Source organism: Haliotis asinina, chromosome 14 (assembly GCF_037392515.1).
Source record: "Haliotis asinina isolate JCU_RB_2024 chromosome 14, JCU_Hal_asi_v2, whole genome shotgun sequence".
NCBI classification, from domain to species: domain Eukaryota; kingdom Metazoa; phylum Mollusca; class Gastropoda; order Lepetellida; family Haliotidae; genus Haliotis; species Haliotis asinina.
The window spans coordinates 53,624,466-53,696,554 of NC_090293.1; the positions used below are offsets into that span (position 1 = coordinate 53,624,466).

The window sequence follows — 72,089 nt, forward strand, 5'->3', positions numbered from 1 at the left end:
GTCGAACACATATCTACATCCTGGCACAGGAACATATTCAGCCCTTGATTTATCAGTTTGTGATTCAAGCCTTCTTAACGAATTTGAATGGTTAGTTCATGATGACCTCTGTGGGAGTGACCATTTCCCAACATTACTAAAACCTGTGAATCCATCTGATGTTCCTCCATCATCAAGATGGAACTTCAAAAAGGCTAACTGGCGTTTATATGAAACTCTGTGTGTTGACAGGCTTAAACCTGAACTTTTTGATAATGTTCCTGATGCTATTCAACGTTTTTGTGATGAAATGAATGTTATTGCTCATGAGTGTATACCAAAGTCCTCTGCAGTTCCACATATTCGCAAACCATGGTTCAATGATCAATGTAAACAAGCTAGAAAGGAGCGGAAAAAGGCAGAACACTATTTCCGTCGACACCCCATGGTGCATAATTTGAATAAATTTAAGATTGTAAATGCTAAAGCACGGCGTACTTTTAAACAAAGCAAACGCCAATCTTGGCAACGATATGTATCAAACATTAATTCACGTACACCAATATCTAAAGTCTGGAATATGATCCAAAAAATCAAAGGTAAGGGCTCCAAATCTAGTATTCACTACCTTAAAGATGGAAACCAGTTATTAACTAATGAAACCGATATTGCTAATACACTTGGTGAAACTTTGGCAAAACATTCTTCCTCGTCAAATTATGAACCTAAGTTCCAAACATATCGAAAACAGCAAGAAAAGAAAACTATTAACTTTAATTCAGATAATGGGGAAGACTATAATGAAACTTTTTCGTTACATGAGCTTCATACTGCTCTTGATCAGGCTCATGATACTGCTTCAGGAGCTGATAACATACATTATCAACTCCTGAAGCACTTGCCAGATACATGCTGTTACATATTTTTGATAATATTTGGACATCTGGACAATTTCCTTCGTCGTGGCGTGATGCTATCGTTGTTCCCCTTCCTAAACCTGGACGTGATCATACGGACCCTTCCAATTATAGGCCAGTTTCACTTACTAGCTGTGTTTGCAAGACCATGGAACGCATGATAAATAATCGACTTGTCTGGTACTTGGAAACAAATAACCTAATAACAGATATTCAGTGTGGTTTCCGCAAAAACAGAAGTACAGTCGATCACTTAGTGCGTTTAGAATCTTTTGTTAAGAATGCCATAATTAATAAACAGCATGCAGTGTCGATCTTTTTTGATCTAGAAAAAGCATATGACACCACTTGGAAACATGGGATTTTAAAAGATTTACATGGCTTCGGATTGCGAGGCCGATTGCCTCAATTTATAGCCAACTTTTTAAATGATAGACAATTTCAAGTCCGTGTGGGTTCTACCCTGTCTGATCATTACAGTCAGGATCAGGGTGTACCACAAGGCAGTATTTTGTCTGTTACACTTTTTAGCATCAAGATAAACAGTTTATCAAAGGTTTTAAACGAATCAATTGATGGATCACTTTTTGTGGATGATTTTAACATTTCATGTCGAGGTAAAAACATGCATACTATTGAACGGAAAATGCAGTTGTGTCTGAACAAGATAAATAAATGGTGTTTGGAAAACGGCTTTAAATTTTCTAAGTCTAAAACTAACTGTATACATTTCTGCCATAAATACAAACCACACAAGGACCCTGAACTGTATCTAAACGGCACACCTATTAAAGTTGTTAAAGAGGCCAAGTTTCTGGGTCTTATATTTGACTCCCACTTGACGTTCTTGCCACATATTAAATCCCTTAAAGTTAAATATTTGAAGGCACTCGACTTGTTAAAAGTTGTTTCCAATTCAAAATGGGGAGGCGATCAAACCACCCTACTTCACTTATACAGATCACTCATTCGCTCCAAACTTGATTATGGTTCCATTGTATATGGTGGAGCCTGTAAAAGCAGTCTCAAAATGTTAGATTCTATCCATCATCAAGGTCTAAGATTATGTCTTGGATCTTTTCGAACGTCTCCCATTGACAGTCTCTATGTCGAGGCAGATGAGCCATCTCTCACTCAGCGACGTATAAAATTATCTTTACAATATGCTACAAAACTATACTCTAACAAATCTAACCCGGCATATAACTGTGTTTTCAATCCTCTCTACGAGGATTTATACAACAAAAAGTGTTCTCTTGTTCCACCTCTCGGACACAGAATTAAACCCTTTCTTTCTTCGGCCGGCATTGAGCTGGAAACCATAGCTCCTTTCCGTCTTCTTTCTTCTCCTCCTTGGCAATTGGTTAGGCCACAAGTTAACCTAACATTAACATCATTTAAAAAATCAGAAACAAATGACTTACAATATAAACAAGAAAACCATCAATTAAAACATAAATATAGCAATTACAAACCCTTATTTACGGATGGATCCAAGGGCGGTGGTGCAGTGGCTTGTGCCACTGTCATTGGATCCAATACAATATCTTCTAGAATTCCAGATAACAGTTCTATTTTTACTGCAGAAGCAAACGCCATATTGACAGCTCTTAGGTATATTCAGAGACACCCTAAACGTAAACAATATATAATCTATTCAGACTCTCTTTCTTGCCTTCAGGCGATTAAAAATATTTCTTGTAAAGATCCACTTTTAATAGAAATTATTGAATTGTATAATAATCTTGCTACTGGCCAATACGACATCGTATTCTGTTGGTTACCCAGCCACGTAGGTATTTCCCGTAACGCAATGGCTGATCTTGCTGCCAAGGCAGCACTCAACAAATCTGTGACACCACTTCTTATTCCTTACACTGATTACAAAGCTACCATTAGAACTTACATCCGTGATCTGATGCAGAAGAAGTGGGACACCCAAGTAGGTATAAATAAATTACATGAAATAAAACCGTATATTGGTTACACCTACTTGGGCTGTCAGTCCAGATTTGAAGAGGTTATTTTAAGACGATGTCGTATTGGCCACACACGATATACTCATGCATACCTATTGAAAGGTGAGGATCCTCCGTTTTGTATCCCTTGTGATGAGAGAGTCACGGTCAAGCATATTCTGCTTGACTGTGTCGAATTCTCCATCACAAGGGATAAATATTTTAATGTCAAAACTGTAAAGGATCTTTTTACTAACATTAATTCTCATTTAATCGTTGGTTTTTTAAAAGAAATTGATTTTTTGGTAGAATTTTGAATAACGTGTTCTGTAAATAGATGTATTTTAATTATTGGTTGTTTAGATTTGTAACTAGAATTGTTAGTGGCTGTACCCTCAAAGGGGGTTGAAGTATTGTAAAATTATTGTCCTCCTGAGAGGGTACGTAAGTCCTCAAACAGTCAAAGTCAATTCTAAATTTCCAGGTTTTTAATCGTAGAATATGCGTCTTTTTATTGTATGGCTAGATTTCACAAATTGCTGACGGCTGAGGGAATGATGTAAATGCAGCTAGGGTCCATGCAGGTAGCAAAGGTAGTAGTATGGTGATTTACCTTCAGTTGTTAGCAATCTATAGCCCATTTTTACATTGTATTGTCCTGTATAGATAAATTGTTTTAGGTATAGTTACTAGTTTTATATTCTACTCTGTGATATCCTAGTTGTTTTACTGTCTTTCGCTGACAGGTTTCATAATAGACATATATTTCATTTTAGTATTAAATGTTCTCGTCACGATATGGCTGAGATACTGCCGATGTGACGTTAAATATTAACTCACTCACTCACTGGAATCAAAGTGTTAGTATAAAGCTGTGTTGCTAAGGTTTCTTGTAAACTAATGACAAAGCTTTGATAGTGTTTAAATAATTCTTAAAGGCAGGAGGATAAAGTATCTTTTAACGTTTAGTGTAGATGTATTAAACATATATAAATCCTTGATATATGCGTGCATCCTTTTAAAAATGGCATTTGTATTTATTGGATCTGATCTGGAACTTGTTGTAATATTCATGTTGTGCACAGGAGCAAATAACTGGGGTGTACCATGTGTCTCAATCTTGATGTATTTAGTATGTGATATCAAGTGTACATTGATGCCAAATTGTTCAGGGTTTCATGTTAAAGGAGGAGGTCATAGGCTGGTGGATTCGTTGTGAAACAATAAATCTGTAATAATACATAAAATAAGGAATGTCACCTTATACCTCATAACTAGTGACATTCTTTGCTGTTAACTGGCGATGTGGTAGCCTAGTGGTGTTGGCGTTCGATTGTCTCGTCGAAGATCCGGGTCTGATTCCTCTCATGGACACAATCCGGGAAGTCCATTATACTGCTGGAATATTGCTAAAGGCGACGTACAAATACTCACTTACTCACTTTCATTGCTGATAAACCCAAAATCTCATGCTGGAGGTACCACAGCTGAACTGGATTTGGTGGAACACTGCTTTTAGGAGTATTTCATGCTATGATGGTAGTGTATGGTTCTCAGGAGCTGAGGACCCAATTAGTTGAAACTGAGCAACGTTGGAGAGACCTTTGAGGTGTGAATGTGTTTTGTAGCTTGACTCCTTTAGTCTTTCTAAAATGTCAATCCTATGCCACAAGGAAACACATGTGATACATGTGGTCTCACCTTAGTAAACTCGGTTTATTCACAATTGCCTTGTCCACCCACCAGTAAATTCTGTACCTGATGTGAAACAATGGTAGTCTGAATTTTGAACCTTGAGAACCTGACAGGCGACCTGTTGTATTCTCCACATTGAGTGTTCTGTACTCGTTGACCAGGGATAGTATGTTATCGCTTTGAGCATGCACAGTGCATGGATAAATGCGCAACATAAACGGATTGTTATGTTCTACAGATTAAAGATAGAATATAGCAGAGAGGGTTCAAGTGAATCAGATCCGTTAGGCTGGTAAGGTTCATCATCACCTTAGGACAATTGCCCCTCGGGATCGGATGGCATGCACCAGCCACGTCGGTATCGGGTGTGACCGCCACTTTCCATATGTCACCTTCTACAATAACCACAGGTTGCTGAATCTTTTTTACGTACAGTTTTCAATCTCTTCTACAAAACAATGTGGGGTAGAAAAATGCTATGTTTCTATTAATCAAGAATCCAAGAAAATACGTGCAACATGATCATTCCATTCCGTAACTAGCCTCCTATGATAACTACGGATTGCTGAAGACCAGTTCTCACCCAGGTCATCAGGCTTGTGAAACATCATAGGTTTGATAATCTTTTCATACACAGTTTCCAATCTCTTCCCAAGAACCACAATGCGCAGAAAAAGCTAAATTAATGATGATTATAACCTGAAAGTTACCTTTGAAGTAAGTTTGTTGTGTTTTCTTCTGACAGTACTCATACATACTTCTCATGAAAAGTCTAGATTCACTGGTACAAACACAGCCTTTTACTTCAGGCAACTGGTCTCTAAAGTGAGGGAGTGAGGGAGTGAGTTTAGTTTTACGTCGCACTTAGGAATATTCCAGCTATATGGCGACGGTCTGTAAATAATCGAGTCTGGACCAGACAATCCAGTAATCAACAACATGAGCATCGATCTGCGCAATGGGGAACCGATGACATGTGTCAACCAAGTCAGCGAGCCTGAACACCCGATCCCGTTAGTCGCCTCTTACGACAAGCATAGTCACCTTTTATGGCAAGCATGGGTTGCTGAAGGGCTATTCTACCCCGGGACCTTCACGGGTCTGGTCTCTAAAGACTTTGCTAAATATGTAATACTGTTTAAAGGTAATGTTTACACATGAACTTATGTATGAAACCGGAACTGTCTCAATATGTCAACAGACATGGTGGTGTTCACAATATGACCTTTGTTTATAATCATGTAGAACAAAACCCTGAAACAATTAAAACATCCTTTAGTTACAACGTAAGTATATGCTGACAGATAACAGCAGTCATTAATACAATCTGTGTATATATGTAACCATTTACAGAATATTATCGTTGCTGAGCCATTTCATACACATTGCCTCAACACTTAACTGATAGCAGATTCCATATAAGGTATACTTTAATTCATACATAGAACACAAATATCTATGTACACATCATATCACATGGAGGAACAAACTAATATCATACACTGATTATCAAGTAATCACACTGTGCAGACTAATCGAATGGCAGCACAACAATGCAAAGAATTACGTTTTGGAATTGTTGATCAATGGGAAACACTTAAGATATATTTATTGGTAAAACCCTGCTTCATTCTTACATTCATACATTATACATTCGTTCATTTACACATAGCATGCACATTCACGCATCACGCATTTACACCTCACACATTCGTACAACAGCTGTATATTACGTACAGTTAAGTTTAACACTGCAAAAGAACTAATTATCACAAACTACTCAATACCTACAATATGACAAAGCAGCCAAATTATCAAAGCATATACAGAATGTACACATGACATGAATATGTACAACCACAAAAAGTATTGAAAGAGACTAACCTCTGGAAATGATCCCGACAGTTCCAACAAACTAAATGTCCAAATCCAATCATCCAAATGTGCTTTGTGGCCTGTAGAAATGTTAAAACTCAACTGCTAATAGACAGGAAACTTGAAACACATGACAGCTAGTAAGCTGACAATGTTTTTGACAAAGGGACGCTAAGTGGCGCGCTTGGGCTGGCTATTGTGTGGCAGTGCTCAGGGTTATTGTAAGCTGAGAGAGAGGGAGTAGAGAAACTGGAGAGTGAAGTATATAGTGTTTAACAATATGCTAAAGTGAATATTTAATTCAGTTAAAACTAAAGAATAAAAACACAGAATATTTACAAATATTTCATCTTGTCACATGTATTGTAAAATAAGCTCATAACGTGTACAAGATCATTGTCATGAGTTCTGTAAATGGTGGAAATCAGACGAATGCTTAACAAAACTTTACACCACAAGGCATCTGTTCACATGCAGGTTTGCAGTTGATTTCCCCAAGTTAATGGAGAAATCTATCTTTGATGTAACCATATATATATTCATAACATACTGTCAGTGTTGTAAGTCGAAACATTTGAAGAGAAATATACATTACAGAACCAATGTCACAGTTCTGTAAATATCCATTATGCTGAAAGATGAAACTCAGTAAGGTGAACCATTCCATTCACAGCTGGAACCAATCATAATGTTCTCCGTGCTGTGAAAATGTTTATAAGTCTGTTGTGTTGATGGATAAAACAGGTTTCCTGGCGACTACCCACACGATTCAACATGAAGCTGTTCCTTCTGATGGTTCTTGGTAAGTTAGCCTATTGTGTGATAGAAAACATCTGTGGCCTTTGAAAACCACATCACATCTAATTTCATTCTAGTCTGCTTGCAGTGAAAAAGTACTGATGAAGTTGACTTTATGCAAAAAAGTAAAACAAGTAAAGTGGAATTAAGATTGCGAATCCTCATAATTCGACCTGTAGAAATGAACATTTAAATCTCAAAATTTTAGTCCACCTTTTGGTTGATCTGATTTTCTATCTACACTGCCTTACAGGGCAAATGCTTGCACACAGAACACGAACAACCTGCATGACTGAGGGAAACCCCACGAAAATGATAATTCGGGTTTTGGGCCACTAAATCAAGATCAAATCCTTCCAGACATTAGACTTTTATTTTTGTACGATGATGCATCTTGACGTACTTCTTGAGGTACTTTCCATGCGACTCAAATATCAAAGGAAAGCTGAAGCGAACGTATTGGGGTTGCATTGATGTCATGTCCTTGTGAGTAGCACGGAAAGTGTACTGATTATCAAATGGTTAGTAAGTGTTGAAGATCAGTTATTCCTGAAAGAAGCATTTAGTCATTCTTCACCTTCTAGAAGGATTACATCTTGGCATATGAAGACCATAACTATTTCTAAGAAGACCGATAACTTTCAGAAGGTTGAAGTTTCCTCCTGAGGGGGAATGTAGGCCTAACTTCATTCCAAATGTTTATCATTTTCCATGATTTTAATCGTGGAATATATGTATTTTTAATGTTTGGCTAATTTGGCTAACACCGGAAAGGTAAATTTAAATCCAGCGAGGGACCATGCAGGTAGCAAAGTTAATTTACGTGGCTGTGTTCCCTGGTATCTACCTGCAGTTACTGGTGATAAGAGTATTAAGTGTAATATGAAATCACAAGAAAGATTATTTTAATATTTGAAATAGGTTTTAGACCTAAATTTCATGTCTTTCTAATACTTTTACTGTCTTATGTGACTGATATTTTTTATAGTTAACATAAGTCTTCTCTTTATTAAATGACTAACATATTGTACAAGGTGACCTTAAATTGTAACCCACCAATGCACTTATAATCAGTTCTCTTAGTTTTTGTTAGTGGTATCACATCGAGTGGTCAGACTCACGTTCCTGTGTATCGTATCGATGTCATGGATGTCAATGACTGAAACGTATCATCATGAGAATGGCGTAAATCAATAAATAAAAAACCAAGTAAAGTACTGAAACATTTGTTTTCTCGCTTATATGTTTCAGTTATTTCCATGGTACAAATGAATACACATTCTGGGATTGTGGATGGTGAGTAGAACAGCCTTTGGGTCACTCATCTGTTCCTTTAGTCCCCAGAGACAGTATATAGAAGATACTAATCGTGTCTCCGCTAACAACACAATGCATTGAGGTTCTTGAGAGGTATTTAGAAGTCGGTATTCTAATATACGACAAAATGTTTTGGATATCAACTTCTTCAATATTGTTTTTTGCGACGTTTCTGGGCTATTCCTTGCCCCTTCGTCAGGTGGATGGTAACTAAACAGTTAAACAGGATATATATATACTAGTAATGTACATGAAGCCAGAGTGATGATTTTAAGCATGTATGTACGATTAAAACATAGGAGATGGAAAGAAGATTAAAATATGGAAAAACTGGTATGGTGTTGTGACAATGGATTAAGCAACAAAAGCCAGTGTATTTAATTTGTGTACAATAGTGGGGGGGTGATAGTCTAACAATATACAAAAGCTAGGATAAGATACTAAGGGTGGGATGATGCTGTAACAGTGGATTAGGAGGTGATTGGTGAAGGCTTGCCTCTATTTCATGTCCCAGGCATTGGGTGGGTAAAGCCCTTGGTCTCTGTTCATCCGTATGGCTAATCTCTTGATGTTGATAGCTTCTGAAATTTTGCTTCGTCGCCAATCATGGACGTTCGTCACTATGATTGTAGTTGCTTGCCAGCCAATGGAGTGTGACAGATTGTTCACAATATGTTCTGAAAGGGCGGACTTAATATCTGATTTCTCTACTGAAGTTCTGCGCTCTTTCAGCCTATTGTCATTGGGACGAGATGTCTCTCCTACATAGTTGCTGCCACAGTTACACATAAGGTCGTAGATGCAGCCCCTAGGCTTGTAAGTTGTCTTGGTTGGTGTACATCTGCCATTGGCCTTCAGAATGGTCTTCAGTATTTTGTTAGACCTGAAGGTCACGTCACATCTATCTCGGCAGTTTTTTTCAGCATCGACTGATGTGGTGGCTAATCTGACCTTGGTAGGGAATGTTAATTCTACCTGGGGATGGCTCAGATTTTCGTTAGCGTTCTTCTTGCTGTTGCAGGGTTGATGTTATGGTTCTGTCTAAAAGTTGTTTGGGATAGCCGTTGAGGTTGACGAATGTAGTTCTTAGATGGTCTACTTCAGTATGCACGTTTGCTGTGGGGTTGAAGGTTGGAGAGGTACTCATTCTGTAGATTTCTGTAGACGGAGAAGGCCATGTTGTTGGGGGAGTTCTGCAAGGACACATCTAGGAACGGTAGTTTCTCTTGGTCTTCTATTTCCATCGTGAACTATGGAGTAATCATATTGTTTAGTTCACTAAACCGCATAACCGGCGTGCCATTTTGAGAAAATTCTCTTCACAACATGCTTCTAGAGAAGGCCCTTTATTCATGATCACACTTGGGTGTATCACATCAGAACATGTGCTGATACAGGTGTGTTTGTTTTTCAGCATCCGCCGTCGTGAGTGGCAGTAGTGAGTATGGCAGTCCAACAACACTAAATGAAAATATGGAAAAAAAGCGAAAAGATATCACAAAAGTGTCCTTTTTAATCACTCTCCCATTTTGACGATAGCAGGTTTTGTAGAAAGGTGAACTTAATGTGGTCATGTGTTATTATACCTTTTGACTTGTACTTCGTCCTTATTTTTTACACTCTAAACATTGGAACCACAACATACTTACAGCACTTGACTTAGCTACAAGAATGCACATGTAGAAAACTACAGTATGTGAAATTTGATGGTAATTTTACCATGTTGCACCTGCAGTTTGAAAATGTTTCACATCTTTCCTTAACGACAGCTAGAGATCAATTGGTAAAGTACTGTGTCATCAAGTCAACAAATCTTCCTCTTTAATGTTTTGACACTCTAAAGATTAGAACCAGAAGATAGTTGCAGCACTTGACTCAGCTATTCAGCAGACAAAAATATTTGTAGCAGTAGTAACTTAAAAACATAGGAAATATAGCCTCTATTTTACTTGTTTCACTCTGTATATGGTCTCTAACGTTTGTTTAGACAGATATTTTCCAATGTAACTCTTTTCGTCACAACATGGTTAAAATACTGCCGACGCACTTATAACTATTGACTCGCTCATTCACTCTTATCAGTGAAAATTAATAAAAGGAGTTTGAGTGTGTCTGCGGTAAGTCACTCAGCTCAAGATATCTTTCACTATTACAACCTAACATTCATGAAGGATATGATGTCATTGACGGCAGAGTTCCTCATCATACAGAATATGATACAGGTAAATTATCTTCCTTACCATAAAAGCAAAGCCGTTCATACACTGACCTCTTATGTACAGGGGTTCCTTTTGGGAAGCGAAGCGGTGGTGAGGAGTTGACAGACTCTTCTGGAACACCTGATAATGGTCCCGAGGTAGAGAAATGACGCCGAAGAAGAACTCCCGAACATGCTAACATGTAGAGACTGAAATAGAATTCTTGGTCCATGAGAACAGTTTGTTTTCCTTTTTCCGATGCGATGTTTTGATGTGCTACGTGGTGTATGGTGCAGCTGCTTGGGATGCTGAATTACATTTACACGTTACACTAGTAAACCTATGGCATAATACAGACGTATTGCTCCAAGATTTGAAAAATATGTTGATTCCCAAGTTGGAACGCGAAATTGCTGACGTACTATGTGGGAACCAGGTACCAACACAGAAATGCGCCTTAAATAACAATGGTATTCTTAAACGTCAGCCAAAAAGGTAATACTCCGGCAGTATAGAATTGTCTGGCAGGATACATTCAGAAGCAATGCAAAAAAAGGAACTGCAGCGATAGACACAATGACGGTCACACATCCACCTTTCAACAACAACAATTACTCTATTTAATTTTTGGCTATATTATCTACAGTTGCTAAGTCCTGAAGGGATTGTGTACTTATATATTCTAGTTGTTTTACTGTCCTCCTCTGGCATGTTTGTAGCTCTTTTATATAACAGGTTATATATTATCCCAGAATTTGTATTATATTAAATAATCTCTCAACAAATGCTGGTAAGAACAACATAACCACAAATAGATCCTCAGCAACCAAGGTTACTCCACCACACTACGATTGGGCAATATTCAACGCCCAATCAACGGTATATCCACTGAAGGTCACATGCAAAGGAAAGCACAACTTTGCAGATTTGGAAAACCTTTTACCTGTTGTTTTGTCTTACAGTAACAGATTATCAAAAATTGAACTAAGAAACTTGTAAAATATTGCGATGGAAAACTTCAACAGTTTCACTAATTACACAGCAGCGCAGGGGTGAAAAGGGGCTTGAACAACTGAGTTGCACTGCACCCAAAGCGTATGTGCAGCCACGAGTTTCACATGTTTGGAACCAGAAAGGTAACTCGTAAAAACAAAGCAAGTGATGCATGCAAGGATTATTTCTTTGGTCAAACATGGAGAACAAGAGATGTTTCTTGTGACTGCAAGTAACTTGGGTCTACAGAAATAGAAATACGCTTCCTCCGTACTTGGTTGCAAGTTCACAACGCAACTTTTCAAGACACTGTAGTATACTTATTCCATTGTTAAAGGTCACATATACTCTAATAGGGTTTAAATGCAAAATCACTTGCTGACATCGTTATAAATGAAACCCCGTCATTAAAACTGCTCATTTCGATCTTTAATTACCTTAAATCGACCTTTTTGTCAACAGTGCACAATTCTCAGCCGCAAACGAAATTTGAACCAATCAGAGCGGGTCGTCTCCGTGACGTAATTGTAGGTATAGAAATGAGGGTCTATGCAGAATTCATCTACATTTCAGTGGGTAAATTATTTCGTTTACAGGTTTATAGAAACCTGAAATCGCGAAACCTCTGACATTTGTTTGAAATGAAAGCTATATGTTCTCACAATCTACTATGACTTAGTTTTGTCTCCTGCTTTGCCTAGTTTTCGAGTTACAACCCTTGTTTTGATATAGACGATTCTGTCAAAATCACTTGGTGTTGCTAGGTTTCAATTGTAATCTGTGTTAGGTGGTATGAACCTACACGTTATTTGTCATGATTCACTTGATGCTCAGTTAATGAATTTATAACAGGTATAATTAGTGGTAACGCCACTTAGATTACCCGACAAAAGCCCCCATTTGGCATTTCTTGTGTCTGGATCGAAAAAAAGGATTAACCGATAACATGCTGATTGATTAATTACTTTTTTTTCGGATTTAAATGGGGGATTTGTCAAAAGGTAGAGTTTATGTATGTACATTTACTAATCCATACTGAATACACTCTATCGCATCTGTGTCTATGTAAAAACAACACTCTTCTTTCAAAGGATTAACCGCCAATACATTGATTGACTATTGGCTAACTAAATACTTTTTTAAAAGAATGACGCACATTGTGCAATTAGTTGCCAGGTGTGCAGGTGCGTGTGCAATAACTGACACCCATGATATGAAGTAGGTATGATGCACTGTGCGAGGAATTATTGTACTCGGCATGTAATGACATGCAACTAAAGAAACATTTCCCGTCCTCCCTTAATAAATCTATTACGATCTATTTAAGTGAGGATGAAAGTTTCTCCTGCATTTTATAGCCAAACGATATGGAATCAAAGTGTTAGTAAAAAGCTGTGTTGCTAAGGTTTCTTGTAAACTAATGACAAATCTTTGATAGTGTTTAAATAATTCTTAAAGGTAGGAGGATAAAGTATCTTTTAACGTTTAGTGTAGATGTATTAAACTTATATAAATCCTTGATATATGCGTGCATCTTTTTAAAAATGGCATTTGTATTTATTCGATCTGATCTGGAATTTGTTTTGATATTCATGTTGTGCACAGGAGCAGATAACTGGGGTGCACCATGTGTCTCAATCTTTATGTATTTAGTATGTGATATCTCAGCAAGTGTACATTGATGTCAATTGTTCAGGGTTTCATGTTAAAGGAGGAGATCATAGCCTGGTGGATTCGTTGTGAAACAATAAATCTGTAATAATACATCAAATAAGGAATGTCACCTCATACCTCATAACTAGTGGCGCTCGATCGTCTCGTCGAAGATCCGGGTCTGATTCCTCTCATGGACACAATCCGGGAAGTCCATTATACTGCTGGAATATTGCTAAAGGCGACGTACAAATACTCACTTACTCACTTTCATTGCTGATAAACCCAAAATCTCATGCTGGAGGTACCACAGCTGAACTGGATTTGGTGGAACACTGCTTTTAGGAGTATTTCATGCCATGATGGCAGTGTATGGAGGAGCTCAGGCCCCAATTTGAGGTGTGAATGTGTTTTGTAGCTTGACTCCCTTGGTCTTTCGAAAAGTTCAATTCTATGCCACAAGGAAACACATGTGATACATGTGGTCTTACCTTAGTAAACTCAGTGATTTCACAATTGCCTTGTCCACCCACCAGTAAATTCTGTACCTGATGTGAAAAAATGGTAGTCTGAATTTTGAACCTTGAGAGCCTGACAGGCGACCTGTTGTATTCTCCACATTGAGTGTTCTGTACTCGTTGACCAGGGATAGTATGTTATCGCTTTGAGCATGCACAGTGCATGGATAAATGCGCAACATAAACGGATTGTTATGTTCTACAGATTAACGATAGAATATAGCAGAGAGGGTTCAAGTGAATCAGATCCGTTAGGCTGGTAGGGCTCATCATCACCTTAGGACAATTGCCCCTCGGGATCGGATGGCATGCACCAGCCACGTCGGTATCGGGTGTGACCGCCACATTCCATATGTCACCTTCTACAATAACCACAGGTTTCTGAATCTTTTTTACGTACAGTTTTCAATCTCTTCTACAAAACCATGTGGGGTAGAAAAATGCTATGTTTATATTAATAAAGAATCCAAGAAAATACGTGCAACATGATCATTCCATTCCGTAACTAGACTCCTAAGATAACTACGGATTGCTGAAGACCAGTTTTCACGCAGGTCATCAGGCTTGTGAAACATCATAGGTTTGATAATCTTTTCATGCATAGTTTCCAATGTCTTCTCAAGAACCACAATGCGCAGAAAAAGCTAAATTAATGATGATCATAATTTGAGGAAAACCTGAAAGTTACTTTTGAAGTCAGTTTGTTGTGTTTTCTTCTGACAGTACTTATTCATACTTCTCTTGAAAAGTCTAGATTCACTGGTATAAACATAGCCTTTAACTTCAGGCAACTGGTCTCTAAAGACTTTGCTAAATATGTAATACTGTTTAAAGGTAATGTTTACACATGAACTTATGTATTGTAAAATAAGCTCACAACGTGCTCAAGATCATTGTCATGAGTTCTGTAAGTGGTGGAAATCAGACGAATGCTTAACAAAACTTTACACCACAAAGCAGCTGTTCATATGCAGGTTTGCAGTTGATTCCCCCAAGTTAATGGAGAAATCGATCTTTGAGGTAACCATATATATATATTCATAACATACTGTCAGTGTTGTAAGTCGAAACATTTGAAGAAAAATATACATTACAGAACCAATGTCACAGTTCTGGAAATATTCATTATGATGAAAGATGAAACTCAGTAAGGTGAACCATTCCATTCACAGCTGGAACCAATCATAATGTTCTCCGTGCTGTGAAAATGTTTATAAATCTGTCGTGTTGATGAGGAAAACAGGTTTCCTGGCGACTACCTACACGGTTCAACATGAAGCTGTTACTTCTGATGGTTCTTCGTAAGTTAGCCTATTGTGTGTTAGAAAACACCTGTGGCCTTTGAAAACCACACCACACTTAATATCATTATAGCCTGTTTGCAGTGAAAAAGTACCGATGAAGTTTACTTTATGCAAAAAAGTAAAACAAGTAAAGTGGAATTAAGATTACGAATCCTACCTGTATTTCTACCTGTAGAAATGAACCTTTAAATCTCAGAATTTTAGTCCACCGTTTGGTTGAGCTGATTTTCTGTCTACACTGCCTTACAGGGCAAATGCTTGCACACAGAACGCGAATAACCTGCACAACTAAGGGAAACCCCACGAAAATGATATTTCGGGTTTTGGGCCATTAAATTAAGATGAAATCCTTCCAGACATTAGACTTTTTTATTACGATGATGCATCTTGACGTACTTCTTGAGGTACTTTCCATGCGACTAATCGCTTCCAGTCAATTGGAATCGATTCCTGCTTTACCGTGACTTGGCCCCGAATACTCGTGAGAGCCGTAATAGTGACCAAAATTAGACCACTTTTCTTCCTTAGGATGAAACGGACCTACTTAAGTTGAATCTAAACCGGAAGTGAGTCAGTACTAATGCACCAGTAGTGTAATATTTCAGAAAATCGTACAGATACATAATAAATGCGTGTACATAGACTAGATCTCTGAAGGACAGAAGAATATCTAGGCTATGCGAGGTAACTGCAGAGATAAAAAAATCGCAATTTTGAAAATAGTTCAGAGTCACATTTTTGCCCAAAGGAAAGGGTCCATTCCTCCTTAAGGCATCTTGAAATGTGTGTTGTGAAGAGAGACATAAAAACTGTTTTACTCTCATTTTTCAATCGGTGAAGTCAACTCAGTACGGGCTTCAAATATGAAACGGAAGCTGAAGGGAACGCATTGGGGTTGCATTGAGGTCATTTCCTTGTGAGTAGCACGGAAAGTGTACTGACAATCAAATGGTTAGTAAGTGTTGAACATCAGTTATTCCTGAAAGAAGCATTTAGTCATTCTTCACCTTCTAGAAGGATTACATCTTGGCATATGAAGACCATAACTATTTCTAAGAAGAACGATAACTTTCAGAAGGTTGAAGTTTCCTCCTGAGGGGGATTGTAGACCTAACTTCATTCCAAATGTTTATCATTTTCCATGATTTTAATCGTGGAATATATGTATTTGTGGTGTTTGGCTAATTTGGCTAACACCGGAAAGGAGAATTTAAATCCAGCGAGGGACCATGCAGGTAACAAAGTTAATTTACGTGGCTGTGATATCTACCTGCAGTTACTGGTGATAAGAGTATTAAGTGTAATATGAAATCAGACAGACAGACAGACAGACAGACAGACAGACATTTTATTCAGTAATGTAGGCCACTGGCCCATAATACAATATCATGCAAAAATATATAATATATACATGCTAGGTGTAGAGTAATGGTTGAAGTACATGGTCAGTTTGTTGATGTAGTGGATTTACTTCTTAGTTTTAATACAGTGGAGAGGAACGTAGTTAATGATTTAAGACATTTAATGTTGGTGCAGGTAAGTAGACGTACAAAGGTTTCAATTGTAGGAGGATGGGTCTGCTGGACTGTGAAACAATTATTTCTTATTTCTGAGTATTTGCTACAGATAAGGAGGACATGAAACTCATCTTCGACATAGTTCAAACCAGCAGAGTGACAGTAGAGGCAGAGACGTTGATCATAAGGTGTATTTGTATGGCGACCGGTTTCCACTGCTAATCTAAAGTTGCTACAGCGAAACATTGCTAGAACTTTCCGTTGATATGGTAGGAGGTCTGAGGACAAGTAGTGTTCAACATTAAGTAAAGATTTAAATTGTGAATAGTATTTACATTTTGATGAAGACTCAAGTGCAGAATGCCAATTTTGAAGGAAGCAGTCATAAAATCGTTGCTTAAAAATAGATATAAATGTTTTTATACAACCAATATCCTGTGAGATCCATACAAATCCAAAACCATATTGAAAAAGTATTTGTCTTATGTGTGAAGCCCAGGTAGATTTATTGTTATCATCAAGAGATCTGAGTATTTGGTAGGCTTGATAAGGAAGTCTATGGTGTTGTAGCTGCAGCAGTCTGCACCAGTACATTATTGATCTAGAGGTATATAGGTATTGCAGTGGGGGTCTGCCACACTCTCCAAGAGCCATGCTATTATTGGTATACCTGCTGATTTTGAGAAAAGTCTTACAGAACTTAATATGTACAGCTTCAATATATCTACAGTAAGTGGTTCCCCAAATCTCTGATCCATAACACAGAATAGGAGTAATCATGGAGTCAAATATTTTAAAATAGTCCTTGTGATTAATAGATCCAAAATGTTTTTGGTAATTATAGATGGAGAACATAGCTTTGCTTGCTTGAGCTGCTAAACATGATTGTGCTTTAGTCCATGACAGCTTAGGGGTGAACACAATCCCAAGATATCTGTACATATTTACAACTTCTATTTGTTCACCATTTAAAAACCATTTCTCATAAGAACGAAGAGGACCCCCATTTCTAAAAACAATAATTTTGGACTTGTTCAAATTGATTCTCATTCCCGTAGCTGTACAGAATTTTTCAACAACATTAATTTTCTTTTGTAGTTGATAGGGCAGTGCCTGATACAGTTGATACATCATCAGCAAAAAGCAGAGAATATACATCAGGAATATGAGTTGATATAAAGACACCCCTTCCACCTTCTTCCTCCAGCATTTGAGCAAGTTTATTTATGAATAAAATAAAGATCTGTGGACTCAACGTGCATCCTTGACGGGTACCAATATTGCATTTAAAATATGGTGATAACCCCGAATCAGTTCTTACACAAGCACAGAGTGTAGAATACATGTTAATAATAAATCTGAGAAATCCTTTTATACCCTTTTCTTTCAAACACTCAAAAAGTAATTTGTGGTTAATAGAGTCAAAGGCCTTGGAGAAGTCAATAAAAAGACAGTAGAACCTTCCATTTTTCTTTGACAGATATTTAGTGACCATAGCTTGAAGGGTGAAAATATGATCTGTTGTTGAATAGTTATGTCTGAATCCAGCCTGTGATTCTGAGATTTTATTATTATTATCACACCAATATTTCAGTCTATTGTCTACTATAGAGGTTAAAATCTTGCATAGGGAGTTGATCAGTGAAATTCCTCTGTAGTTGTTCGGATCTGTTTTATCACCTGATTTATGCAAAGGGCATACGATGCTTTTTCCCCAACATTCTGGAAAGACTGAACTGTCATACAGTTTGTTGAACAGCTTTGTTAATATGGGTGAAATATAATTCCTAGTGGCTTTGAAAAAGTCCCCAACTAGTCCATCCGGTCCTGGTGATTTATTATTTTTAACATTATTCAAGCTTAGGAGTACCTCTTCTTCTGAAAAAGGGCAATTTAGTATCGACAGATGTTCCTCCTCTATATCGGTATATGTGCCCACTTTGCTCCATACATCCTCAGTGTTGTCATCAGTGGAAACACAGTTTAAAAGTTCACTAAAATGCTTAAACCATTTATCTACAGATATTCCCGGGACAACTGCTATATTCATGTTACAAGATTTTAACACTTTCCAAAATTGTTTTGGGTCATTCCTTGATTCAATAAGTCTTTTTCTTTGACATTGGAAATAATATTCTTTCTTTAAATGGAATTTAAGTTTAAAATGCCGTTTGTAATATATATATGTATCAATATTACCTCCAGCAGCCCTATGAGATCTCAGGGCTGAGTATTTTCTGTGTTTGATCTCCTCCAACTCATTATCCCACCAAGGTGGTTGATGTATATTCATAGTACCAGTACCTGGCTTTCTGTAAGTTCTCTTAAACTGATCAGCTGCAATTTGATAAAGATAAGTTATGGATTCCACACTCTGTTCAACATTTTCCTCAATCTGCCTAAAAATAGCATCACAATGTTCTAGAAATAGCTCATGGAAATGAAGCATAAATGTATTACTAGTATCCTGAGACCAGTAGTATTTAGTCCAGCTCTCCTGTTCCATTTGCTCTAGGTCATTTGGTTGATTATTGGATTGAGCTGGGTGATCTGATACCCTAGGAAAAACAATAACACAGTATAGAGGGAAATGGTTAGATTCATCCCTCTCAAGTACCTTAAAAGAGCTGAAGTGTGGAAATAAGTCAGTGCTTGAAATAAAAAAGTCAACCACACTGGCACCATTATGGGTTATACAAGTGAAGTTACCTAATTGATCATCGAATAGTCTCCCATTTAGTGCATGAAGACCATGTGTACAGCATAAATCTGCAAGTGAAACACCATATTTGTTGTGTCTTTTGTTATCCTTTGTATTTCTTGGGATGTTAAAATAGTCAGAGGGGTAGTCCTCACTGTTTTCATGAATATATTGCAAATCATCACCGGGGAAATAATCTGACAGTTGCTCATTCTTGCATTAAAATCACCTCCGACTAGAATATGGTGTTGATTATACTTTTGTCGAATTGCCAGAATGTACTCTTCAAGACGTTGGATACCGTCTACGTCCTTATCAACAAATATGGGGGAATGTTCAGGTGAGATATAGACAAACATCAACACAGTGTCTTTGTCAAGGCCAAGCTGGGATGTTTCAAACAACAAGACTACACAATCCTCAAAATGAGTGAATATTCTTCTAATGTAATACATAAGCTCTTCTTTAATGAACACAGAGACACCACCACTGTACCGGCCCATTAACTTCTGTTTAGGTCTACAGTAATGGTATGAACGAAAACCGGACAGTAATGACTCAAAATCATTCGGATTTCTAGCAAAGGTCTCACAGAGTCCAATGATGTCATATCTAGAGCAGAAGCGTTTAAAGTCACTAAACAGAGAACTCACATGTTTGTAAAGTCCTTCGATATTCCAGCTAAGGATACTACATGAGACATGGCCTGACCCTCACTTGTCACGTTGAGTTGTTGATCGCGTAGTTCTACTTGGAGTGCTCTCCCCTTCGCTTCCGTTGTCAGGTGTAAACAAAGAGGCGTGGGTTTCTGGTTGAGCGTGTGATCCATTTGAATTATGTTGTCGTTGTTTACCTCCTGAGATACAGACATTTCTATTATTCTTCTTGTCATGAATGAACACCTTTCCATCGACGAGTAACTTGTCGTGACGGATCTTTGGTTTTAATCATAAGAAAGATTATTTTAATATTTGAAATTGGTTTTAGACCTAAATTTTCACGTCTTTCTTATACTTTTACTCTCTTATGTGACTGATATTTTGTATATTTAACATAAGTCTTCTCTTTATTAAATGGCTAACGTATTGTACAAGGTGACCTTAAATTTTAACCCACCAATACACTTATAATCAGTTCTCTTAGTTTTTGTTAGTGGTATCACATCGAGTGGTCAGACTCACGTTCCTGTGCATCGTATCCATGTCATTGATGTCAATGACTGAAATGTATCATCCAGTATTGATGAGAATGGCGTAAATCAATAAATAAACAACCAAGTAAAGTACTGAAACATTTGTTTTCTCGCCTATATGTTTCAGTTATTTCCATGGTACAAATGAATACACATTCTGGGATTGTGGATGGTGAGTAGAACAGCCTTTGGGTCACTCATCTGCTCCTTTAGTCCCCAGAGACAGTATATAGAAGATACTAATCGTGTCTCCGCTAACAACACAATGCATTGAGGTTCTTGAGAGGTATTTAGAAGTCGGTATTCTTATATAAAGCCCTTGGTCTCTGTTCATCCGTATGGCTAATCTCTTGATGTTGATAGCTTCTGAAATTGTGCGTCGTCGCCAATCATGGACGTTCGTCGCTATGATTGTAGTTGCTTGCCAGCCAATGGAGTGTGACAGATTGTTCACAATATGTTCAGAAAGGGCGGACTTTATATCTGATTTCTCTACTGAAGTTCTGTGCTCTTTCAGCCTAATGTCATTGGGACGAGATGTCTCTCCTACATAGTTGCTGCCACAGTTAAACATAAGGTCGTAGATGCAGCCCCTAGGCTTGTGAGTGGTCTTGGTTGGTGTACATCTGCCATTGGCCTTCAGAATGGTCCTCAGTGTTTTGTTAGACCTGAAGGTCACGTCACATCTATCTCGGCAGATTTTTTCAGCAGTCGACCGATGTGGTGGCTAATCTGACCTTGGTAGGGAATGTTAATTCTACCTGGGGATGGCTCAGATTTTCGTTAGCGTTCTTCTCGCTGTTGCAGGCTTGATGATATAGTTCTGTCTAAAGGTTGTTTGGGATAGCCGTTGAGGTTGACGAATGTAGTTCTTAGACGGTCTACTTCAGTATGCAGGTTTGCTGTGGGGTTGAAGGTTGGAGAGGTATTGATTCTACTGGTCGGTATGGGTGGGTTTTCTGTAGACGGAGAATGCCATGATGTTGGGGGAGTTCTGCAAGGACACATCTAGGAACGGTAGTTTCTCTTGGTCTTCTATTTCCATCGTAAACTATGGAGTAATCATATTGTTTAGTTCACTAAACCGCATAACCGGCGTGCCATTTTGAGAAAATTGTCTTCACAACATGCTTCAGATATGATTAAGTACGCAGTTTAAAGTGGAGAATATGATATCTAGAGAAGGCCCTTTATTCATGATCACACTTGGGTGTATCACATCAGAACATGTGCTGATACAGGTGTGTTTGGTTTTCAGCATCCGCCGTCGTGAGTGGCAGTAGTGAGTATGGCAGTCCAACAACACTAAATGCAAATATGGAAAGAAAAGCGAAATGATATCACAAAAGTGTCCTTTTTAATAACTCTCCCATTTTGACGTTACCAGGTTTTGTAGAAAGGTGAACTTAATGTGGTCATGTGTTATTATACTTTTTGACTTGTACTTCGTCCTTATTTTTTTACACTCTAAACATTGGAACTACAACATACTTACAGCACGTGACTTAGCTACAAGAATGCACATGTAGAAAAGTACAGTATGTGAAATTTGATGGTAATTTTACCATGTTGCACCTGCAGTTTGAAAACGTTTTGCATCTTTCCTTAAAGACCAGTTAGAGATTAATTGGTAAAGTACTGTGTCATCAAGTCAACAAATCTTCCTCTTTAATGTTTTAACACTCTAAAGATTAGAACCAGAAGATAGTTACAGCACTTGACTCAGCTATTCAGCAGACAAAAATATTTGTAGCAGTAGTAACTCAACAACATTGGAAATATAGCCTCTATTTTACTTATTTCACTCTGTATTTGGTCTCTAGCGTTTGTTTAGACAGATATTTTACAATGTAACTCTTTTCGTCACAATATGGCTAAAATACTGCCGACGCACTTATAACTTTTGACTCGCTCATTCACTCTTATCAGTGAAAATTGCAGATGGGAAAGTTGATGATTTTCTTGTCCTAACAGTGGACGTGACTTAATAAAAGGAGTTTGAGTGTGTCTGCGGTAAATCACTCTGCTCAAGATGTCTTTCACTATTGCAACCTAACATTCATGAAGGAGATGATATCATTGACGGCAGAGTTCCTCATCATACAGAATATGATACAGGTAAATTATCTTCCTTACCGTAAAACCAAACTCGTTCACACACTGACCTCTTATGTACAGGGGTTCCTTTTGGGAAGCGAAGCGGTGGTGAGGAGTTGACAGAACCTTCCGGAATACCTGATAATGGTCCCGATGTAGAGAAATGACGCCAAAGAAGAACTCCCGAACATGCTAACATGTAGAGACTGAAATAAAGAACTCTTGGTCCATGAAAACAGTTTGCTTTCCTTTTTCCGATGCGATGTTTTGATGTGCTACGTGGTGTATGGTACATCTCCGTGGGTTACTGAATTACATTTACACGGTACACTAGTAAACCTATGGCATAATATAGACGTGTTGCTCCAAGATTTGAAAAATATGTTGATTCCGAAGTTGCAACGGGAAATTGCTGAAGTACTATGTGGGAACCAGGAACCAACAGAGAAATGCTCCTTAAATAACAATGGTATTCTTAAATGCCAGTCAAAAAGGTATTACTCCGGCAGTATAGAATTGTCTGGCAGGACATTCAGAAGCAATGCAATAAAAGAACTGTAGCGATAGACACAATGATGGTTACATCCAACTTACAGCAACAACAATTACTCTATTTCATCGTACCTTATCTTAATTTATGGCTAGATTATCTACAATTGCTAAGTCCTGAAGGGATTGTGTACTTTTATATTCTAGTTGTTTTACTGTCCTCCTCTGGCAGGCTTGTAGCTCTTTTATATAACAGGTTATATATTATCCAAGAATTTGTGTTATATTAAATAATCTCTCAACAAATGCTGGTGAGAACAACATAACCACAAACAGATCCTCAGCAACCAAGGTTACTCCACCACACTACGATTGGGCAATATGATTTAAACATATTTTTATTTCCAAAATGAAATGTGGATTGGCGAACAAGACATATGTCTTATATTAACGCCGCTGCAAAACACCTTTTACAGAACAGAAGTGAAATATGACGTCGTGAACATTCTTAATCAGTAAACATCAATAAAGTGTTAAATGCTGTCTCAGTTTGGTGTGTCTTACGAGCCATCATAGATGTGGATCATTATGTATTCAGGGAAAGTTTGAAGCGTTGTGATGTGAATATATAATTGTGACCAGATTCTAATATTTTTTGGTTTTCGGACGATGATAGTTCCTGCTTGCCATTTATAACGGTATCGAGATTGTAGCCCGCCGAATAAAAGTACGTAATAGATCTTAATTGTGAATACTTAGCACAAATGAAAAAGAAGTGCGGAGCAGTTTCATGCTCGTATCCACATGAACAGTAAGGACTGTTGGTTAAATGTCGATTGAACATATCGGCGTTCAGATCACTACATCCGAGTCTGAGATGTGAGTGGATGATTTGTGACATGCGAGATCCGTAGCTGAGGTCAAAGTAAATATTATTTTCTCCTTTTGGAAGCAGTTTGTTAAATTCCAATAGACTGCATGTTTCTTTTGAGTTTGGCAAAGCGTTCCAAAGACTAATGGTGTCGGGTAGGAACGAATTGGCATAGGAATGAGTTCGACAGTAAATGCCTTGAAATTCAGAATTATTTCTTAGATCATACCGAGTGTTTGCAGAGACAGTTTGAGGGATTAATTCGCACAGGTAGTCCGGTAAGTGGTTATTGTACATTTTAAAGAAAACCGTTAGTTTCTTGTAATGTCTTCTATCTTTCAGAGAGTGAAATTCAGTTTCATTATAAATCGTATGGTGACTTGTACCACGCACAGCACCACAGATCGTTCTCAAGGCATCAAGATGTAAGCTTTCTAATATCCGTGATTATTCAGATGTACAATTGTCCCAGATATGCGAGCAGTAGTCAAATATGGGTAGAATGTAAGATTTGTACATAGTATCTAATGTCTTTCGGGATAAACGATATTTAAAACTCTGCAGACAACTGATCATAGGACGAGTTTTACGGACAATATCTTTAATGTGATTATTCCATGAACCGTCGCTTTGGAGTGTTATTCCTAAACGTTTGTGGCTTTTGACTTCCTTCATAATCGTTCCGTCCATAAGTAAATTTAATTTTATTGAGGGGTTTCTTTTACGAGAAAACTGAATAGATTCGGTTTTATTAGGGTTAAAAGTAACTTGCCATTTCTGAGCCCACCGGGAGATTTTATCTAGATCATTGTTAAGAGTAGAAGCTGAGATCAGCGGATCTTCAATAATTGTATATAATGAGGTGTCACCTGCAAAGAGGCGAATATTACTATCAATATCACATACAATATCGTTGATGTATATTAAGAATAAGAAAGGTCCGAGGACGGAACCCTGCGGTACTCCGGCCAAGACACCTTTCTTGTTAGAAATGTACCCGTTAATTGCAACTCGCTGTGTTCTATTATTGAGATAACTTTCAAACCATTGTAGTAATTCATCCTGTATACCATAGCTTCTGAGTTTATAGATTATCCCTTTGTGCCATACTTTGTCAAAGGCTTTACTGATATCACTAAATACTACCCTTACTTCTTTACCGTCATCGATGGCTTTAGTTATGAAATTATACAGATACGTTAATTGATTAGACGTTGAATCTCCTGGCATGAATCTTGACTGTAAATCCGTTAGAAAATTATTGTCTCTAAGGAAATGAAATATGTACTTGAATACACATTTTTCAAAAACATTAGATCAGCAAGGGGTTAATGCGACTGGACGGTAATTCGAGCATTCATGGACGCTGTCTTTTTTTGTGAATAGGGATAACAGAAGCTTCTTTCCACGTCAAGGGAAATGCTGACTGACTCAACGATATGTTAAATAATTTCGTGAGTATGGGACTTAGACTTTTGGCAGTATATTTCAATACTTTGTTGCCTATTCCGTCTGGACCAGTCGCTTTTGATGTGTCTAAAGACAACATGATGTCTTTGACATCACTACAGGTTAGTGTAATTCTTGATAATGTCGAATTGCAAATGAATTGGGTATCAGGCAAATCTCGATGAGGGTATTTAACAGTCGATTGAGAAGTAAAATAATCATTTATGATATTAGCGATTTCATCGGGATCGTTATATTCAATATCGTTCGATATAATTGTTGGAAATTGATTTTCAGTGTTTTGTGATTTCAAAAATGCTTTAGTCAGGCGCCTCCATGTTTTAGTACCGATTGAGCTATTTACAGAATCTTCGATTTTAGAGATGAATAGACGTTTGGCTGTTCTAATAGCGGAAGTAACCTTATTTCTAGCTGATCTGAAATTTGCCCAATTTGACGGGACGTCAGATTTTTTTTTCAATTTTGTGTAAGCTTTTACGATCAATGCTCCTATTTCACTTGTCATCCAGGGCTGATCTAAAGGTCTGATTGTGACGATCTTGTTCGGTATATGCTGGTTGCAGATATTACCCATTATAGATGTAATTTGTGTGGTGATGTCATCTACATTGTTGGAAGAAAATAAACCGTCACGATCAATGTTGTCTATGCATTTGTTCATACCTTCTGTATTGGCTAGTGAGTAGTTGTAAACTCTTCTTTTGTAGGTCGTAATGGAAGGGGTTGGTTCTTTTATTGTTACATACATGGGACAGTGGTCGCTACAGATAGGATCCAGAACACCCGGTTCCTTCAGACTATCGGCATTCGATACAAAAATCATGTCAATCAGGGTGCTTGAGCGAGGTGTTATCCTAGTGGTTTCAGGGATTATCTGTTCGAGTCCGTACAGCAATTTGAGATTTTCGATTTTGGCTTTATTTTCCCGAAGGACGTCAATGTTGAAATCGCCGGCAACGATAGTGTACATATTTTGATCAATGGCTTTACCAATAGCGTCTTCGAGGAGCTTTAAATATGCCGCACTCTTGTCTGCGCGATAGATACAACCGACAAGATAAGGACATGTTTTGCATTTAATCGTCACCCACACCGCTTCAAGCCCGGGGGTGTCAAGACTCGTCATATGTTGGAGGTATAGATTACGTTTGACGTAGATGGTGACACCACCACCACGACTCGGCCTGTCTTTCCGGATTGCAGGGTGATAACCTGGCATTTCTATATCAGTATTACGGATCTCGGCATGTAACCAGGTTTCTGTTAGTATATAATATCATATAAGCGAAATTCAGCTAAAATTAGATCAATTTTGTCTTCCAAGATTGCTATGTTTAAATACATAATTTTAAGATAACGGAAATGGCGCTGTCCTGGGTTTGGATGAACATCTCCACAACACAGAAGGATAAGAGCAGTTAATAGAGAAACGTGATGATAATAGAGACAAAGGAACTTACATCTGTATACGTATTTCATAAGATAAGCGAGTGATTTGGAGTGTAAGCTAAAAGCAAAGGAACCCAGTGCCTGGTTCCTTCCAGGGCAATATTCAACGCCCAATCACCGGTATATCCACTGAAGGTCACATGCAAAGGAAAGCACAACTTTGCAGATTTGGAATACCTTTTGTTTTGTCTTACAGTAACAGATTATCAAAAAATGAACTAAGAAACTTAGTAAAGTGGTGTGTTGAGCAATAGGAGCAATGGTCCTGCTCCCATGCTCTCAACCACCAGGATCCCTTCCTCCACCGACACAGGACCGCAACCCACGGCAAACGGGTTGGTGGACCAAATGTCCCCCCGGGTCCACTACGGGGGTGTCGGCGAGGTCTGGGCGTCACCCAGCACACACCACGAGGAGGTGGCTCGTGTCTTATCACCCGCCATTTCCACTCAGACTGCTGAGTTACTTCCGCGCATGTCGCAAAGTCAATCAGGGCCAGCTTCGGATCATGATTCATCATCACAGCCACCTGCAAGGTCTCAATCTTTGTCAAATGTCCAACAAAGTCCTAAAGGAAAAACTAAACCTATGCCTGATTCTTCAAAAAAGCAAAGTGGCAGAGCCCCAAAAGGGTCTGAAAACAGAATTAAGCTTTATAACAAATACGGATCACTTGAGAACATGGACGTGTCCGAAAACGTCCTGTCAAGGGCGCACAGCTTGTCGCCCTCAAAAAAAGTGCAGGGTAGATCCCAATCAACCCGCCCCAACTTTAATCCATTCCAAAAATATTGTACAGTGGAACTGTAGAGGCCTAAGGACCAATTTCAACGAGTTTCAGCTATTTGTCCAGGATTTTGCACCATCGGCTTTCTGTCTCCAGGAAACCTTTCTGAAGCAGACAGACACTTTTGATTTACGTCAGTTCACTGCATATAATTGTTTTTCACCGCCAGGTGATAGGGCCACTGGAGGGTCTTCAATTCTTGTAAAGCAGGATGTTATCCATAGCCCTGTAACACTCACAACTAGTCTCCAAGCTGTTGCAATGAGACTAACTCTTAACGTTACCTTTACACTATGTTCTTTATATATTTCACCTTCTTCAGCACTCCATCAGTCTGATCTTCAAGCTCTCTATGACCAGCTTCCTAAACCTTGTATTATAATGGGTGATGTCAATGGCCATAACCTGGTTTGGGGTGGTACAAATACAAACTCTGAAGGTAAAATACTGGAAGATTTTATAGCCAATAATGATTTGTGTATATACAATGATGATTCAAGCACTCATCTGCACCCTGCAACTGGCACCTACTCTTCTCTGGATCTGTCTCTTGCAGACCCTTCTCTACTAAATGAATTTGAGTGGTCAGTCCACAATAACCTCTGTGGAAGTGACCACTTTCCAACTATCTTATTAGCAATTAATCCATCTGATTCTAAATCTTATACAAGATGGAATTTTTCCCAGGCAGACTGGTCGTTATATAAAACGTTATGCACATCTAAACTACGGCCGCAGTGTTTCAGTGATGTAAGTAAGTCTGATATATATAACTTACCGAATTATTTACCATTTGTAAATAATTAAACTTATGGTTTATTGCAATCTGCAAAACAACTAATTATCACAAACTACTCAATACCTACAATATGACAAAGCAGCCAAATTATCAAATAATATATAAAGAATGTACACATGGCATGAATATGTACAATCACGAAAAGTATTGAAAGAGACTAACCTCTGGAAATGATCCCGACAGCTCCAACAAACTAAATGTCTAAATCAAATCATCCAAATGTGCTTTGTGACCAGTAGAAATGTTAAAACTCAACTGCTAATAGACAGCAAACTTTCAACAGGAAGCAGCTGGTAAGCTGACAAGGTTTGTGACAAAGGGATGCTAAGTGGCGGGCTTGGGCTGGTTATTGTGTGGCAGTAGTCAGTGTGATTGTAAGCTGAGAGAAAGGGATTAGAGAAACTGGAGAGTGAAGTATATAGTGTTTAAAAATATGCTAAAGTGAATATTTAATTCAGTTAAAACTAAAGAATAAAAACACAGAATATTTACCAATATTTCATCTTGTCACATGTATTGTAAAATAAGCTCATAACGTGCACAAGATCACTGTCATGAGTTCTGTAAGTGGTGGAAATCAGACGAATGCTTTACAAAACTTGACACCACAAGGCAGCTGTTCACATGCAGGTTTGCAGTTGATTCCCCCAAGTTAATGGAGAAATCGATCTTTGATGTAACCATATATATATATTCATAACATACTGTCAGTGTTGTAAGTTGAAACATTTGAAGAGAAATATACATTACAGAACCAATGTCACAGTTCTGGAAATATTCATTATGCTGAAAGATGAAACTCAGTAAGGTGAACCATTCCATTCACAGCTGGAACCAATCATAATGTTCTCCGTGCTGTGAAAATGTTTATACGTCTGTCGTGTTCATGGGTAAAACAGGTTTCCTGGCGACTACCCACACGGTTCAACATGAAGCTGTTCCTTCTGATGGTTCTTGGTAAGTTAGCCTATTGTGTGATAGAAAACACCTGTGGCCTTTGAAAACCACATCACACCTAATTTCATTATAGTCTGTTTGCAGTGAAAAAGTACCGATGAAGTTGACTTTATGCAAAAAAGTAAAACAAGTAAAGTGGAATTAAGATTGCGAATCCTCATAATTCGACCTGTATAAATGAAGATTTAAATCTCAGAATTTTAGTCCACCTTTTGGTTGAGCTGATTTTCTGTCTACACTGCATTACAGGGCAAATGCTTGCACACAGAACGCGAACAACCTGCATAACTGAGGGAAACCCCACGAAAATGATATTTCGGGTTTTGGGCCACTAAATCAAGATCAAATCCTTCCAGACATTAGACTTTTATTTTTGTACGATGATGCATCTTGACGTACTTCTTGAGGTACTTTCCATGCGACTCAAATATCAAAGGAAAGCTGAAGCGAACGTATTGGGGTTGCATTGATGTCATTTCCTTGTGAGTAAGTGATTATCAAATGGTTAGTAAATGTTGAACATCAGTTATTCCTGAAAGAAGCATTTAGTCATTCTTCACCTTCTAGAAGGATTACATCTTGGCATATGAAGACCATAACTATTTCTAAGAAGAACGATAACTTTCAGAAGGTTGAAGTTTCCTCCTGAGGGGGAATGTAGGCCTAACTTCATTCCAAATGTTTATTATTTTCATGATTTTAATCGTGGAATATATGTACTTTTAATGTTTGGCTAATTTGGCTAACACCGGAAAGGAGAATTTAAATCCAGCGAGGGACCATGTAGGTAGCAAAGTTAATTTACGTGGCTGTGTTCCCTGGTATCTACCTGCAGTTACTGGCGATAAGAGTGTAATAAGTGTAATATGAAATCACAAGAAAGATTATTTTAATATTTGAAATAGGTTTTAGACCTAAATTTTCATGTCTTTCTAATACTTTTACTGTGTTATGTGACTGATATTTTGTATATTTAACATAAGTCTTCTCTTTATTAAATGACTAACGTATTTTACAAGGTGATCTTAAATTGTAACCCACCAATGCACTTATAATCAGTTCTCTTAGTTTTTGTTGGTGGTATCACATCGAGTGGTCAGACTCACGTTCCTGTGTATCGTATCGATGTCATTGATGTCAATCACTGAAATGTATCATCCAGTATTGATGAGAATGGCGTAAATCAATAAATAAACAACCAAGTAAAGTACTGAAACATTTGTTTTCTCGCTTATATGTTTCAGTTATTTCCATGGTACAAATGAATACACATTCTGGGATTGTGGATGGTGAGTAGAACAGCCTTTGGGTCAGTCATCTGCTCCTTTAGTCCCCAGAGACAGTATATAGAAGATACTAATCGTGTCTCCGCTAACAACACAATACATTGAGATTCTTGAGAGGTATTTAGAAGTCGGTATTCTATTATACGCAAAAATATTATGGATGTCAACTAGTTCAATATTGTTCTTACGACGTTTCTGGGCTATTCCTTGCCCCTTCGTCAGGTGGATGCTAACTAACAGTTAAACAGGATATATACACTAGTAATGTACATGAAGGGAGAGTTATGATTTTAGGCATGTATGTACGATTAAAACATAGCAGATGAAAAGAGGATTACAATATACAAAAGCTGGTATGGTGTTGTGACAATGGATTAAGCAACAGAAGCTAGTGTATTGGATTAGTGTACAAGAGTGGGGGGTGATAGTCTAACAATATACAAAAGCTATATTGTTAATGATAAGATACTAAGGGTGGGATGATGCTGTAACAGTGGATTAGGAGGTGATTGGTGAAGCCTTGCATCTATTTCATGTCCCAGGCATTGGGTAGGTAAAGCCCTTGGTCTCTGTTCATCCGTATGGCTAATCTCTTGATGTTGATAGCTTCTGAAATTTTGCCTCGTCGCCAATAATGGACGTTCGTCGCTATGATTCTAGTTGCTTGCCAGCCAATGGAGTGTGACAGATTGTTCACAATATGTTCAGAAAGGGCGGACTTTACATCTGATTTCTCTACTGAAGTTCTGTGCTCTTTCAGCCTAATGTCAATGGGGCGAGATGTCTCTCCTACATAGTTGCTACCACAGTGACACATAGGCTCGTAGATGCAGCCCCTAGGCTTGTAAGTGGTCTTGGTTGGTGTACATCTGCCATTGGCCTTCAGAATGGTCCTCAGTGTTTTGTTAGACCTGAAGGTCACGTCACATCTATCTCGGCAGTTTTTTTCAGCAGTCGACTGATGTGGTGGCTAATCTGACACTTGTAGTAAATGTTAATTCTACATGGGGATGGCTCAGGTTTTCGTTAGCGTTCTTCTTGCTGTTGCAGGGTTGATGATATGGTTCTGACTAAAAGTTGTTTGGGATAGCCATTGAGGTTGACGAATGTAGTTCTTAGATGGTCTACTTCAGTATGCACGTTTGCTCTGGAGTTGATGGTTGGAGAGGTATTGATTCTAGTGGTCGGTATGGGTGGGTTTTCTGTAGACGGAGAAGGCCATGTTGTTGGGGGAGTTCTGCAAGGACACATCTAGGAACGGTAGTTTCTCTTGGTCTTCTATTTCCATCGTGAACTATGGAGTAATCATATTGTTTAGTTCACTAAACCGCATAACCAGCGTGCCATTTTGAGAAAACTCTCTTCACAACATGCTTAAGATATATAATAAGTACGCAGTTTAAAGTGAGAGAGTATGATATCTAGAGAAGACCGTTTATTCATGATCACACTTGGGTGTATCACATCAGAACATGTGCTGATACAGGTGTGTTTGTTTTTCAGCATCCGCCGTCGTGAGTGGCAGTAGTGAGTATGGCAGTCCAACAACACTAAATGAAAATATGGAAAGAAAAGCGCAAGATATTACAAACGTGTCCTTTTTAATTACTCTCCCATTTTGACGATAGCAATTTTTGTAGAAAGGTGAACTTAATGTGGTCATGTGTTATTAGACTTTTTGACTTCTACTTCGTCCTTATTTTTTTACACCCTAAACATTAAAATCACAACATACTTACAGCACCTGACTTAGCTACAAGAATGCACATGTAGAAAAGTACAGTATGTGAAATTTGATGGTAACTATACCATATTGCACCTGTAGTTTGAAAACGTTTCGCATCTTTCCTTTAAGACCAGCTAGAAATTAATTGTTTAAGTACTGTGTCATCAAGTCAACAAATCTTCGTCTTTAATGTTTTGACACTCTAAAGATTAGAACCAGAAGATAGTTGCAGCACTTGACTCAGCTATTCAGCAGACACAAATATTTGTAGCATTAGTAACTTAAAAACATAGGAAATATAGCCTCTATTTTACTTATTTCACTCTGTATTTGGTCTCTAACGTTTGTTTAGACAGATATTTTACAATGTAACTCTTTTCGTCACAATATGGCTAAAATACTGCCGACGCACTTATAACTATTGAGTCGCTCATTCACTCTTATCAGTGAAAATTGCAGATGGGAAAGTTGATGATTTTCTTGTCCTAACAGTGGACGTGACTTAATGAAAGGAGTTTGAGCGTGTGTGCGGTAAATCACTCAGCTCAAGATGTCTTTCACTATTGCAACCTAACATTCATGAAGGATATGATGTCATTGACGGCAGAGATCCTCATCATACAGAATATGATACAGGTAAATTATCTTCCTTACCATAAAAGGAAAGTCGTTCACACACTGACCTCTTATGTACAGGGGTTCCTTTTGGGAAGCGAAGCGGTGGTGAGGAGTTGACAGACTCTTCTGGAATACCTGATAATGGTCCCGAGGTAGAGAAATGACGCCGAAGAAGAACTCCCGAACATGCTAGCATGTAGAGATTGAAATAAAGAATTCTTGGTCCATGAGAACAGTTTGTTTTCCTTTTTGCGATGCGATGTTTTGATGTGCTACATGGTGTTTGGTACAGCTCCTTGGGATGCTGAATTACATTTACACTTTACACTAGTAAACCTATGGCATAATATAGACATATTGCTCCAAGATTTGAAAAACATGTTGATTCCCAAGTTGGAACGCGAAAGTGCTGTAGTACTATGTGGGAACCAGGAACCAACAGAGAAATGCGCCTTAAATAACAATGGTATTCTTAAATGTCAGCCAAAAAAGTAATACTCCGGCAGTATAGAATTGTCTGGCAGGATACATTCAGAAGCAATGCAAAAAAAGGAACTGCAGCGATAGACACAATGACGGTTACACATCCACCTTTCAACAACAACAATTACTCTATTTCATCGTATCTTATCTTAATTTATGGCTAGATTATCTACAGTTGCTAAGTCCTGAAGGGATTGTGTACTTTTATATTCTAGTTGTTTTACTGTCCTCCTCTGGCAGGTTTGTAGCTCTTTTATATAATAGGTTATATATTATCCCAGAATTTGTATTATATTAAATAATCTCTCAACAAATGCTGGTAAGAACAACATAACCACAAATAGATCCTCAGCAACCAAGGTTACTCCACCACACTACGATTGGGCAATATGATTTAAACATATTTTTATTTCCAAAATGAAATGTGGATTGGCGAACAAGACATATGTCTTATATTAACGCCGCTGCAAAACACCTTTTACAGAACAGAAGTGAAATATGACGTCGTGAACATTCTTAATCAGTAAACATCAATAAAGTGTTAATTGCTGTCTCAGTTTGGTGTGTCTTACGAGCCATCATAGATGTGGATCAACATGTATTCAGGGAAAGTTTGAAGCGTTGTGATGAGAAGATATAGTTGTGAAGAGATTCTAATATTTTCGGGTTTTCGGACGATGATAGTTCCTGCTTGCCATTCATAACGGTATCGAGATTGTAGCCCGCCGAATAAAAGTACGTAATAGATCTTAATTGTGAATACCTAGCACAAATGAAAAGGAAGTGCGGAGCAGTTTCATGCTCGTATCCACATGAACAGTAAGGACTGTTGGTTAAATGTCGATTGAACATATCGGCGTTCAGATCACTACATCCGAGTCTGAGAGGTGAGTGGATGATTTGTGACATGCGAGATCCGTAGCTGAGGTTAAAGTAAATATTATTTTCTCTTTCTGAAAGTAGTTTGTTAAATTCCGATAGACTGCATGTTTCTTTTGAGTTTGGCAAAGCGTTCCAAAGACTAATGGTGTCGGGTAGGAACGAATTGGCATAGGAATGCGTTCGACAGTAAATGCCTTGAATTTCAGAATTATTTCTTAGATCATACCGAGTGTTTGCAGAGACAGTTTGAAGGATTAATTCGCATAGGTAGTCCGGTAAATGGTTATTGTACATTTTAAAGAAAACCGTTAGTTTCTTATAATGTCTTCTATCTTTCAGAGAGTGAAATTCAGTTTCATTATAAATCGTATGGTGACTTGTACCACGCACAGCACCACAGATCGTTCTCAAGGCATCAAGATGTAAGCTTTCTAATATCCGTGATTATTCAGATGTACAATTGTCCCAGATATGCGAGCAGTAGTCAAATATGGGTAGAATGTAAGATTTGTACATAGTATCTAATGTCTTTCGGGATAAACGATATTTCAAACTCCGCAGACAACTGATCATAGGACGAGTTTTACGGACAATATCTTTAAGGTGATTATTCCATGAACCGTCGCTTTGGAGTGTTATTCCTAAATGTTTGTGGCTTTTGACTTCCTTCATAATCGTTCCGTCCATAAGTAAATTTAATTTTATTGAGGGGTTTCTTTTACGAGAAAACTGAATAGATTCGGTTTATTAGGGTTAAAAGTAACTTGCCATTTCTGAGCCCACCGGGAGATTTTATCTAGATCATTGTTAAGAGTAGAAGCTGAGATCAGCGGATCTTCAATAATTGTATGTAATGAGGCATCATCTGCAAAGAGGCGAATATTACTATCAATATCACATACAATATCGTTGATGTATATTAAGAATAAGAAAGGTCCGAGGACGGAACCCTGCGGTACTCCGGCCAAGACACCATTCTTGTTAGAAATGTACCCGTTAATTGCAACTCGCTGTGTTCTATTATTGAGATAACTTTCAAACCATTGTAGTAATCCATCTTGTATAGCTTCTTAGTTTATAGATAATCCCTTTGTGCCATACTTTGTCAAAGGCTTTACTGATATCACTAAATACTACCCTTACTTCATCGATGGCTTTAGTTATGAAATTGTACAGATACGTTAATTGATTAGACGTTGAATCTCCTGGCATGAATCTTGACTGTAAATCCGTTAGAAAATTATTTTCTCTAAGGAAATGAAATATGTATTTAAATACACATTTTTCAAAAACATTAGATCAGCAAGGGGTTAATGCGACTGGACGGTAGTTCGAGCATTCATGGACGCTGTCTTTTTTGTGAATAGGGATAACAGAAGCTTCTTTCCACGTCAAGGGAAATGCTGACTGACTCAACGATATGTTAAATAATTTCGTGAGTATGGGACTTAGACATTTGGCAGTATATTTCAATACTTTGTTGCCTATTCCGCTTGGACCAGTCGCTTTTGATGTATCTAAAGACAACATGATGTCTTTAACATCATTACAGGTTAGTGTAATTCTTGATAATGTCGAATTGCAAATGAATTGGGTATCAGGCAAATCTCGCTGAGGGTGTTTAACAGTCGATTGAGAAGTAAAATAATCATTTATGATATTAGCAATTTCATCGGGATCGTTATATTCAATATTGTTTGAAATAATTGTTGGAAATTGATTTTCAGTGTTTTGTGATTTAAAAAATGCTTTAGTCAGGCGCCTCCATGTTTTAGTACCGATTGAGCTATTTACAGAATCTTCGATTTTAGAGATGAATAGACGTTTGGCTGTTCTAATAGCGGAAGTAACCTTATTTCTAGCAGATCTGAAATTTGCCCAATTTGATGGGACGTGAGATTTTTTTCCAATTTTGTGTAAACGGTTACGATTCCGAATCAATGCACGTATTTCACTTGGCATCCAGGGTTGATCTAAAGGTCTGATTGTGACGATCTTGTTCGGTATATGCTGGTTGCAGATATTACCCATTATAGATGTTAGTTGTGTGGTGATGTCATCTACATTGTTGGAAGAAAATAAACCGTCACGATCAATGTTGTCTATGCATTTGTTCATACCTTCTGTATTGGCTAGTGAGTGGTTGTAAACTCTTCTTTTGTAGGTCGTAATGGAAGGGGTTGGTTCTTTTATTGTTACATACATGGGACATTGGTCGCTACAGATAGGATCCAGAACACCCGGTTCCTTCAGACTATCGGCATTCGATACAAAAATCATGTCAGTCAGGGTGCTTGAGTGAGGTGTTATCCTAGTAGGTTCAGAGATTATTTGTTCGAGTCCATGCAGCAATTCGAGATTTCCGATTTTGGTTTTATTTTCCCGAGAGACGTCAATGTTGAAATCGCCGGCAACGATAGTGTACATATTTTGATCAATGGCTTTACCAATAGCATCTTTGAGGAGCTTTAAATATGCCGCACTCTTGTCTGGGCGAAAGATGCAACCGACAAGATAAGGACAGGTTTTGCATTTAATCGTCACCCACACCGCTTCAAGCCCGGGGGTGTCAAGACTCGTCATATGTTGGAGGTATAGATTACGTTTGACGTAGATGGTGACACCACCACCACGACTCGGCCTGTCTTTCCGGATTGCAGGGTGATAACCTGGCATTTCTATATCAGTATTACGGATCTCAGCATGTAACCAGGTTTCTGTTAGCATATAATATCATATAAGCGAAATTCAGCGTCAGTTAGATCAATTTTGTCTTCCAAGCTTGGTATGTTTAAATATATAATTTTAAGATAACGGAAATGGCGCGGTCCTGGGTTAGGATGAACATCTCCACAACACAGAAGGATAAGAGCAGTTAATAGAGAAACGTGATGATAATAGAGACAAAGGAACTTACATCTGTATACGTATTTCATAAGATAAGCCAGTGATTTGGAGTGTAAGCTAAAAGCAAAGGAACCCACTGCCTGGTTCCGTCCTGGGCTATATTCAACGCCCAATCACCGGTATATCCATTGAAGGTCACATGCAAAGGAAAGCACAACTTTGTAGATTTGGAATACCTTAAAGTTTTTGTTTTGTCTTACAGTAACAGATTATCGAAAATTGAACTAAGAAACTTGTAAAATAATGCGATGGAAAACTTCAACAGATTCACTAAGTTCACAGCAGCGCAGGGGTGAAATGGGCTTGAACAGTTGAGTTGCACTGCACCCAAAGCGTATGTGCATCCACGAGATTCACATGTTTGGAACCGGAAAGGTGACTCGTAAAAACAAAGCAAGTGATGCATGCAAGGATTATTTCTTTGGTCAAACTTGAAGAACAAGAGATGTTTCTTGTGACTGCAAGTAACTTGGGTCTACAGAAATAGAAAGATACTGCCTCCGTACTTGGTTGCAGGTTCACAACGCAACTTTTCAAGACACTGTAGTATACGTATTCCATTGTTAAAGGTCACATATACTCTAATAGGGTACAAATGAAAAATCACTTGCTGACATTGTTATAAATGAAACCCCGTCATTAAAACTGCTCATTTCGATCTTTAATTACCTAAATCGACCTTTTTGTCAACATTGCACAATTCTCAGCCGCAAATGACATTTGAACCAATCAGAGCGGCGCGTCTCCGTGACGTAATAGTAGGTATAGAAATGAGGGTCTGTGCAGAATTCATCTACATTTCAGGGGGTAAATTATTTCGTTTACAGGTTTGTGCAAAGCTGAAATCGCGAAAGCTGTTACGAAAAATGAAAGCTATATATTCTCACAATCTACTATGACTTAGTTTTGTCTCCTGCTTTGCCTAGTTTTCGAGTTACAACCCTTGTTTTGATATAGACGATTCTGTCAAAATCACTTGGTGTTGCTAGGTTGCAATTGTAACCTGTCTTAGGTGGTATGAACCTACACGTTATTTGTCATCATTTGATGCTCAGTTAATGAATTTATAACAGGTATAATTAGTGGTAACGCCACTTAGATTTCCCGACAAATGCCCCTTTGGCATTTCTTGTGTCTGGATCGATCAAAGGATTAACCGATAACACGCTGATTGATTAATTACTTTTTTTTCGCGGATTGAAATGGAGCATTTGTCAAAAGGTAGTAAAAAACAGCACCTTTCTTTCAAAGGATTAACCGCCAATACACTGATTGACTATTGGCTAACTAAATACTTTTTTAAAAGAATGACGCACATTATGCAATTAGTTACCAGGTGTGCAGGTGCGTGTGCAATAATTGACACCCATGATATGAAGTAGGTATGATGCACTGTGCGAGGAATTATTGTACTCGGCATGTAATGACATGCAACTAAAGAAACATTTCCCCTCCTCCCTTAATAAATCTATTACGATTTATTTAAGTGAAGATGAAAGTTTCTCCTGCGTTTTAGAGCCAAACGATATGAAGTCAAAGTGTTAGTAAAATGTTGTGTTGCTAAGGTTTCTTGTAAACTAATGACAAAGCTTTGATAGTGTTTAAATAATTCTTGAAGGCAGGAGGATAAAGTACCTTTTAACGTTGTATCTCAATCTTTATGTATTTAGTATGTGATATCTCAGCAAGTGTACATTGATGTCAATTGTTCAGGGTTTCATGTTAAATGAGGAGATCATAGAATGGTGGATTCGTTGTGAAACAATAAATCTGTAATAATACATAAAATAAGGAATGCCACCTCATACCTCGTAACTAGTGGCGCTCGATCGTCTCGTCGAAGATCCGGGTCTGATTCCTCTCATACTTTTAGGAGTATTTCATGCTATGATAGCAGTGTATGGTTCTCAGGAGCTCAGGCCCCAATTAGTTGAAACTGAGCAACGTTGGCGAGACCTTTGAGGTGTGAATGTGTTTTGCAGCTTGACTCACTTAGTCTTTCGAAAATTTCAATCCTACTCCACAAGGAAACACATGTGATACATGTGGTCCCACCTTAGTAAACTCAGTTTATTCACAATTGCCTTGTCCACCCACCAGTAAATTCTGTACCTGATGTGAAACAATATGGTAGTCTGAATTTTGAACCTTGAGAGCCTGACAGGCGACCTGTTGTATTCTCCACATTGAGTGTTCTGTACTCGTTGACCAGGGATAGTATGTTATCGCTTTGAGCATGCACAGTGCATGGTTAAATGCGCAACATAAACGGATTATTATGTTCTACAGATTAAAGATAGAATATAGCAGAGAGGCTTCAAGTGAATCAGATCCGTTAGGCTGGTAAAGCTCATCATCACCTTAGGACAATTGCCCCTCGGGATCGGATGGCATGCACCAGCCACGTCGGAATCGGGTGTGATCGCCACATTCCATATGCCACCTTCTACAATAACCGCAGGTTGCTGAATCTTTTTACGTACAGTTTTCAATCTCTTCTACAAAACAATGTGGGGTAGAAAAATGCTATGTTTATATTAATCAAGAATCCAAGAAAATACGTGCAACATGATCATTCCATTCCGTAACTAGCCTCCTATGATAACTACAGATTGTTGAAGACCAGTTCTCACCCAAGTCATCAGGCTTATGAAACATGATAGGTTTGATAATCTTTTCATACACAGTTTCCAATCTCTACCCAAGAACCACAATGCGCAGAAAAAGCTAAATTAAGGAAGATTATAACCTGAAAGTTACCTTTGAAGTCAGTTTGTTGTGTTTTCTTCTGACAGTACTCATACATACTGCTCATGAAAAGTCTAGATTCACTGGTACAAACACAGCCTTTTACTTCAGGCAACTGGTCTGTAAAGACTTTGCCAAATATGTAATACTGTTTAAAGGTAATGTTTACACATGAACTTATGTATGAAACCGGGACTGTCTCAATATGTCAACAGACACGGTGGTGTTCACAATATGGCCTTTATTTATAATCATGTAGAAAAAAAACCCCTGAAACAATTAAAACATCCTTTACTTACAACGTAAGTATATGCTGACAGATAACATCAGTCATTAATACAATCTGTGTAGATATGTAACCATTTACAGAATATTATCTTTGCTGAGCCATTTCATACACATTGCCTCAACACTTAACTGATAGCAGATTCCATATAAGGTATACTTTAATTCATACATAGAACACAAATATCTATGTACACATCATATCATATGGAGAAACAAACTAATATCATACATTGATTATCAAGTAATCACACTGTGCAGACTAATCGAATGGCAGCACAACAATGCAAAGAATTACGTTTTGGAATTGTTGATCAATGGGAAACACTTAAGATATATTTATTGGTAAAACCCTGAGTAGTATAGGGAATGGGGGTTTTAAAACACTTTCACAAAATGTCTCTACAAAGCCTTATTTACTAAATAAGGCTTTGGTTGGGTCATTAGCTCTTGCTACTATTACCCCTACTACAAAATTACTGTGCCTTGGTAGGAGGTAACACTGTGCCGTACGGTACGATCAATAATTCTTCTCTTACAAACCCCCTACCCGGCCCATCCCTCAAGTAGTACAAGTTAGGTTCGTTGGCTTTCATATCCACTTTATCTATGTTGTAAGTTTTGACTGACCATATAGGATCGGTGGCTCGCTTACGGCTATCGCCCTCGTGTTCCCCCGGCTGGTATAGATACCTCACTAGGGCCCTATCTGGTATCTGTTTCTCCTTCCCACGCAATGGAGCGGCCGACTCTGCAACTATTGATTTTAGTTTGATAGCGTCTGCCGGTTTCTTACCGGTGAGACGGGTGACTTCATGGTTGATTGCCGACACCACCTTGGGTAACCTCGTGACCCATTCAGTCGATCGTTTTCCAGGGGTGGTCATCTCCCTAGCATACTGATAGCCGAACAAGCGCTCAGCCAAAGTCCTATTAAATCTCTCAACTATGGCTTGGCTGCGATGGGCTCCGGCCGTGCCACGCCTGACCTTTGTATCGTGTTTGGCTAACAGTTGTGACACGGCACCCATGAACTCCCGTCCGGGGTCAACTTGCAGCTCTGTTGGCCACGTCAGCGGGCTGCGTTTGTATATGCGTTCGAATCCTCTGGCTACCTGGGCCGAATCTTTCGTGGTCAAGGGTTCGGCTTCCTTGTAACGACTGGCTACGTCCACTACGGTTAAGGCATACTTGTACCTCTTGTCGTGGGGTAGGAACAGTAGGTCTGCCTGGTGAATGCTATTAGGTATGTTAATACCGAACCTCCTTCTAGGCACGTAGCGTGGTGCCGGCAAATAGATCTGCCACAGGGCTTGTTTTTCAAGCCACGCTTTGGCTTCCTCCGGGGGTACTCGCGCTAGTTTAGCTTATCTACTGCGCTAGCTCCTTTCCAGTACCCACGCGGGCTGTAGTAAATAGCCTCAAATTTTTTCATGTCCATACGCGTATGTGTTTATTCCATCAATAGCTATCCAACGTTTCGTGTCCATAGGCGACAGGGACGTCTTGTTTATAGTCAGTCCGTATATCTTATGTCCATCACTTCTAAGTGTGTTCATTTTATGTCTAAAGGTACGGGTCTTGAACAGGGCTTCCTTGAATCTGGCGTGTTTGATGTGTTGTTTCACCACATACTTCTTAACCCCCTTAGCCTTCCGGATCTCACTATTGTCGGCTTTCAGTATGGAGTACATCTTAGGTCTCAAACCTATGTACTCGGCTATGGGCGTGCCAGCACACTCGTCCTTCATCTTACCTAGGACCTTTTTATTTACCGTACTGTGTAGGGTATGGGTCTTAGGGTAGTCGCTGGTGTCGTATAAATCGAGGTGTTTTTTCATGTCCTCGTACACGTCCTCGGTTCGAATCTCCATCAGCAGGGAATCCGTGTCAGTGTACAGCACTTCACACCTGTCACCGTACTGTTTCTTGAGCTCGTTGTAGTAAAAGTCGTACATCAGGTGTTTGGATAAATCGAGGATGCTCATCCCCACGTAAACAGGCCGGTTGAATTTTATGTGGCTTTTCTTCATGTGTAGGGCAACCAGGTTGTCTGTGAATATCTTACTACGGTTGAATGCCGGATTGGCTATCAATTTCCTGAGCTTGTCTTCCTCACTCGACCGAACCAGCTTCACGGTCACGCGTTTCCTCAGGTTCTCCATAGTCTTACCAAACACCGAGTTGTTCATGAGCTTGTAGAGATTTTTCTCAAAATCACTGGTGGCTTTTTTTCGTAGGTCTGTGTTCATTCTGATGTAGGGCTCCATCCATGGGCTCTGGTCGAACATGAGCACCCTGTGTATTTTGGTCAGCCTCATACCCAACGACAGGTACAGCTGTAGGTTGCGATAGTGAACGATGTACTTGGTCTTATTCATTAAGTTAGGCACGAGTTTTTCAACGTCTGTCACACGCCCACCTGACAAGTTATGTTGGTACTCAGACATCCAGTCTGGGTTAACCCTCATACGTTCGGGGGCCAGGGGGTAGCTGTTGTGCGATGTGTGTAATTCCTTAGGATACTCTAAGTCAACTTCGAGGATATACCCTTTGTTCGAATCTGGTGCAACCTCTATAACATCAACGTGGGGTACCCATTCGAATCCCCCTGTAGGTAGATACTGGCTCATGGCCCAGCCGTACAGGTTATTTGCGTCGAGGTATAGAATGTGATTGGTTGGTTTGTTAGGATCGTAACCTTTCACGTATTGATTATTTGCTTTCGCGTATCGTTTGGATGCCATGGAAATCCCACCTCGCAAGCCTTTCTCAATGAATAGGTGCATGTCGTAATCTGTGAGCAATTCCAAATTAACTCCGGTCTTTTTAAGCAAGGCGTCCCACGACAGACCTGGGCTGGTGTAATACCATGCGGGGTCGAGTTTATACTGCTTTAAACAGGTCCGCCTGAACGTTTCAAACACGTCGGCTAACAGCAGTACATCTGTCCTCAAGTACAGGTCGTGATAATCACCCAGGTTCTTACAACCCAGTTTCTTCCATACGTTAGTCGCGTGCGAGTAATCATCTCGTGAGACGGACGCCTCATTCAGCTTGCTATAAAAGCAGTCAATAGGGGGTAGTCTGGTCTCGGTGAACTTGGCCCAACTATCCATGTACTCATAGGGGTACACACCCTTCCTCATAAGCAGGGGTCTAGTCTCGGCGTCTGTGTATCGATCGGTGATAGGGAAGGTATTGTTGGCCTTGACCAGACTGTCGAGTGACGACAGGAGGAACTGAAACGAGTCAATGAACCTAAGTCCGTTTAAGCTGAAGGAGATGTATCTCTCCATGTTGTTGGGGATGCACGTTATATTACCATCGATTTTCGCGATGGCCTGCATGATCAAGTGTGAGTCGTACCCTCTCAAGTTGTGAAAGACAACGGGGATGTTTATTGTCTTAGGGTTGATTTTAAGCTTGAGGTTGCACGCGTTGTGAGCGGCGCCTCTATACTTACCAGTTATGTGACAGTGATCTCTCACCGAATCACCGTTAAGTGGTGAGCTAGCCTGTCGGCTCGGGTCATACGCATGGGAGCGATTCTATACAATGCATTCCTAATAATTTTTTCTTCCTCCTGCAAACACTTTAGAAACCTTTCAGCCGCGTCAGGGCCCCTATACACTACCGGAGCTTTCGTTTCCCCGTCACAACGGACGACAATGTATCCAAACGAACAGGCTTTATGCTCTTGTGTCTTGTGGGTGAAGCTACCACCACTGGGGTGTGTGGGGGATTCCCCCACAACTAAGGCTTCGAAGTCGGCGTATATGATATAAGGCACAGACATTTGGTTCTTGTGGTTACTGAATTTTAGGATATTTTCACCTTCCTTAGGCATGTCGACTCGTATGGCCGTCTGCCCCACACCTTGACAATCATCCCGGTGGGATTCTAATAAATCAGCTCGGGTGAAGCCATGTAGGCATCGTTCACAGAAGTGGGTCTTTTCTCTGTGTGCCGATTGGTCATACAACAGCCTGCTAAAGTGTTTTATCCATGTGTAGTGATACTTGTCACCTCGCTGGATCATGAATATATTGATAACTTGGCGATCCTTCACCGGGCTGACCCTGTGTACTATTGTTGTGTTACCTTCGTGCCCAAAGACATTTATAGCCAGATTATTCTGTTTTTCTACTTTAGTGATCTGGGATATTGGGGTTGGTTCATCTATACCATCCCAATTAAGCCCATCATCCTGAGGATAATTAGAAGGCCTGTTCGGATTAGTGTCAGCTGGAAATAAGGCTGACCTGATAGCTAACCTCAGGCAATCGTTTCCTCTATTCTTAACGTTTACTATGGCATGTTTGTTTCTATAGTAGGGAGGTAAGGCTAGGTATGACCCGCCTCTGAACGGCACGTATTTAGCTATGTCTAGATAGACATTATCGATTTTATCTACAGCCCACCCGGACCCTAAGTGTGTGTAGCGTTCTAGGTATTCTCGTATCTGCTGAAAACTTGTATCGATTGATTCGTCAATGGTCTCTGCATGTGTGACGACCTCTTGTTGGCCTCGGAAGTAAGGCTGAACATACTCAGTGGCCCCTGTGGGGCCCCCAACCTGCTTATCGAGCGACATTTTCACTGTGATCTGAAACTTGATACTTCCTAGATTATTTAGTTCCTGGTTGACCTTATCAGCTATCAGAGGCTTGATATCTGTAATGTCTATATTTCTATCAACGTCCATGCGCCAACCTCTCAAATAGTTGCCTACAGCGCGCTCAGTGCTCACGAACTGTAGGTCAATAGCTCTATTCTGTCGTAATAATTCTAAAAGCTGTGGTTTTCTCATACGGGAATACCCGCCTAAACCCAAATCGTGTGCCTCGGCTTTCAGTTGTTTTACAGTGGGACGTGCTACGGGGGCATGTGATAACAATGCGGTTAACCCGGCTCTCCCCAGGTTTGAATAACCCGTGTGTCCAAGCTGTTTTGCTTGAGCTTTTAATTGTTTTACCGTAGGAGGGGCTTCTAAACCTAGTAATCTCAACAATGCTGACTTCCGCATTCTAGAATACCCGATCACACCTCTCTGTTTTGCGACCCTCTTCAGCTCGCGCACAGTAGACATAGTGTTTACACCTAAGAGAACCAATGTCTAATTGCTTCACAGTAAGGGGAGGTAACCCTTAAGTGGCTATCTTGAGCAGTCGCCTACGTTCTTTTATGTAGCCTTTTTTATTCTCGTAGATGAGTTGATGTCTGACTACGTTCGCTCCGTGAGCTTTACATAGACAGTAGTGTCCTTTAACCCCGATACCACACACAGAACACGTGTAGTTAGGACTTCCCATATGGAAACAACAGAACCCCTGATTCCTGCATTTCCTACCACAGGCCTCGGTCTTCCCCATAAGTATGTATTCGCATCGGTATGGAGCGGGTCTCATGTTTACTTATATAGGTATTTTAATTTAATTGCTTCGCAACCAACGCAGTAGCTGCTATACCCAACACTATGAAGCCCAGTTCACGATTCATTTGTCCCTTGGATGGTGTGTAGTACTGAGCGAGTGTGGGTTTATTGAGCGGTTCCAATTGTTTACCAGTTAGTAGATAATATTCTTTCATTGCTTCATCGACATCGTTGAATGTTTGAACGGCATGGTTTTCACGCTGGAGTTGTTCGTTAATAAAGTCGATCCTCTGGAGGCGTTTTTTAGCGTACTCGGCCTGTGCCCTTTGTAATTTCTCAGTAGCGAGATCGTGCCGCTTCCTTTCTTCCTGTATTTCAGCCGCGTGATCATCTCGTAGTTTCGAGAAGAGGAAATTACTCCCGGAAAATGCCAGGGCATTCACTAACGCCCCACCGACCATCATAGCTATCGTGGCCATCCCTATATTTATTTCATTATATTATCAGGTATTATTCCTTGTTTTACTAGGATGTCTTTTGTGGCCATCGCCATACCAAGGTTCATTATGAGCATACCCATATCCTGCAGGTTGAAATCTAGCTTGATAGTTGGTTGTTTAAGCACCATTTTAGTCAACCGAGCGTACCCTACGGCTAGACTAGCGACCACTGTGGCGTGGTATGCGTCGTTGACGAACGTTTTCCCCTCAGACATTATATATATGATATAAAAATATTAAAATTATAACATGATATGCGGATCTACCGTGGGGGATACCCCCACACCCCCAACAGTGGGGGTGGGTGGTGGCTCACTGTGGGAGGCGTATAACCATGTTATAACCACGGCAGCAGTTACACCTACAGCCAACAACAGTCGGGTTGGGTTGGTCACTTTATGTTGGTTACACCACCGTTTTTTACCGGCAGCTACTCTCTTAGGATTCTTCTGCCTGGTTACTGTTGAAGTGGTCTCCACCGTCACCTCGGGACTCACTGTTTGGGGTGTGGGGGGTACCACCACTGGGGTCTCCTCCACTGGGGTTTCCTGTGCAGCATCCATCTATACTATTATTATTATTCTTTCTCTCAAATTGACAATGTTTTGCTGTGATAATCGCCGCCGTCACTGGAGCCAACAACATACCATATTTGTGGTACAACCCGCAGCTGATAGAGCTCACGGCGTGTTCGATAAAAGGGTCTTTCTCGAGGTCCTCCCACAGGTAAAGTCGGCGCTCTGGTGGAATGGGAAGGAAGTGTGATACAATACTGGTGTATATCTGGGTCATAGCCGATCCTATTGTCTTTGTCATTTCTGTTCCGAGCCGGGACTCGTATCTAGCGTACAGCTTATCGATTTCTTCGGCTGACATTTTGTTAATTTTATCCGGAGTGTAGTCTCCAAAGTAATGTTTGGCTTTGCCACCAACAGCCAACGCCACCAGTTTCTCTCGCTTGGGGGAATCCCCAGTTGGGGAACCCTCCAACGACAATTGTTCGAGCAATTCCTCACACTCCATCTTATAATATAACAAGTAAGATTTAGTTTTAACTATATAATACCCGATACAGGCAAAACACAGAGAAATGAAGGTTAAGTTGCACGCGACAAATACTTCAAATATCATAGCTTTAGCTTAGCTTTGCTTAGCTTTGCTTAGCTTTGCTAAGCTTTGCTTAGCTTTAGCACACTATATATGCTACTGGTTGGTCGGTCTTTAGAACGAGCTTAGCGTGTTTAGTTTCAGCGAGCTGTTTCTTCACCCGTTCCCGTTCTAATTTACTCATCACATCGTTCTCTCTCAAACACTCCTCAAACGAATCCCTATCCTTGCAGTGAAATAAGGCCACCCATCGCGTCTGCTCCCTGAGGTCTTTCAACACCGAGTTGAACTTCTGCGTTAGCACCCAGACGCTGTGATTTGCATGCCGGCCGGAGAAGGCCAGGTACGATAGCATGTCTCTCTTTTTTGTTATCTCGCGATTAGCGCTGCAGTCGTCCAGTATAAACAGCGTCGGTTCCCCTTTAAATTTCTCGTGAAGAGCTTTCAACCAGTCCTGCAGGCGTGTTCCAGGGTCGATTTTGTGTACGTCCGGGTCCGTCATCACCCAAGGTCGCGCGTACGTTTTATTCATGCTCAGAGTAGGGCACATGATAACAATGTTATCGAACACATCCTTGTAGTAACCCTCCAACATATCCAACACGAAAACGGTCTTCCCACAGCCAGTCTGCCCGCACACTATGGCGCAGTGTGGGTCAGTGGGTAACCCCAGGGGGTCTCCCCCATCAGTAGATGGCTTGCACGAATCTCCCATTGTCTATATTAAGTTGCGCGTCCATAATAACGTACAGATATAATTTCAACTTACCAGCGGTTTGAGCCTTCTTATTAATCTGGATGGTTATCCCTTCGCTGCCGTTATCTATACGACGCCCGCTACCGTGCAGTTTATCATCATCCGTGGACCGCATGTCCAACCATAGGGCGTACTTGGTGGTCAGGTATTCACCGATCTGCACGGAGCCGAGGTCCAGGTCCTTTGTTATATAATCCCCCACTGGTAGCTTTTTTATCTCATCCCACTGCTGGTGTGGTCTCATACCATGACTGAACAGCTGGTTGGGCACGCCCTCGATGGTCACTTCCACCTTTTCAATCTCGGGGTTGAAAAACTTCTCGCTGTCCCTCCGGAATGGATCGTAATCCTCCACGGGGACGACCAGGATACCTTTCATCGATCGTGCCGGCACGTTCAGGTTGATATTCCACACAGTGTCGCTCTTATCTCGCACGACTGATCTATGCCTCAGTACGCGATCGTACAGGATAGCCATCTTCCCAGAGTACTGGCTTCGAACCTGCCTGGCCAGCTCCGGGCTAGTGACCATGTCGAACTCCAGAGAGATGTTGTCTATGGCATAACTGGCCTCATCACCGTTCGGCGTACGCACTACTTTGCTATAGTCGTTAAACGTGAGCTCGTATTCTAGCCTATCACCCAGTGCGGCCTGGTAAAACGGCGCGTGTCCCGTGAGCAACTCGAAGTCGAGCGGCACGCAGAATCGATTCCCGTATGCTAGAGCGATGGCCTTTTCACCGTCCGATAGCTTGTCTTGCTGGTCTGTCGTGAAGACGTATCCTATGCGCGCCCGGGTTGATTTGCTGATACCCTGGTACACATCATTGACTCGTTCTCTCTCGCTTTTCCAGAGATCCTTGTAGCAGTGAAACACGTCGCTGTCGTCGATGCTCAGTACCTCGTTACCGCTTATCTTGACGGTCGTTTTCTTGATGATAGCTCGACCCACGTTCCGCACTAGCTCGCGTTTGTCGTTGTCGGAAGTCAACGTGATATTGAACGCCAGTCGAACAGTGCCTGGTACAATGAGGTCATTCTCACCAAGGTTTGGAAATCTAACCAGCAGAGTTTGATTCTGGTCTATCTTGCTGGGATTGTTGGTGATAGTCACCGACTGTCGCACGGCTCTGGCCCCTAATGGCTCTCTCAATTTTCTGAAAGGATCTAATTTTCTACCGTACATTGTTATATAAATGAAATATATTTTTAATACTAATGGATGAAGACATACCTATGGATGATATGTGGGACTATAGTGCCCAGGCATTCAATGATGACCAGGAGACCTCATTCTCGCAAGGTGACGAGCTCCTTAAGGACGCCGTCGATGATTATTACAACGCAGTTGAAAATAAATCCAAACTCAAGCCGTTGGGAAGGAACTATTCCGATTTTACCCTCAGCAATGGCACGCTGCGTTTGAAGTCTCGCCCGGAGATCGATCTCATGAATAAACGCACTAGAGAACCGCTTGCTTTATCAACATTAGCCGGTAAACATGGAAGTCAGTTGGTCCAAGATGAACTAGGTTTCATAGATTACGGTGGCGCGCGACCTAAGCAGTATCCTCCGAAGTTAGTTCAAGGTCTGGAAGGCATCAGGGACGCCACATCAGATCAAAATATGACTTATGATATTAAAAAGGTGTTGGCCGACTACGAGAACAAACCATTCCCGGGGCTCGAATTTACCGTTCGGGAACTGCGGGGGTTGGATCTGACGATGCAAACCATTCGCGGACATCTCGCGAAAAGCACAGCCAAAATGAGTGAGATAGACGACCACATCGCCTATGAAAAGAAAAAACTCGGTGAAACTGAGGACGAGTCTATGAAAGCCACCATCGAGGAACGAATACGTAATTTGGAAGATGAAAAGCAGACCTGGCTGGAGACAGCATCCTCCTTCAAAGAAAAGCTTTCAATCCCAGGTCAACCGTATACGGGAAACTATCAATCAAGTCCTCTACCGAGACACTACGTTAGCAGACAGGATTCGGATATTATTCCGGGAGCAAGGGATCACCATCGCCAGCATTCTGACTGCATTGGGTTTAATTATATCAACCCTGGTGGTGTCACTGGTGGGAGGAACCCCTGTGGGGCCTGCCGGTGGGGGAGTTACCCCAGGCGGTGGTGGTGGTGTTAAAGACTGGATAAAAAAACTCGGGGAAGGCCTAGCTAAACTGGCTGGTAAAGCCGCCGAAGCCCTTCCCGGCATCCTGGGTAGCATCGTCTCGTGGTTGTTGAGCGCTCTGTCTAAAACTGCCATGTGGCTCAGTCAAAACCTGTGGGCAGCCATCGTCGCCGTGGCTGGTCTGGTGTACGTAGCGGCTAAGAAATCTTTAACCAAATAAGTCCCAAAGTTACCCCACCAACCACCAGGGCCGTTTTATTATCAATATGCTGCTGATAGGGGGGTAACCCCACATGCATATGGGTGTGTGTGGGGGGCACATGAACTTTAGACTCCGGGGGTGGCGCCACTATACCCTTTTCACGTGGTGGGATGTGTGGGATATAGGGGGTGTTAATATCGGGGTTGATACCCAACTTTTGGTCCGCCGTGGCTATGACTATTTTGTTGTTATAACCCACCACTTTTTTTATTCTCAGTTGCATATCACTCGGGGCCATGTATAACCCCACGCCGAACACGTAATTGACTTTCGATCTGGCGTATTCTAACACGTTTTGGTAACGGTCGATGGCCCTCGGGAGATCAACTGGAGAATTGATAGCATCCTCAACGTTGGAAACGAATTGTGTCTGAGCGTCGTAAGCAGTTCCCTTACCGAGGATGTTGGAACGCGTCATCGACTGCGCACCCAACAGCGCCCACACGTACGTTCGAATCGAGTCGTTCAAGCGTATTGTACCAGCACGAGTGAATCCTTTCGATGTTTTTGAGATCATTTTAGTCCAGGCTGTGGCTGCATCAGGACTGGTTTGCTTTATACAGCTGACATGGATCTTTTCATTCGTTGTGGGGCCTGTAAATGTATGACGGTTTGGGTTGTATGAACCATCTTTAGAACCGGCATAATATGTTCCGGACCTGTAGAAGTACACGAGAACTATACCGAGACCATGGTTCACACCAGGAAGGCGAAAGTCTTTATTCGTTGGAATCTCAAACTCCCCACAAATACGTTCATAAGCGCGTCTATCATAGGGGTTATTCGTCATACTCCACGCTTTATCTTGGGGAAGAGGAGCACTTATTTCCTTCAATATTCGTCTCGTTTGATAATAAATATGAAACAAAACAACCGCCTTACTCAGTTCGTCTATACCGTAGTCTGGTGTCACACCCGACCCTGTCGTCGCACACCACACAGCAAAGTTGAGTTGGTTCTGCCAAAACTGCATTGGGTTTTGATTCCAGTTTACCACCGCCTGCGCGTTATTAACGGACACGACATACTTTTCAAAGATATCAATAAAGGTTGTTTTAAACCCCGTACCATCTGCATTCACCACGATTTTCAAGTGTGCTAAATCCATATTATAATATATAATTCATATATTATAATATGTACATAACACTTCCAGGAATAACGAGCGGTGAGGCCGTTCAGCTGACGCACGCGATCGATAACACTTCAGGTCAACTCGAAGTCGCACTCTGCGATATCACCTACCTACCGCAATGGACTAACATTAATATCAGCAACAATAAACTGTTCGTCAGTGGAACTCGCAGCCAGATAACTGACGGCTACTACAGCGTGTGCTCTCTAAACGACGAGGTCTTCAAACCCCTGGGAGCCGAACTCAAGATGAACGACTCAAACGGTACAGTGGTGTTAATCAACAACGGAAGAACCTCATTGAGGCTAGGCCGACCATTAGCGAGGATACTCGGTATGTCTCCTGACGAGATAAAACCAACAACAACCGTCACAGGCACTAAGTTACCCGACCTAGTACCGTACCGAGAGCTATACATTCATCTCGGTCAGGTGAGCACAACGTATAACATTCAAGGAGGTCACCCTTCCACTATATTGAGAGCAGTGCCGGTGAAAACTGAGAAATTCAACGACGGTAGAACCGAGTCATTTTCACCACGGCAGTATAAGAGATTAACCCAGGGCAACATACCTGAGCTGACAATATCGGTGTTAGATATAAATCATAATCCTGTAAATATAGGATACCTCAGCTTAACGCTTCACGTAACATGACCAGCGCACAAGGGCCCGGAGTGAAAAAATGCGTCAATATCGGGATCTCCGACCTCGGAGACACACGCGGTTTCGACGCTCCCGGAGTAGATGGTAAATCGTATGCCTTGCAACTGAAAAACAACATTTACAAACGCGTTGAAATCCCCTCCGGTGGAACCCTAAGTGATATGATAGATACCACAAGAGCAACAGTAAACACTAAGTACTCCCTTGTCAACACCGGTGATAATAATTGGGTAATATACCCATCGTTCGAAGGTAAACTGTTCGACTTAGACGATGTTGAGAGCACTACCGTCGTCAAAAACAAACCATATATGCTCGTCTTCACCGAAGATGACAAGTGGGTGTTCTCAATATTAAACTCGTCTCCCCTTACGTGTTCACGGATAACAAAGACAACCACCTAAACAAAGTCGTGAACAATGGAACCCTGCTCGTGGCTTACGTCCCAACTCAGAGACGTAGTATAGTCGTCAGCCCAGTCAACACTATAGCAGCCCACATGCTATCGAGTAAACCGGCCATGCAAAACGTGAAATTGCAGTTGGTGTCTGAATTCGAAGGCGTGGTCAAGATACTAGAGGATCTACCGGCAAACTCAACACTGTTCATCAAAGTCTACCTAGGGGAACCATCGGTGAATGATGTCGAGATCGTGAAGGGGATCAAACTCGGGTGGGGGAAACGACACCAGTTTCAAGTTTGCAACGTTTACGTGCGGGTGGGTGTCGGCTCCAACACCAGTCTACAGGGGGTCAACGTGATCGTGGAAAACAAGATATCACTAATCAATATCTTCCTGCCTGACAACATACACTTCATGGGTATGAAGTTAACCCCTGAATTATTATCAGAAAACCAGTTGGAAATTATATCGTAATAATATAATAATGACCAGTCATCATCCCAACACTACGCTTAACGACCTGGGAGATACGGAGGGATTCGATCAGCCTGGTGAGGAAGATGAATTATACATCCTACACTTCAAAGACAACGTGTACAGACTGGTGTCATTACCAGATTTAAAAGAGCCCAAATGGCTGATCAACTTAACACTCGCCTCACCTTATATCACAACAAAAGAGAGGTGGAAGTTTATCTCTAAGATTAGGAATAACGGTATCTGGCCCGGGGATTTCATTACGGGGAATGAAGCAACAGCCACGGTATATTTTTATGAAGGAAAAATTGGATTAATTTCTGGAATAGAAAGTAAATTAACATTTAGTAGTAGTTATTTACACGAAAGGCAGCTTGAGATATACTCCCCCTACACAATCATCATAGAAGTCATGTTTACGTATTTTGACCAGGAAAACTCCTCGAAAGGACGTCAATTTTTACCCGGGGTGTCAATACACTGGTTTACCGAACACTTAGATCAATATTGCCGTATTATTATACAACGGGATACCCCCACGGGTTCTATAAAACGTTTAATAAGCCTCCCTGGGGTTTTTATTACAACAGAAAAGTCTATTAGCCTCTCACCTATTATCATTAGTTATGATCTACTCCTTATAGGCTTCAAATACATTGATAGACTATTAACTGAAACCCAATTAAAATATTTTTCAAAATATATATTATAGGATGGGTCTGTACCCAGTCGTAGAGGAAGTAGCGAAGACGTTGGAAACCGTAGATGGGTTCCGCTTGAGGCAGTTATGTGATGTGAAACGTCAACTAGAACAAGACCGTGACACGCGAAAAGCATTATGTAAAAAGTACAATAGAGCTTTCAATATCGTGGACGGGGCTGACACTGCCCTTATGACAACCAGCATGGGACTAGGGGCGGCAGGCGTTGGGTTGTTAACCACCATCGTGGCTGCACCTATAGTGCTAGGTATTGAAATAACGGCTGGGGTGACAGGGTTGGTAGGGGTGGCGCTTAAGTTAGTATCACGCAGACTTAATCGTAAGGCATTGAAACACGACGAGATCAGGGTTCTGGCCGAAGCAAAGCTGAACACAGTGAGTGAGCGAATTTCCACGGCACTCTCTGATAGTAAGATCTCAGAAGAGGAGTTTCGTTCAATCCTCTCTGAACTCAAAAAATATAACGGAATGAAACAAGATATTCGATCCAAGTCTCGTAAGTCTGCTATCAGCGAGGACGAGAAAAAAAAGTACATAGCACAGGGAATACAAAAAGCCCAGCAAGCCTTTATTATGAACACCAAAGAGATCGTAGGCGGTTCACGTTAAACTGTTTCCTCGATATAAACATAACATAGGGGCGATAGCCGTAAGCGAGCCACCGATCCTATATGGTCAGTCAAAACTTACAACATAGATAAAGTGGATATGAAAGCCAACGAACCTAACTTGTACTACTTGAGGGATGGGCCGGGTAGGGGGTTTGTAAGAGAAGAATTATTGATCGTACCGTACGGCACAGTGTTACCTCCTACCAAGGCACAGTAATTTTGTAGTAGGGGTAATAGTAGCAAGAGCTAATGACCCAACCAAAGCCTTATTTAGTAAATAAGGCTTTGTAGAGACATTTTGTGAAAGTGTTTTAAAACCCCCATTCCCTATACTACTCCCTGCTTCATTCTTACATTCATATATTATACATTCGTTCATTTACACATAGCATGCACATTCACGCATCACGCATTTACACCTCACACATTCGTACAACAGCTGTATATTACGTACAGATGAAGTTTAACACTGCAAAACAACTAATTATCACAAACTACTCAATACCTACAATATGACAAAGCAGCCAAATTATCAAAGCATATACAGAATGTACACATGGCATGAATATGTGCAACCACAAATAGTATTGAAAGAGACTAACCTCTGGAAATGATCCCGACAGCTCCAACAAACTAAATGTCCAAATCAAATTATCCAAATGTGCTTTGTGACCAGCAGAAATGTTAAAACTCAACTGCTGATAGACAGCAAACTTTAAACACATGACAGCTAGTAAGCTGACAAGGCTTTTGACAAAGGGACGCTAAGTGGCGTGCTTGGGCTGGCTATTGTGTGGCAGTGCTCAGGGTGATTGTAAGCTGAGAGAAAGCGGTTAGATAAACCGGAGAGTGAAGTATATAGTGTTTAAAAATATGCTAAAGTGAATATTTAATTCAGTTAAAACTAAAGAATAAAAACACAGAATATTTACAAATATTCCATCTTGTCACATGTATTGTAAAATAAGCTTATAACGTGCACAAGATCATTGTCACGAGTTCTGTAAGTGGTGGAAATCAGACGAATGCTTAACGAAACACATGTTCACATGCAGGTTTGCAGTTGATTCCCCCAAGTTAATGGAGAAATCGATCTTTGATGTAACCATATATATATATTCATAACATACTGTCAGTGTTGTAAATCGAAACATTTGAAGAGAAATATACATTACAGAACCAATGTCACAGTTCTGGAAATATTCATTATGCTGAAAGATGAAACTCAGTAAGGTGAACCATTCCATTCACAGCTGGAACCAATCATAATGTTCTCCGTGCTGTGAAAATGTTTATAAGTCTGTTGTGTTCATTGGGTAAAACAGGTTTCCTGGCGACTACCCACACGATTCAACATGAAGCTGTTCCTCCTGATGGTTCTTGGTAAGTTAGCCTATTGTGTGTTAGAAAATATCTGTGGCCTTTGAAAACCACATCACACCTAATTTCATTATAGTCTGTTTGCAGTGAAAAAGTACCGATGAAGTTGACTTTATGCAAAAAAGTAAAACAAGTAAAGTGGAATTAAGATTGCGAATCCTCATAATTCGACCTGTAGAAATGAACCTTTAAATCTCAAAATTTTAGTCCACCTTTTGGTTGAGCTGATTTTCTGTCTACACTGCATTACAGGGCAAATGCTTGCACACAGAACGCGAACAACCTGCATAACTAAGGGAAACCCCACGAAAATGATATTTCGGGTTTTGGGCCACTAAATCAAGATCAAATCCTTCCAGACATTAGACTTTTATTTTTGAACGATGATGCATCTTGACGTACTTCTTGAGGACCTTTCCATGCGACTCAAATATCAAAGGAAAGCTGAAGCGAACGTATTGTGGTTGCATTGATGTCATTTCCTTGTGAGTAGCACGGAAAGCGTACTGATTATCAAATGGTTAGTAAGTGTTGAACATCAGTTATTCCTGAAAGAAGCATTTAGTCATTCTTCACCTTCTAGAAGGATTACATCTTGGCATATGAAGACCATAACTATTTCTAAGAAGAACGATAACTTTCAGAAGGTTGAAGTTTCCTCCTGAGGGGGAATGTAGGCCTAACTTCATTCCAAATGTTTATTATTTTCCATGATTTTAATCGTGGAATATATGTATTTTTAATGTTTGGCTAATTTGGCGAACACCGGAAAGGAGAATTTAAATCCAGCGAGGGACCATGCAGGTAGCAAAGTTAATTTACGTGGCTGTGTTCCCTGGTATCTACCTGCAGTTACTGGTGATAAGAGTATTAAGTGTAATATGAAATCACAAGAAAGATTATTTTAATATTTGAAATAGGTTTTAGACCTAAATTTTCATGTCTTTCTAATACTTTTACTGTCTTATGTGACTGATATTTTATAATTTAACATAAGTCTTCTCTTTATTAAAAGGCTAACGTATTGTACAAGGTGACCTTAAATTTCAACCCACCAATGCACTTATAATCAGTTCTCTTAGTTTTTGTTAGTGGTATCACATCGAGTGGTCAGACTCACGTTCCTGTGCATCGTATCGATGTCATGAATGTCAATGACTGAAATGTACCATCCAGTATTGATGAGAATGGCGTAAATCAATAAATAAACAACCAAGTAAAGTACTGAAACATTTGTTTTCTCGCTTATATGTTTCAGTTATTTCCATGGTACAAATGAATACACATTCTGGAATGGTAGATGGTGAGTAGAACAGCCTTTGCGTCACTCATCTGCTCCTTTAGTCCCCAGAGACAGTATATTGAAGATACTAATCGTGTCTCCGCTAACAACACAATGCATTGAGGTTCTTGAGAGGTATTTGGAAGTCGGTATTCTAATATACGACAAAATGTTATGGATATCAACTTCTTCAATATTGTTTTTTTGCGACGTTTGTGGGCTATTCCTTGCCCCTTCGTCAGGTGGATGCTAACTAAACAGTTAAACAGGATACATATACTAGTAATGTACATGAAGGGAGAGTGATGATTTTAAGCATGTATGTACGATTAAAACATAGGAGATGAAAAGAGGATTACAATATACAAAAGGTGGTATGGTGTTGTGACAATGGATTAAGCAATAGAAGCCAGTGTATTTAATTTGTGTACAATAGTGGGGGGTGATAGTCTAACAATATACAAAAGCTAGGATAAGATACTAAGGGTGGGATGATGCTGTAACAGTGGATTAGGAGGTGATTGGTGAAGTCTTGCATCTATTTCATGTCCCAGGCATTGGGTAGGTAAAGCCCTTGGTCTCTGTTCATCCGTATGGTTAATCTCTTGATGTTGATAGCTTCTGAAATTGTGCTTCGTCCCCAATCATGGACGTTCGTCGCTATGATTGTAGATGCTTGCCAGCCAATGGAGTGTGACAGATCGTTCACAATATGTTCAGAAAGGGCGGACGTAATATCTGATTTCTCTACTGAAGTTCTGTGCTCTTTCAGCCTAATGTCATTGGGACGAGACGTTTCTCCTACATAGTTGCTGCCACAGTTACACATAAGGTCGAAGATGCAGCCCCTAGGCTTGTAAGTGGTCTTGGTTGGTGTACATCTGCCATTGGTCTTCAGAATGGTCTTTAGTGTTTTGTTAGACCTGAAGGTCACGTCACATCTATCTCGGCAGTTTTTTCAGCAGTCTTAGCGTTCTTCATGCTGTTGCAGGCTTGCTGTTATGGTTCTGTCTAAAAGTTGTTTGGGATGGCCGTTGAGGCTGACGAATGTAGTTCTTAGATGGTCTACTTCAGTATGCACGTTTGCTCTGGGGTTGATGGTTGGAGAGGTACTGATTCTACTGGTCGGTATGGGTGGGTTTTCTGTAGACGGAGAAGGCCATGTTGTTGGGGGAGTTCTACAAGGACACATCTAGGAACGGTAGTTTCTCTTGGTCTTCTATTTCCATCGTGAACTATGGAGTAATCATATTGTTTAGTTCACTAAACCGCATAACCGGCGTGCCATTTTGAGAAAATTCTCTTCACAACATGCTTCTAGAGAAGGCCCTTTATTCATGATCACATTTGGGTGTATCACATCAGAACATGTGCTGATACAGGTGTGTTTGTTTTTCAGCATCCGCCGTCGTGAGTGGCAGTAGTGAGTATGGCAGTCCAACAACACTAAATGAAAATATGGAAAAAACGCGAAAAGATATCACAAAAGTGTCCTTTTTAATCACTCTCCCATTTTGACGATACCAGGTTTTGTAGAAAGGTGAACTTAATGTGGTCATGTGTTATTAGACTTTTTGACTTCTACTTCGTCCTTATTTTTTTGCACTCTAAACATTGGAACTACAACATACTTACAGCACTTGACTTAGCTACAAGAATGCACATGTAGAAAACTACAGTATGTGAAATTTGATGGTAATTTTACCATGTTGCACCTGCAGTTTGAAAATGTTTCGCATCTTTCCTTAAAGACAGCTGGAGATTAATTGGGAAAGTACTGTGTCATCAAGTCAACAAACCTTCCTCTTTAATGTATTGACACTCTAAAGATTAGAACCAGAAGATAGTTGCAGCACTTGACTCAGCTATTCAGCAGACAAAAATATTTGTAGCAGTAGTAACTTAAAAACATAGGAAATATAGCCTCTATTTTACTTATTTCACTCTGTATTTGGTCTCTAACGTTTGTTTAGACAGATATTTTCCAATGTAACTCTTTTCGTCACCATATGGCTAAAATACTGCCGACGCACTTATAACTATTGACTCGCTCATTCACTCTTATCAGTGAAAATTGCAGATCGGAAAGTTGATGATTTTCTTGTCCTAACAGTGGACGTGACTTAATAAAAAGGAGTTTGAGCGAGTCTGTGGTAAATCACTCAGCTCAAGATGTCTTTCACTATTGCAACCTAACATTCATGAAGGATATGATGTCATTGACGGCAGAGATCCTCATCATACAGAATATGATACAGGTAAATTATCTTCCTTACCATAAAAGGAAAGTCGTTCACACACTGACCTCTTATGTACAGGGGTTCCTTTTGGGAAGCGAAGCGGTGGTGAGGAGTTGACAGACTCTTCTGGAATACCTGATAATGGTCCCGAGGTAGAGAAATGACGCCGAAGAAGAACTCCCGAACATGCTAACATGTAGAGACTGAAATAAAGAATTCTTGGTCCATGAGAACAGTTTGTTTTCCTTTTTCCGATGCGATGTTTTGATGTGCTACATGGTGTATGGTACAGCTCCTTGGGTTGCTGAATTACATTTACACTTTACACTAGTAAACCTATGGCATAATATAGACATATTGCTCCAAGATTTGAAAAATATGTTGATTCCCAAGTTGGAACGCGAAAGTGCTGAAGTACTATGTGGGAACCAGGAACCAACAGAGAAATGCGCCTTAAATAACAATGGTATTCTTAAATGTCAGCCAAAAAGGTAATACTCCGGCAGTATAGAATTGTCTGGCAGGATACATTCAGAAGCAATGCAAAAAAAAAGAACTGCAGCGATAGACACAATGACGGTTACACATCCACCTTTCAACAACAACAATTACTCTATTTCATCGTATCTTATCTTAATGTACTTGCTAGATTATCTACAGTTGCTAAGTCCTGAAGGGATTGTGTACTTTTATATTCTAGTTGTTTTACTGTCCTCCTCTGGCAGGTTTGTAGCTCTTTTATATAATAGGTTATATATTATCCCAGAATTTGTATTATATTAAATAATCTCTCAACAAATGCTGGTAAGAACAACATAACCACAAATAGATCCTCAGCAACCAAGGTTACTCCACCACACTACGATTGGGCAATATGATTTAAACATATTTTTATTTCCAAAATGAAATGTGGATTGGCGAACAAGACATATGTCTTATATTAACGCCGCTGCAAAACACCTTTTACAGAACAGAAGTGAAATATGACGTCGTGAACATTCTTAATCAGTAAACATCAATAAAGTGTTAATTGCTGTCTCAGTTTGGTGTGTCTTACGAGCCATCATAGATGTGGATCAACATGTATTCAGGGAAAGTTTGAAGCGTTGTGATGAGAAGATATAGTTGTGAAGAGATTCTAATATTTTCGGGTTTTCGGACGATGATAGTTCCTGCTTGCCATTCATAACGATATCGAGATTGTAGCCCGCCGAATAAAAGTACGTAATAGATCTTAATTGTGAATACTTAGCACAAATGAAAAGGAAGTGCGGAGCAGTTTCATGCTCGTATCCACATGAACAGTAAGGACTGCTGGTTAAATGTCGATTGAACATATCGGCGTTCAGATTACTACATCCGAGTCTGAGACGTGAGTGGATGATTTGTGACATGCGAGATCCGTAGCTGAGGTCAAAGTAAATATTATTTTCTCCTTTTGGAAGCAGTTTGTTAAATTCCAATAGACTGCATGTTTCTTTTGAGTTTGGCAAAGCGTTCCAAAGACTAATGGTGTCGGGTAGGAACGAATTGGCATAGGAATGAGTTCGACAGTAAATGCCTTGAATGTCAGAATTATTTCTTAGATCATACCGAGTGTTTGCAGAGACAGTTTGAGGGATTAATTCGCATAGGTAGTCCGGTAAATGGTTATTGTACATTTTAAAGAAAAACGTTAGTTTCTTATAATGTCTTCTATCTTTCAGAGAGTGAAATTCAGTTTCATTATAAATCGTATGGTGACTTGTGCCACGCACAGCACCACAGATCGTTCTCAAGGCATCAAGATGTAAGCTTTCTAATATCCGTGATTATTCAGATGTACAATTGTCCCAGATATGCGAGCAGTAGTCAAATATGGGTAAAATGTAAGATTTGTACATAGTATCTAATGTCTTTCGGGATAAACGATATTTAAAACTTCGCAGAGAACTGATCATAGGACGAGTTTTACGGACAATATCTTTAAGGTGATTATTCCATGAACCGTCGCTTTGGAGTGTTATTCCTAAATGTTTGTGGCTTTTGACTTCCTTCATAATCGTTCCGTCCATAAGTAAATTTAATTTTATTGAGGGGTTTCTTTTACGAGAAAACTGAATAGATTCGGTTTATTAGGGTTAAAAGTAACTTGCCATTTCTGAGCCCACCGGGAGATTTTATCTAGATCATTGTTAAGAGTAGAAGCTGAGATCAGCGGATCTTCAATAATTGTATATAATGAGGCATCATCTGCAAAGAGGCGAATATTACTATCAATATCACATACAATATCGTTGATGTATATTAAGAATAAGAAAGGTCCGAGGACTGAACCCTGCGGTACTCCGGCCAAGACACCTTTCTTGTTAGAAATGTACCCGTTAATTGCAACTCGCTGTGTTCTATTATTGAGATAACTTTCAAACCATTGTAGTAATCCATCCTGTATAGCTTCTGAGTTTATAGATAATCCCTTTGTGCCATACTTTGTCAAAGGCTTTACTGATATCACTAAATACTACCCTTACTTCTTTACCGTCATCGATGGCTTTAGCTATGAAATTGTACAGATACGTTAATTGATTAGACGTTGAATCTCCTGGCATGAATCTTGACTGTAAATCCGTTAGAAAATTATTTTCTCTAAGGAAATGAAATATGTATTTAAATACACATTTTTCAAAAACATTAGATCAGCAAGGGGTTAATGCGACTGGACGGTAATTCGAGCATTCATGGACGCTGTCTTTTTTGTGAATAGGGACAACAGAAGTTTCTTTCCACGTCAAGGGAAATGCTGACTGACTCAACGATAGGTTAAATAATTTCGTGAGTATGGGACTTAGACTTTTGGCTGTATATTTCAATACTTTGTTGCCTATTCCGTCTGGACCAGTCGCTTTTGATGTATCTAAAGACAACATGATGTCTTTACATCATTACAGGTTAGTGTAATTCTTGACAATGTCGAATTGCAAATAAACCGGGTATCAGGCAAATCTCGCTGAGGGTGTTTAACAGTCGATTGAGAAGTAAAATAATCATTTATGATATTAGCAATTCCATCGGGATCGTTATATTCAATATTGTTTGAAATAATTGTTGGAAATTGATTTTCAGTGTTTTGTGATTTAAAAAATGCTTTAGTCAGGCGCCTCCATGTTTTAGTACCGATTGAGCTATTTACAGAATCTTCGATTTTAGAGATGAATAGACGTTTGGCTGTTCTAATAGCGGAAGTAACCTTATTTCTAGCTGATCTGCAATTTGATGGGACGTCGGATTTTTTTGCAATTTTGTGTAAACTGTTACGATTCCGAGTCAATGCTCGCATTTCACTTGTCATCCAGGGCTGATCTAAAGGTCTGATTGTGACGATCTTGTTCGGTATATGCTGGTTGCAGATATTACCCATTATAGATGTTAGTTGTGTGGTGATGTCATCTACATTGTTGGAAGAAAATAAAGCGTCACAATCAATGTTGTCTATGCATTTGTTCATACCTTCTGTATTGGCTAGTGAGTAGTTGTAAACTCTTCTTTTGTAGGTCGTAATGGAAGGGATTGGTTCTTTTATTGTTACATATATGGGACAGTGGTCGCTACAGATAGGATCCAGAACAGCCGGTTCCTTCAGACTATCGACATTCGATACAAAAATCATGTCAATCCGGGTGCTTGAGTGAGGTGTTATCCTAGTAGGTTCAGAGATTATTTGTTCGAGTCCGTACAGCAATTCGAGATTTTCGATTTTGGTTTTATTTTCCCGAAAGACGTCAATGTTGAAATCGTCGGTAATGATAGTGTACATATTTTGATCAATGGCTTTACCAATAGCATCTTCGAGGAGCTTCCAATAGGCCGCACTCTTGTCTGCGCGACAGATACAACCGACAAGATAAGGACAGGTTTTGCATTTAATCGTCACCCATACCGCTTCAAGCCAGGGGGTGTCAAGACTCGTCATATGTTGGAGGTATAGACTACGTTTGACGTAGATGGTGACACCACCACCACGACTCGGCCTGTCTTTCCGGATTGCAGGGTGATAACCTGGCATTTCTATATCAGTATTACGGATCTCAGCATGTAACCAGGTTTCTGTTAGCATATAATATCATATAAGCGAAATTCAGCGTCAGTTAGATCAGTTTGTCTTCCAAGCTTGGTATGTTTAAATATATAATTTTAAGATAACGGAAATGGCGCGGTCCTGGGTTAGCATGAACATCTCCACAACACAGAAGGATAAGAGCAGTTAATAGAGAAACGTGATGATAATAGAGACAAAGGAACTTACATCTGTATACGTATTTCATAAGATAAGCCAGTGATTTGGAGTGTAAGCTCAAAGCAAAGGAACCCACTGCCTGGTTCCTTCCTGGGCTATATTCAACGCCCAATCACCGGTATATCCCTTGAAGGTCACATGCAAAGGAAAGCACAACTTTGTAGATTTGGAAAACCTTAAACATTTTGCTTTGTCTTACAGTAACAGATTATCAAAAATTGAACGAAGAAACTTGTAAAATAATGCGATGGAAAACTTCAACAGTTTCACTAATTACACAGCAGCGCAGGGGTGAAAAGGGGCTTGAACAACTGAGTTGCACTGCACGCAAAGCCACGAGTTTCACATGTTTGGAACCAGAAAGGTATCTCGTAAAAACAAAGCAAGTGATGCATGCAAGGATTATTTCTTTGGTCAAACTTGGAGAACAAGAGATGTTTCTTGTGACTGCAAGTAACTTGGGTCTACAGAAATAGAAATACACTGCCTCCGTACTTGGTTGCAAGTTCACAACGCAACTTTTCAAGACACTGTAGTATACTTATTCCATTGTTAAAGGTCACATATACTCTAATAGGGTACAAATGCAAAATCACTTGCTGACATTGTTATAAATGAAACCCCGTCATTAAAACTGCTCATTTCGATCTTTAATTACCTAAATCGACCTTTTTGTCAACAGTGCACAATTCTCAGCCGCAAATGACATTTCAACCAATCAGAGCGGCGCGTCTCCGTGACGTAATAGTAGGTATAGAAATGAGGGTCTGTGCAGAATTCATCTACATTTCAGGGGGTAAATTATTTCGTTTACAGGTTTGTGCAAAACTGAAATCGCGAAAGCTGTTATGAAAAATGAAAGCTATATGTTCTCACAATCTACTATGACTTAGTTTTGTCTCCTACTTTGCCTAGTTTTCGAGTTACAACCCTTGTTTTGATATAGACGATTCTGTCAAAATCACTTGGTGTTGCTAGATTGCAATTGTAACCTGTCTTAGGTGGTATGAACCTACACGTTATTTGTCATCATTTGATGCTCAGTTAATGAATTTATAACAGGTATAATTAGTGGTAACGCCACTTAGATTTCCCGACAAATGCCCCTTTGGCATTTCTTGTGTCTGGATCGATCAAAGGATTAACCGATAACACGCTGATTGATTAATTACTTTTTTTTCGCGGATTGAAATGGAGCATTTGTCAAAAGGTAGTAAAAAACAGCACCCTTCTTTCAAAGGATTAACCGCCGATACACTGATTGACTATTGGCTAACTAAATACTTTTTTAAAAGAATGACGCACATTATGCAATTAGTTACCAAGTGTGCAGGTGCGTGTGCAATAACTGACACCCATGATATGAAGTAGGTATGATGCACTGTGCGAGGAATTATTGTACTCGGCATGTAATGACATGCAACTAAAGAAACATTTCCCCTCCTCCCTTAATAAATCTATTACGATTTATTTAAGTGAAGATGAAAGTTTCTCCTGCGTTTTAGAGCCAAACGATATGGAGTCAAAGTGTTAGTAAAATGTTGTGTTGCTAAGGTTTCTTGTAAACTAATGACAAAGCTTTGATAGTGTTTAAATAATTCTTGAAGGCAGGAGGATAAAGTATCTTTTAAGGTTTAGTGTAGATGTATTAAACATATATAAATCCTTGATATATGCGTGCATCTTTTTAAAAATGGCATTTGTATTTATTCGATCTGATCTGGAATTTGTTGTGATATTCATGTTGTGCACAGGAGCAGATAACTGGGGTGCACCATGTGTCTCAATCTTTATGTATTTAGTATGTGATATCTCAGCAAGTGTATATTGATGTCAATTGTTCAGGGTTTCATGTTAAAGGAGGAGATCATAGCCTGGTGGATTCGTTGTGAAACAATAAATCTGTAATAATACATAAAATAAGGAATGCCACCTCATACCTCATAACTAGTGGCGCTCGATCGTCTCGTCGAAGATCCGGGTCTGATTCCTCTCATGGACACAATCCGGGAGGTCCATTATACTGCTGGAATATTGCTAAAGGCGACGTACAAATATTCACTTACTCACTTTCATTGCTGATAAACCCAAAATCTCATGCTGGAGGTACCACAGCTGAACTGGATTTGGTGGAACACTGCTTTTAGGAGTATTTCATGCCATGATGGCAGTGTATGGTTCTCAGGAGCTCAGGCCCCAATTAGTTGAAACTGAGCAACGTTGGCGAGACCTTTGAGGTGTGAATGTGTTTTGCAGCTTGACTCCCTTGGTCTTTCTAAAATTTCAATCCTATGCCACAAGGAAACACATGTGATACATGTGGTCTCACCTTAGTAAACGCAGTTTATTCACAATTGCCTTGTCCATCCACCAGTAAATTCTGTACCTGATGTGAAACAATGGTAGTCTGAATTTTGAACCTTGAGAGCCTGACAGGCGACCTGTTATATTCTCCACATTGAGTGTTCTGTACCCGTTGACCAGGGATAGTATGTTGTCGCTTTGAGCATGCACAGTGCATGGATAAATGCGCAACATAAACGGATTATTATGTTCTACAGATTAAAGATAGAATATAGGAGAGAGGGTTCAAGTGATCAGTTAGGCTGGTAAGGCTCATCATCACCTTAGGACAATTGCCCCTCGGGATCGGGTGGCATGCACCAGCCACGTCGGTATCGGGTGTGATCGCCACATTCCATATGTCACCTTCTACAATAACCACAGGTTGCTGAATCTTTTTTACGTACAGTTTTCAATCTCTTCTACAAAACCATGTGGGGTAGAAAAATGCTATGTTTATATTATTTAAGAATCCAAGAAAATACGTGCAACATGATCATTCCATTCCGTAACTAGCCTCCTATGATAACTACGGATTGCTGAAGAGTAGTTCTCACCCAAGTCATCAGGCTTGTGAAACATCATAAGTTTGATAATCTTTTCATGCATAGTTTCCAATCTCTTACCAAGAACCACAATGCGCAGAAAAACCTAAATTAATGATGATTATAAGCTGAAAGTTACTTTTGAAGTCAGTTTGTTGTGTTTTCTTCTGACAGTACTCATACATACTTCTCATGAAAAGTTTAGATTCACTGGTACAAACACAGCCTTTTACTTCAGGCAACTGGTGTCTTGAGACTTTGCTAAATATGTAATACTGTTTAAAGGTACTGTTTACACATGAACTTATGTATGAAACCGGAACTGTCTCAATATGTCAACAGACACGGTGGTGTTCACAATATGGCCTTTATTTATAATCACGTAGAAAAACCCCTGAAACAATTAAGACATCCTTTAGTTACAACGTAAGTATATGCTGACAGATAACATCAGTCATTAATAGGATCTGTGTATATATATAACCATTGACAGAATATTATCTTTGCTGAGCCATTTCATACACATTGCCTCACCACTTAATTGATAGCAGAGTCCATGTACTACTATACTTTAATTCCTACATAGAACACAAATATACTATGTACACATCACATCACATGGAGAAACAAACTAAAGTCATGCATTGATTATGAAGTATTCACACTGTGCAGACTAATCGAATGGCAGCATCAACAATGGAAACAATTACGTTTTGGAATTGTTGATCAATGGGAAACACCTAAAATATATTTATTTTTAAAACCCTGCTTCATTCTTACATTCACACATTATACATTCGTTCATTTACACATTATACATTCATACATTTACACATAACATACGGCACCCGTGGCGAGCCACCTCCTCGTGGTGTGTGCTGGGTAACGCCAAGAGCTCGCCGACACCACCGTAGTGGACCTGGGGGGATACTTGGTCCACCAACCCTTTTGCCGTGGGTTGCGGCCCTTTTTCGGTGGAGGAAGGGATTCTGGTGGTTGAGAGCATGGGAGCAGGACCATTGCTCCTATTGCTCATCACACCACTTTGACCCTGACTTCACCTAGACGGGTGGTTGAATGGGCCCGGTTCAACCAATCGGCTGGTCATGCTAAGCCCTGTACATGTAGTAGCGGACGAGGTTCCAGTTGTATAAATAACACGGAACAGCTACTTGATGGTGAGCTGACAGTATGCACTTTATTAAGCAAGCCCAGATTTTCCAGTCAGTGTTTTCCAGCTCTGTAAATATTATATAAATATACTATTACCATACATGAGATAAATTGATTGTACCAGCCATATCACGTATTATCTTTGATATATGCCTGAATAACATAGAAAGGGAACAGTCACTATAGTTAAACTGCAAAAGATTATTTTCTTCAGAATAGACTGTATGCCTACAAGGCTGACACATTGCAACCAAACTTTAAGATCTACAGCCAATATATACAATATGTACAGCTAACTTACCACTGTGTGACAATGAGCAGGCAGTTCATAACGTTACCAATGTCCAATCAGGATATCCTATAAATGTTACACAACTGTGAACCATGAGGAAATATGGCAATAAATCTATAGGACATAAGTTCATGGATTAGAAGTGAAACTATAACCTTAAAAGCCGTTCTGATATCTGCACATATAAATATACTTACACACTAAATATGAATTTCAATAACACACCATAAATTGCAAGTTAATTTGTTGGTTCAGCAGAGAAATATATCCTATCAATGCATTAGCTTAATGCATTTAATTCTTATATAGCTATATACCGGCATATCTATATATACATAAATATGAGGACAAAACACAAACTGACCTTATATATATAAGCAGAGGTGAAGTCCTCAGCCACTCGGTCCACAAAAAGCCAAACTATTTGCTGAGCAAAGTATTGGACCTCTGACTGGTAACACTCTTATCTTACCACTGCTTGATCAAAAAAAAGTTTAACTGTGGGCAACATGACTTACATAATGGAGAGATAGGAAAAAAAGTAGACTATGCAGTGCGTTTGGCATTAGATTGAAGCTGGCTGTTGAGGAGTTAATAGTTATGTAAGTGCTGGGTTGAACCTATTGTCAAAGTATTCTAACTATGCTACTTATCCAGCTTGTACATGTACTTGATGAAAGAGAAACAAAATAGATTAAAACACGTTTCTAAAACATTTATACAGAAGTAATAAAATCATTCCGGCCACATACATGTAAATGTTGTTTCACAAATTTGAGAAAACATTTAATTTTTTGTCTTGGCTTCATGATGATTCATTTGTATTTCGATTGTACAATTCCAATTTCGTAACTTGCCTAGAGTCCTATGTCAAGAAGGCAGAGGCTCATGGGCCCTTCAAGTGGAATAATTACTTTTGTATTATTCTGCTTGAGTATATCATCTGGGTATCCTTGGTGCTGTAGGCAGGAAACCCGCCTGCTTTTAGCATTGTCCTTGTGATACTCCGTGGCGGGTGGGGAGCTCGGATGATGAAACAGTATAAACTTACCATGGCTTACGAAACTCCCCTAAAAACCCCCCAAAACGTCCTCTTGATACTACTGATCCTGATGTTGAAGACCAAGGACTGTCCACATCCACTGACTACTGGCCACGGTTTATTGTAATTGAGACCACTGACAACACTCCGTTAAAGCTGAAACCTTCTGCGGTATCAAAAGGCATACAGGGCATTGTAGGTGATGTTAGAAACGTTAGACGTTTACGAACAGGTTCTTTGCTTGTTGAGTGCAGTAGGGGGCAACAGACAACCAATCTCCTTTCAACAAAATCATTTGTAGGCATTCCAGTGTCAGTCTCTCCTCACTGTACTCTTAACACTAGTAAGGGTATTGTGACAAACCGTGATAGACTATTTGCTGATATGCTGGAAAGTGACATTGCCCCTGAGATGAAGGACCAAGGTGTGTTATTTGTCAAACGTTTCAGAACCCGAAGAAACAACCAGATCCAACAAACCAACACCTATTTATTTTCATTTTCCACTCCAACGGCTCCAAAATCAATAAAGGCCACCTACTGTCACATCAAAGTGGAAACGTTTATTCCTAATCCACTCAGATGTTTCAAGTGTCAAAAGTATGGTCACGGTGTAAATTCCTGCACATTGTCCGTTGTGTGTGCTCACTGCGGTGAGAAGATCCACACAACAGAAGAATGTGATAGTAATTACAAGAAATGCACCAATTGTTCAGGCGACAATTCGTCTTTCTCAAAAGAGTGTCCAAATTGGAAGTACAAGTTGGAAATAAACAAAATAAAATTTACTCAAAATATCAGCTTTACTAAAAGATATGACCAACAAGAAACATATGCTTCTAAAACAAAACCATCATCTGAACCATCCTCTAAGGCTTCTAAATCTTCTTCAGCTCCTCAAACAAACTTGACTTGGGTGCACACTGATTCCCCAGAGGATTTTTCACCCGCCATTTCCACTCAGACTGCTGAGTTACTTCCGCGCATGTCGCAAAGTCAATCAGGGCCAGCTTCGGATCATGATTCATCATCACAGCCACTTGCAAGGTCTCAATCTTTGTCAAATGTCCAACAAATTCCTAAAGGAAAAACTAAACCTATGCCTGATTCTTCAAAAAAGCAAAGTGGCAGAGCCCCAAAAGGGTCTGAAAACAGAATTAAGCTTTATAACAAATACGGATCACTTGAGGACATGGACGTGTCCGAAAACGTCCAGTCAAGGGCGCACAGCTTGTCGCCCTCAAAATAAGTGCGGGGTAGATCCCAATCAACCCGCCCCAACGATAATCCATTCCAAAAATATTGTACAGTGGAACTGTAGAGGCCTAAGGACCAATTTCAACGAGTTACAGCTACTTGTCCAGGATTTTGCACCATCGGCTTTCTGTCTCCAGGAAACCTATCTGAAGCAGACAGACACTTTTGATTTACGTCAGTTCATTGCATATAATTGTTTTTCAACGCCAGGTGATAGGGCCACTGGAGGGTCTTCAGTTCTTGTAAAGCAGGATGTTATCCATAGTCCTGTAACACTCACAATTAGTCTCCAAGCTGTTGCAATGAGACTAACTCTTAACGTTACCTTTACACTATGCTCTTTATATATTTCACCTTCTTCAGCACTCCAACAGTCTCATCTTCAAACTCTCTATGACCAGCTTCCTAAACCTTGTATTATAATGGGTGATGTCAATGGCCATAACCTGGTTTGGGGTGGTACAAATACAAACTCTAAAGGTAAAATACTGGAAGATTTTTATAGCCAATAATGATTTGTGTATATACAATGATGATTCAAGCACTTATCTGCACCCTGCAACTGGCACCTACTCTTCTCTGGATCTGTCTCTTGCAGACCCTTCTCTACTAAATGAATTTGAGTGGTCAGTCCACAATGACCTCTGTGGAAGTGACCACTTTCCAACTATCTTATTAGCAATTAATCCATCTGATTCTAAATCTTATACAAGATGGAATTTTTCCCAGGCAGACTGGTCGTTATATAAAACGTTATGCACATCTAAACTACGGCCGCAGTGTTTCAGTGATTTAAGTAAGTCTGATATATATAACTTACCGAATTATTTACCATTTGTAAATAATTAAACTTATGGTTTATTGCAATCTGCAAAACAACTAATTATCACAAACTACTCAATACGTACAATATGACAAAGCAGCCAAATTATCCAAGAATATATAAAGAATGTAAACATGACATGAATATGTACAATCACGAAAAGTATTGAAAGAGACTAACCTCTGGAAATGATCCCGACAGCTCCAACAAACTAAATATCTAAATCAAATCATCCAAATGTGCTTTGTGACCAGTAGAAATGTTAAAACTCAACTGCTAATAGACAGCAAACTTTCAACAGGGCACAGCTGGTAAGGTGACAAGGTTTGTGACAAAGGGATGCTAAGAGGCGCGCTTGGGCTGGTTATTGTGTGGCAGTAGTCAGTGTGATTGTAAGCTCAGAGAAAGGGGTTAGAGAAACTGAAGAGTGAAGTATATAGTGTTTAAAAATATGCTAAAGTGAATATTTAATTCAGTTAAAACTAAAGAATACAGACACAGAATGTTTACAAATATTTCATCTTGTCACATGTATTGTAAAATAAGCTCATAACGTGCACAAGATCATTGTCACGAGTTCTGTAAGTGGTGGAAATCAGACGAATGCTTAACAAAACTTGACACCACAAGGCAGCTGTTCACATGCAGGTTTGCAGTTGATTCCCCCAAGTTAATGGAGAAATCGATCTTTGATGTAACCATATATATATTCATAACATACTGTCAGTGTTGTAAGTCTAAACATTTCAAGAGAAATATACATTACAGAACCAATGTCACAGTTCTATAAATATTCATTATGCTGTAAGATGAAAC

The 72,089-nt window shown here is 39.8% G+C and overlaps 2 long non-coding RNA genes across 3 annotated transcripts; both read left to right on the forward strand.

Moving 5' to 3' along the window:
- Positions 1-8,495: 8,495 nt before the first annotated feature.
- Positions 8,496-10,957, forward strand: LOC137260986 (uncharacterized). Its single transcript, XR_010954835.1, has 3 exons — positions 8,496-8,518; positions 9,954-9,977; positions 10,822-10,957. It is a non-coding gene; the product is annotated as an uncharacterized lncRNA (long non-coding RNA).
- Positions 10,958-29,484: 18,527 nt separating this feature from the next.
- On the forward strand, positions 29,485-59,753 carry LOC137262118 (uncharacterized). Of its 2 annotated transcripts, none has more exons than XR_010954890.1 (4): positions 29,485-29,534; positions 57,263-57,307; positions 58,686-58,709; positions 59,605-59,753. It is a non-coding gene; the product is annotated as an uncharacterized lncRNA (long non-coding RNA). The 2 variants fall into 2 exon arrangements; XR_010954889.1 differs by lacking the exon at positions 29,485-29,534 and adding an exon at positions 55,948-56,007.
- Positions 59,754-72,089: the final 12,336 nt, after the last annotated feature.